The sequence below is a fragment of the Pseudochaenichthys georgianus genome, chromosome 11, assembly GCF_902827115.2.
Source record: "Pseudochaenichthys georgianus chromosome 11, fPseGeo1.2, whole genome shotgun sequence".
NCBI lineage: Eukaryota > Metazoa > Chordata > Actinopteri > Perciformes > Channichthyidae > Pseudochaenichthys > Pseudochaenichthys georgianus.
In genome coordinates, this window is record NC_047513.1 from 20,936,068 (window position 1) to 21,008,156 (window position 72,089).

At 41.8% G+C, this 72,089-nt stretch overlaps 7 protein-coding genes across 8 annotated transcripts in view; 4 read left to right on the forward strand and 3 right to left on the reverse strand.

Annotated features, from left to right (window-relative positions):
- Positions 1-4,132, forward strand: part of LOC117455652 (cAMP-regulated phosphoprotein 21-like) — a 16,226-nt gene extending 12,094 nt beyond the window's left edge. The window contains exons 14-20 of the mRNA XM_034095240.2: positions 936-1,076; positions 1,161-1,270; positions 1,422-1,496; positions 1,667-1,813; positions 2,288-2,390; positions 3,332-3,438; positions 3,555-4,132. Coding sequence (XP_033951131.1) covers positions 936-1,076; positions 1,161-1,270; positions 1,422-1,496; positions 1,667-1,813; positions 2,288-2,390; positions 3,332-3,438; positions 3,555-3,701 — 830 coding nt within the window. The 3' untranslated portion in view covers positions 3,702-4,132. The remainder of the gene's footprint in view (positions 1-935; positions 1,077-1,160; positions 1,271-1,421; positions 1,497-1,666; positions 1,814-2,287; positions 2,391-3,331; positions 3,439-3,554) is intronic.
- A 2,684-nt stretch (positions 4,133-6,816) lies between these two features.
- zftraf1 (zinc finger TRAF-type containing 1) lies at positions 6,817-18,000 on the reverse strand. Its single transcript, XM_071204857.1, is given in 9 exon segments — positions 6,817-8,775; positions 9,795-9,973; positions 11,324-11,535; positions 13,248-13,294; positions 13,296-13,392; positions 15,778-15,857; positions 15,859-15,873; positions 16,945-17,166; positions 17,168-18,000. Coding segments are annotated over 9 exon segments (1,125 nt in total). The 5' UTR covers positions 17,228-18,000; the 3' UTR covers positions 6,817-8,562.
- A 420-nt stretch (positions 18,001-18,420) lies between these two features.
- dclk3 (doublecortin-like kinase 3) lies at positions 18,421-30,837 on the reverse strand. Its single transcript, XM_034094931.2, is given in 14 exon segments — positions 18,421-20,237; positions 20,338-20,507; positions 20,671-20,804; positions 21,133-21,504; positions 21,506-21,700; positions 21,703-21,879; positions 21,881-21,925; positions 21,927-21,986; positions 21,988-22,209; positions 22,211-22,335; positions 22,338-22,359; positions 28,167-28,298; positions 29,241-29,446; positions 30,764-30,837. Coding segments are annotated over 14 exon segments (2,772 nt in total). The 5' UTR covers positions 30,831-30,837; the 3' UTR covers positions 18,421-19,392.
- Positions 30,838-47,985: 17,148 nt separating this feature from the next.
- fabp3 (fatty acid binding protein 3, muscle and heart) lies at positions 47,986-51,891 on the forward strand. The gene is given in 5 exon segments (XM_034094156.2): positions 47,986-48,085; positions 49,853-49,999; positions 50,002-50,024; positions 51,255-51,356; positions 51,446-51,891. Coding segments are annotated over 5 exon segments (339 nt in total). The 5' UTR covers positions 47,986-48,072; the 3' UTR covers positions 51,500-51,891.
- Positions 51,892-53,818: 1,927 nt separating this feature from the next.
- On the reverse strand, positions 53,819-60,117 carry zcchc17 (zinc finger, CCHC domain containing 17). Its single transcript, XM_034094454.2, is given in 9 exon segments — positions 53,819-54,055; positions 54,058-54,082; positions 58,249-58,397; positions 58,528-58,628; positions 58,716-58,776; positions 58,779-58,946; positions 58,949-58,981; positions 59,919-60,003; positions 60,005-60,117. Coding segments are annotated over 9 exon segments (816 nt in total). The 5' UTR covers positions 60,059-60,117; the 3' UTR covers positions 53,819-53,915.
- Positions 60,118-61,163: 1,046 nt separating this feature from the next.
- On the forward strand, positions 61,164-69,666 carry snrnp40 (small nuclear ribonucleoprotein 40 (U5)). The gene is made up of 10 exons (XM_034094555.2): positions 61,164-61,400; positions 62,344-62,473; positions 62,578-62,671; positions 64,468-64,633; positions 64,804-64,926; positions 65,127-65,247; positions 65,352-65,434; positions 65,670-65,731; positions 68,431-68,534; positions 69,371-69,666. Exons 1-10 carry the CDS (start codon positions 61,290-61,292, stop codon positions 69,418-69,420), a joined length of 1,044 nt encoding a protein of 347 aa, XP_033950446.1. The 5' UTR covers positions 61,164-61,289; the 3' UTR covers positions 69,421-69,666.
- Positions 69,667-70,695: 1,029 nt separating this feature from the next.
- Positions 70,696-72,089, forward strand: part of nkain1 (sodium/potassium transporting ATPase interacting 1) — a 6,411-nt gene continuing 5,017 nt past the window's right edge. Inside the window, exons 1-2 of one of the 2 annotated variants that reach the window (XM_034094590.2) lie at positions 70,696-70,987; positions 71,187-71,554. In XM_034094590.2, coding sequence (XP_033950481.1) covers positions 71,477-71,554 — 78 coding nt within the window. In that variant the 5' untranslated portion in view covers positions 70,696-70,987; positions 71,187-71,476. The remainder of the gene's footprint in view (positions 70,988-71,186; positions 71,555-72,089) is intronic. The other variant, XM_034094589.2, reaches the window with a different exon arrangement.

A 72,089-nucleotide genomic window follows, 5' to 3' on the forward strand; every position in this document is an offset into this window, starting at 1 on the left:
GTAGTTTTAGTGTTTTTAGTTTGATGAACAATGTATTTGTTGGTTCTCTGTGTTATATCACAGCTAAGGGGCGTGTGGTTACTTGTATAGGTTGAGGTTGTACTCGGCTGTTGCTTGGCGTGGTGAGAATATTGCTCCACTTTATAGTGGAGAGAGCTTTCGCACCTGTGGCCTCTAACGGTCATCATTTCTCTGCTTTGTTTCAAGACCCGCATCAGAAAGCTTTTGAATGGTGGTACTTTTCCAGTTGGTCTACCTGCTCTTCACGTAGCTCTGCATGTCGTCGTTTAGGTGCATTTTGTTTCTGGAGATAGGCACTGCTCAATCCACTCCTCCATAGTAAGACCCCCCGGAGGTCGAGGTTAACCTTAAATGTTTCCATCTTAAGCTTTGTTAGTTAGTTAGTTTCGTAACGGACGTAATGTAACAGCTGTACGTTTGTAGCTTTTTCTCAGACGCGGAGGGATACTGACTTGTTGTGAAAAATAACTACAATTCTACCCGTGATATACGCTCATTATATCACGGCTAAGAACCAATCAGATTGCTTGATTGGACTTGTCCGTTTTATAAACAAATGTAATTAATCATCAGTGATGTTTGGAGTTGTTGCAGAACATATGCAAATGAGCATATGACGTCATCCGGCACCTTTTATTTAGACCAATTCATTTTTTAATTGTATTTCTTACCCTAATACCCTTATTCAGCGGGGGGGGATTCACTCAGGGAAGCAGTTGGGCTCGAGAGGCTTGTTCAATGGCAGCTTTGATGCTTCTCTACTTTTCCTGCCCTGCTGGTCATTGAGGCGACTAGCTTTAGGTTACGTCTCGCTCAGACAACCATTAGCTCTTTGCTGCCGGCCTCCAGTGGAGAGGAGCTGCTTTAAGATGTTGAAATGTGACTTTGATAATAAAGCTCTTCCTCTCTCTCAGGCTCCATCTCTCTTTTCAGACTGCCATCCACTCACCCTCACCCCTCCACCCCCCCCATCATAGACGAGCCGGCTCCTAACTCTGCCTACATCATAGAGAACGGGATCCCGCCGGGAAGCATACTTGTGAACCCACATACTGGTACATAACACACACACACAGACACACACACCAGTATATTACATGCACAACACATTCATCATACTCAAACCTTTGACCTTTCAGGGCAGCCTTTCCTGAACCCTGATGGAACACCTGCTGTCTACAACCCTCCGGACAGTCAGCAGCCAATCAGGAGCCAGACTCAGCTGCAAGGCACTCCGTCTCAGCAGCAGGTAACACACACACACACACACACACACACCACACACGCACACACACATTAACACACATACAGCAGTGTTTGACATGCAAGACATGTTCAGACCAACATACCTGTACATGTGGCTGTTTGTGTCTTATCTCTGTCCCACATGTGTCTCTCAGGTGCTTCAGTACTCATCTGTCTCGTACACGGCTCCGCAGATGTTGCCTGTCACTGCTTCACAGCCATACACCACCGTATGTATCAATACACAGTCTGAACTCACACACACACACACACACACACACACACACACACACACACACACACACACACACACACACACACACGTGTGTGTTTTCAGTATGCATGTGTGTTTACGGGCGTCTTTGTGCGTGTTTTTGACCGTCTTTCTCTTGACCGACAGATTGAAGACCTCTCCTCGCAGTTTGCTCATGTGAGCTGTCAGTCGACGGGTGAAGCCCCGCCCCTCTACCCTCCCACCCAGGGTTACATATATGCAGCGCCCCCCCCCCCTCCAAACCCACCCAGCTACTGCCAGCCCTCACCTCCGGTACGAAGCGCCTGCACTTTTCATTCTTTATGTCCTTTTTCATTGAAGCAACTACGCATATTGGGAACTTACTGAGAGGATAAAGAGTTGTTTTTATTTCCACTCCAAGAGGTTTAAATGTTAAGAATAGGGCAGACTTCCACTCTATTTTGCTAGTGGTTTGTTTTATTCTCAAAATGCAAAATAAAAATTCTGATAATGTTGTCTCATGACTGGCCCTAATACCCTTTCGTATGTTTTTGATTATGTACATGAAACGATCATTGTATGTAAGATTATCATGTATTCTTATACTTAGTATACTAATGTAAACTACTATGTATTAAATATTGCTGTTTTAGGAAAACAACATGTATGCATTCTGGATTAATAAACAAAAATGTTGCTTATACAGTCATTAAGTTAAATGTAAAGGATAAATGTATGGTTAATAATAGTACGAATATTAATATTTTTCATTTTTATTTCCCATAGTTACCTGTGTATTACTACGGCCAGTACCCTACCTCAGCTCAGCACCAATGCAGGCCCATCTCCCCGAGCCAGCACATCCTCAGCCAAGCAGCCCCACCGACAGGTACTGCCCAACCATGTGTGTGAGTGTGTGTTAGGGCTGCTCAATTAATCATATTTTAATCGCAATTACGATTTTGGCTTGCAACGATTATGAAAACAACATAATCTTAATAAAACGATTATTTTTTAATTATTTTTTTAATCAACTATTAAAAACATACTGTTCACATTTTTTTTGCAATAAATGGATGTTTTCAAAGTAAATGGATAATCGTTTTTAATTATCTTGATACCAATTATTGACCCAAATAATCGAGATGATTTTTGCCATAATCGAGCAGCCCTAGTGTGTGTGTGTGTGTGTGTGTGTGTGTGTGTGTGTGTGTGTGTGTGTGTGTGTGTGTGTGTGTGTGTGTGTGTGTGTGTGTGTGTGTGTGTGTGTGTGTGTGTGTGTGTGTGTGACAGACGCAGCCCGTGGCAGTAGAGGAGGGGGCCGTTACACTGTCAGAGATGTAGTCTGAGGGTCTCACAGTGAACCGGTCTCTTTTCCTGCTGCTTCTATTCAACGCATCGACAGAGAGCGAGGAGACATGTTTAAACCCGGCTCTTTATTAGAATATAGAGCGTCTTAATGAGCGACTGTACCTGAACAGCTGCGAAGTGTCCGTCAACACCTTCTAGGCATCAGCAATGTATGTTTATAATAAAGACTCAGCGCCCCAACACAGAAATGCAAATGAATCGGCAGGACTGCACTAATGATGGACAAATGTAAATGTGTAAACCTGAAAACAGAGAGTCCTTACACATCGAGAGAATAATGAATCATTTTGGCGTACAGTTTTATTTATTTTCTCCCCTTTTCTTTATTTGAATGCTGTATTGAATCTTTCTATTGTCCCCAAACACCTGGAGAGCTCTCCCGTGCTTTAACCCTTTTCTTGAACAAACGGCAGCGATGAAATATGTTGTTAATAATCTTTTACATAACTGTGTTTGCAGCTGCTTACGGCCCTGCTGTGGGGGTGCAGCATCCCTCACACCCCCCGCCCCAGGCTGTGCTGGGGTCCTACACAGCGATGGCCCCTCATCAGCGTAGCATAGCTCAGGTAATCAACGAGCCCCCCGAAGGCTCTTGGCCCCAAACGGCCCCCAGAAGAACACTTCACAAAGTGCTGGTGTTTGCAAGTTCTTCACTCCTACTTTACTTTCTCTTTCTCTGCAGGGAGGCGTTTCAGTGTCCTATCCCCAAAGTAAAGTTGCCAGGGAGGGGGGTTACTGCTGCGTGGTGCCCCCACCCCCCCACCTGGGCAGCTGCCACCCTCCCAGCTGCCCCCCCCTCGGTGCCCCGGCCTGGGGCGCTCAGTACTGATGAAGCCTCGGCGGACGGAGCCATGATTGCTGAGTTCCTCGTGAACTCACATGCGTAGTTTCTTAACACAAACACCTATTTCCACCCCCCCCCCCAAACACCTGCCTTACTTCTTACGATGCCCACAGGGTACACCGTTCTCACTCATAACAAGCATGTGCGCACACACACACACACACACACACACACACACACACACACACACACACACACACACACACACACACACATAAACCCCCTCTCAGACAGAAATGTACCACTGTACCAAAGCTTAATAGTATATATCAGAGCTGCTGTATTGAATGCATAATTTATATTCACAAATGGAGTTTTATATTGATATTAAATTATATATTGTGTTCCAAGGAAATGCACTGTGTGAATAGAATAAAGTGCTGTGGCTGGATTGACGATGTCACATTTCTATATCATCCTGACTCCTTGTTTCCTCTCATGTTGGTGAGCAGATGCTAATGCAGGCGTGGCGAGATACATACACCACAGAAGAAAGTACATTATACGAAGACATGCATGCGGTGCACAATGCATATTTGTTTGCACATAATTACAGACATCAAGTCTCTCCTCTTGGGGAATTAACATATTTTTACGTCTATTTCAATTGTCGTGGCCCACTGGCAGATGCAGACATAAAATACAATGCTTACCCATTCGCTGCCAGAAATAAGAACAATTTGTTCTTAGGTGACAAGTTTAATGTTAATTTCTAGCAAAGGCCAAATATTAAAGGTCACCTATCATGCAAAATCCATGTGTTCATGTCTTTTATACATAAACATGTGTCCCCCCCTCTGTGTAAAGAGATTCTGAAAGTTTCAGGACAAAATATTTGCTCACTTTTTACCCTGATCCATTTATATAAAAACCTGTCTAAAAATGAGCTGATCAGATTTTGGCCACTTTGTGATGTCATAATGTTTTTTTGGCTTGTGTAACCATTAGCCAATCACCAACCAAGGTAACACCCCCCCCCACCTTATCACCTGAATCTCCTCCTAGAGCACCACTGTGTTCTTTTTAACCAAATATCTTGCAGAGGGGCGTGGGGAGGGGCTCCTTATTTATTTTCATCTCCAGTAACAGACAGAGAATCAGCACTTTTGAAACAGAGGGGATTATGGGATAATACAATGCATGATCTGTTTGGTATTTCAAGCTAAACACTTCAGAGACATGTTTTGTATAAATCTGAGACCTATAATATATTGATGAAAAACAGTATAATAGGGGACCTTTAATGTAAAGCCTTTATCTACTGATAGTATCACATGATAATCAATGATGTGTGCACTGAGGGAAAGCAGAGATATGCGTTGTTGACCTGCTACTGAGTTCATGAATAGGAGATGAAGGTAATTGCCTTAATGTCTGAATAACTAATGAGCAAGAGGAAGATTTACATGTTTGAACATTAAGGGCATTTAGTCTTTAGGAATCTTGTTACTAATCACTATAATGCTCACACGATGGGATTCTTCGTACAGTCGAGCAATAATATTGACGTTTTTACTCTGATAAAAACAAGTTAATGTGGAAAATTGATGCAAATTACTTAAACAACATTGTCAGCATGTTCATCTGAAGGAGTCTCACTCCGAGGCATGAGCACCCCCTGCTGCTCAGAGACTCTCAGTGCACTCCTCACGTTACACAACACAAGTCTTTCTAACACTAGCTATCGAGCAATCATGTATAATATTTCAACATTTAAAACGGAAATTAGTTAAATTCGGCCTGAGCAATTCACTGATATGCTTGCCAATTAATTACATTTTTGATAGACTTCGAACTAATTATTTTGATTTTATTTCTACCTATAGGGAAATTAAGTAAGTTATTACTTTGTGACTCGTTAGCAAAGCCCAGGTGTTACTAATCACATTAACGATGGCTCTATTAAAAGTGGAATTCAGCCGTCATTCATTTAATTGCACACACCTGTGATTTTCCTGCTGACAGGTGAAAACTGTTCAAACATACAGATCAATACCCAACTAAATTACTCTCCACACACATACTGAATAATCACATTATACAATACTCTCTGTTTTAACTCTTCCAGCTTCTCCTGCAAAAATGATCCTACAAGCAATAACAGATCAGCCAATGTGTGTTATTGTTCAGATGCTGCTGGGTAATTCATTTTGCTGAGAAAATTATTCATATCCCCCCCCCCGAACAAATTCAATGAAACATATCCATCATCCGCACACGGCTTTAAAATTAAATTTAGATTTCATTACTGCGGTACTGAATGCAATATGTATACAACGGTTTTCAGAAAGCCAGCTCTATTTCTGTCCTTCCTACATTCAAACACACAAAAATAAATCAGCCGTGCAGGTTCCATGATCTTTAATAAAAGGCACATGTACAGCCATAGTGAGAGGAGTGAGTCCACTGGCATAGAGACGAAGCATTAAAACACAGAAATACAGGAAGTAGAGAGGAGAGAGATCTATCAGCTTTACAGTCTACTTAAGAAACATCTTCTCGTTCTCATTCAAGTAAGTCTAACACTAATATGTCACTGTGGTAAGGTAAACCCCCCCCCCCGTCGCCCCCGTCCCCACACACACACACACACACACACACACACACACACACACACACACACACACACACACACACACACACACACACACACACACACACACACACACACACACACACACACACACACACACACACACACATCATCCATCACCACTCTGAGTCTGATCTTCCAGAGAAATCTCCCCGTGAAGCTCGGAGCAGATGAAGAAGCTCCCAGTCTGGTTTCTGACTCCTCAGAGTTCATCCGTCACACAGTGCACACATCGATCTCACACTATCGAGGGCATCTTCCTTTTATATTTGCTCAAAGACACTAAAAGTCCAACCGGTCTCATTCTGGAAAACAACCTGTCTCTGGTTCTCTGTGTATCAGTTACTTTGTATTATTTTGATGGAGGAAAACTGCTAAAACATGATAATCACACATTTGACTGAAGATGGTGTTTTTCTACTGACACCTTGAAGATGATCAACGCTCATACACTAAAATAAAATCAGTCTTTCTCCACTACCGACAGGAAATGACAAAGTGATTGGAAAAATTGGTGGAGATTTTACTGATGTAGGAAACAGCATTTTTTTCTTGATTAAAACATAACATAACCATTTAATCTTCTTACGGCCATTTATAAAATAAATAAATGTACTTGCTGGTGTTAAAACTATAGATAGATGATTGTTTCTAAATTACCTCAAACTAGCTTTTTAATTTCATTTTTCAAATTGTCCAACATATATAATACCAATATAACTGCAATAAAAATGGCTAATATATCACCCTGGTTGATCTATAAATATATCTCTAACTACCATCTTTAAATCAAGATCATATTGGAACTAAATAAACTGTTAAATAAAAGTATGATATAAAATAAAATGATAAAGTAGTTACACAGGATCCAAATACATTTGCTGTTAATCATATTACCAAAAAGCAGCTGACACACATCGGACCTGAAGTCTGTTTGTAACTCAGTCCTGTCCTCAGGGATTGATTTCATATCGGGACAATTTCACAAGAACAACAGTTGTGATCCGTTTACACACACACGCGCACACACATGCGCACACACGCGCGCACACACACACACACACACACACACACACACACACACACACACAGGCAGTCAGTCACGTGCTAAAACCCAAAATAAAAAGTTCACAGGTATTTAAATATTTAAGGTTAAGAGAAATAAAAAGGGATATTAGTGTTGGAGGTTATATATATATAACCACAGATGGAGAAAGAAGTCGAAGAACTAAAACATGAACTCAGCCGTCTCTCCTGTGTTTGAAGGGGAAAGGGTCTCATCGGGGGGAACGCAGTCTTTCTCCTGTTCTGGCAAAGCTTGCGACGCAAAATGGACACCCTTTTTTCAAAACAAAAAGACATTGTTGAAAAGACTCAGGCATTAAGTGTAGGAGGGAAGGGACAACACACACTTACACACACACACACACACACACACACACACACACACACACACACACACACACACACACACACACACACACACACACACACACACACACACACACACACACACACACACACACACACACACACACACATATTCACTGCTCCGTAGAGTCAGTCGCTCTATTTTCACATTATCACGTCTTTGGGACATTTCAACATCAATCAGAGAGTTTGGGGCCACACTCAAGGGTCCGTCACTTTACTCTCTTTCTCCCCTTTCTCTCCCTCACACACACACACTTCCACACACACACATGCACACACACTTTGTTTGGTGTGTGTGCTACCTTTGGCTGCAGGTGTCAGGGGTGAAAGGTCAAACATCACCTGACCTCAGAGACCCCCACAGGTACAGGTACACACCTCCCTCACCCCATCACCCCCGCCTGGGCCTTTCGTGGGTTTCACCCCTCCATCCCATAACAATGCCCACCCGTCTCCACAGCAACTCACAGCTGCCCCTCGCGCAAGGGGTCTCACTATCTTGTAAAAGGAGGTAAGTGTAATTAGTGTGTGTGTGTGTGTGTGTGTGTGTGTGTGTGTGTGTGTGTGTGTGTGTGTGTGTACCCTGTGTGAATGTGTGTGAGGGTGTGTGTAAGTGTTAAGAGGTATCAGTGGTTCAGTGGTGTCTCTCTTTAATCAGCCCCTTGCCCTCCTTCACCCTTCTTCTTCTTCTTCCCCTTCTTCTTCTTCTTCTTCTTCTTCTTCTTCTTCTTCTTCTTCTTCTTCTTCTTCTTCTTCTTCTTCTTCTTCATCCCCCTCCTCTTCCCCCTCCTCCTCTTCCTCCCCCTGCTGCTTCACTCTTTATTTTTGGACTTGGAAGATGAACAGGCGCAGGTTGATGTTTTTGGCGGCCAGCAGTTTGTTGCACTCCACCGAGTCGGAGATGGGCAGCGGGACGTACTCGGTCTCGTTGGCGTCGTTGCAGAAGGAGTGGTGGTGAATGACCGGCTTGATCCGCACGTCGTCGTACGGACCCTTGAGCAGCAGGAAGGAGCACTCCAGGGCAGAGTTCACCTACACACACACACACACACACACACACACACACACACACACACACACACACACACCACACACACACACACACACACACACACACACACCACACACACACACACACACACCACACACACACACACACACACACACACACACACACACACACACACACACACACACACACACACACACACACACACACACACACACACACACACACACACACACACACACACACACACACACACACACACACACACACACACACACACACACACTTGTGTTATTGTATCAGCCACAACATTTGCTGCCTAGCTATGCACCCATTTTCTTTTTAAATATATAAATACTTTTGATAAGAATCCTGTAAATCTTAAATAAAAACTAATATTTCTGGCACATATACATCATTAACGTCCGTCCAAAATGTCATCACTTCATTATTTGATTCCATTTGACCCTATATATGGTATTGGTATATCGAATACACAATACATTCACTCAATTGTATTCATTTAGAGAAGTATTTCCACTCAAAGGGGACTTTTTTTCTAAAAGCTCAGTGCAGTGGTCTATATGTGTTATTACAACTAAATTGTCAGCTGTTAAACTCGACACAAACTCCTCTCAGAATTTATTTGAGTCATTACAGATGCTACTGTCTGTAACACTCAAATTAAAGGGTTGCTTAATTTAAATTGAGGGTGAAACATAAGGGTTGTAACCTAATTTTTGATTTGGGGATTTACAAATGAAATGCACATGAATGAGAGAACGATAACAAAACTCACACTCAGTTGTTAGAGCAGGAAGATATAACTATAGTCTTTTACCCAATTACACCAAAGCAGATGTGCTCAATTCAAATGCTATTCATATTCAATTATAATCAGAAAATAGCAACTTAGATGGCAGCAAAAAAAGTGCTTCTCACTTCTGTAACACTTCCAGGTCATGTTCTTAACACCTCGCTCTGAAAATAAGTACGCCAACGAACTTTAAAAATAAACACAGACAGACGTTAGTGTGCGTACCTTGCTTTTGAGGATCAGCTGGAAGGAGAGGGTGCGTTTGCACGACAGGTTGGGGTTGCGCTCGGAGTCGTTAACACGGGCTTTCAGCACCCACGTCTGGTTGAGCACGGTGAAGCGCGGCGTCTCGTAGTACAGGCGGGTGATAAAGTCGTCCGTGCGGTACGGCCTGAACTGCACCTCTGGATGGAGCAGAGCAACCAGTTTATCTAATGTGAGGAAAGGATGTTCTTAAAGGGTAACTTCTGTATTATCCAACCTGAACCACATTCAACCCCAACATAACTGTAGTGGATTTAAGGATAACATTGCAGTCCTTTGTGCGCATGCAGTGATCTAGCTCAATACTCGACCAATTTATATTGTTCTGCCCTCATTAGGCGCTTTCACACCAAGTACTTTTCCCAGGAATAGTTCCCGCAACTTTTATTTCCTGGAACTATCTAGTAAATCGCGTTCACACCGGAATAAATCTCTGAGGAAGGATTAGGCAAATGAAGCCGCTGACGTCACTTCTTCTTCTGCTTTGGGTTTACTGGCAGGCCGCAAACAACTTCACGGCGTATACTGCCACCCGAAGTCCCCGGAGTTGGGGACTGGCTTCAGTAGAAGCTGCTGGGACTCCCAGCAGCTTCTACTGAAGCATTCCGAGTAAATCGCCAGAACGCCGACACCTCCTCATCTCCACCGCTCCCATGTTTTATTTTGTGTTGCCATAAGTTAGTCTCTCTGCGTTTGTGCGCTGGGCTAAGGGCTAAGGCTAATGCGAGTAAATAAAATGGCGGCTTCACAAACATTTTTCTGAATTTTACGGGGCGTGGTTTGCAATCGCCCAGCCAATCAGAAATTGGACCCTTTTTCTCCCCAGGAAAGTCCCTGCTCTCTAGCAGGGACTAAAAAGGGGTGAAAAGGTTCGCCAAAAAAAGTTCTAGTTCCAGATCTTTTTGGTGTGAACGCAAAATCCCAGGAACCATCGGAACTATTCCTGGGAAAAGTACTCGGGTGTGAAAGCGCCAATATTGGTCAATACAAAAACATACAAAAATGTGCATTAAAAAGTTGCCCTTTAAAGGTTCATTGTAGCATCCCATAATCCCCTCTGTTTCAGCCCTGTTTCAAAAGTGCTGATTCTCTGTCTGTTACTTTAGATGAAAATAAGGAGCCCCTCCCCACGCCCCTCTGAGAGATATTTGTTTAAAAAGAAGTCAATGGTGCTCTAGGAGGAGATTCAGGTGATAATGTGGGGGTGGGGGGGGGGTACCTTGGTTGGTTATTGGCTAATGCTTACACAAGCCAAAACAATCGTTATGACATCATAAAGTGGCCAAACTCTGATCAGCTCATTTTCAGACAGGTTTTTATATAAATGGATCAGGATAAAAAGTGAGCGAATCTTTTTTCCTGAAACTTTCAGAATCTCTTTACACAGAGGGGACACATGTTGATGTATAAAAGACATGACAAAGTGGATAGGTGACCATTAAGATTTTTCCACACACTATCATAATTTCCCTTTTAATTCTTGAAAGTACCTGTAAAGCCGATCTTCTCGTAGCAGAGCAGGCCGAAGATGCTGTTGTAGAGCTGCATGTCTCTGCGGTGGCTCTGGTCCATATCTCCCAGAATACCCATCAGCTCCGTCCCAGTCTTGGTGGGGTGGGAGCACTCGCTCTCGTGGGCCGGCAGCTCTTGGAACGGACCCTTCCAGGGGCAGCCGATCCTCTTGTACTTACACTGCGTCACCCTGGGGAATAATAATGGTGAGGGTGAGTTAAAAGACAAACTTTGTACAATATTAAATATTAGAAAGATATTTACAGAGGAGCTTTTTGACAAATACATGTCCTTACCCATGTGAGTGGAAGGTATAATAATACCGAAAGGAGGCTATTAACTTAGGTGTTGAACCGAAGCTAATTGTACTGGACAAATAATACATGTGTGCAGAGAGCCAACCTCAAGAAAGAAACTCTTCGATTTATATCAATTACCTCCTTTCATTCTTAATGAATACCTGTTACGTACTCAGTCTAAAAGTGAGGTAATAATAATGTGTACGGTAATGGTTAGCCTCTGAAGTGAACCAAGAATAACTAAAACCACACTTACGTAACTCACTTCCTGTTACCTGCAACTTTTGTCTCATACATATAACCAAGTAGCTTTAAGAGGTTTAGTAGTTTGGACTCAAATAACTTAAAAATACCTTTTATCACTACATGACAATTACTGATTTAGAAATTAGTTTTCACTGTGACTTTATAACATCTGTGCAGGGACTACAGATACAACAATGGCTAACTCAGTAGGATGTATTATTGTGCACTGTCCCTGTCTAATAAACAAAAAAATAAAGTAAAAATGTAATTTATTTGACATCTTATTCATCCCAATTTATTTTACACATAATTTTCCTTGTTTGGAAATTGTAATGTATTTTATTATTTGAGAATGCTATTGGCTGCTTTGTAATACCTTTTTATTTTATTTTCATTACACTTTTCTCCTTTTTTTTGTTATTAAATAAATGATCGTCTGAGTGTAACTAAAGGTTGAATGAAAAGCATCCCTAAATGAAAAGTAACAGTGGCATTAATAAAGGAGAACAGCGTCATCTGTATTAAAGAAGCAGTCGGATCCTCGCCTCACATTTTTCCGTCTGACCCAACCAGAAACCTGGTGACTGCCTTGGATGTTGTCATGGCAACATTAGCACGGGCACAGCTGTCCTGAGCAGGGTCACCTGTTGCTATAGCAACAAGCCCATAGGATTTCATGCATTATAGCTCAACCAGCCTGAACATCACACAAACACACACTCATAAGCAAACACACACGCAGTGGATCCCATCAGCTGCTTTCCTCCCTCAGAGTTAGCAGCTGGTCACATGCTCCGCCATCTTCCCCATATTAACTCTGTGTGATCACACACACACACACACACACACACACACACCACACACACCACACACACACACACACACACACACACACACACACACACACACACACACCACACACACACACACACACACACACACACACACACACACACACACACACACACACACACACCTGGCAATTTTGTGTGGTGGTATGCACTCAGCTTTTATTTTAATGTTTCCATTGTCTTTAACTTTCAGCATCTTATTTTTTTTAAATACCTTCCCTCCAGCTTGGAATATTCATTCAAGCTGGATAACTCTTCCTTCAATGTCTCTCAGTATCACCCCCTCAGTGCCATCTTTGGAGCTATTTTTGAGATGTTGGCCAAACCTTTCCTTAAGGGTCTTGACATCTCTTCCCAAAATGTTTCTAATTTAGGGCATGTCCAAAATATGTGGGTATAGTTACCAATTTGCGAACCACAACTTCTCCCAGATGTATTAGAGCCTGTGTGGGGAAAAGGTGAGTGTGTGTGTGAGTTGTGTGTGCGAGTTTGTGTGTGCTGTATACCTGTCTTGGCAATCCTCTTTCTGGTGTCTCTCTAGGCTGGAGCGGGGGGAACTGTTTTGTGCAGTAGGCGCACTCTGTCGGCAGCTCGCTGACAGCCTTCTCCACGGCCAGGTTCCTGCAGCACAGGTTCTTGCTGATCTCACACCTACACACACAAAGGAAGCCACATGTCACCCCTCAGTGCAGTATAACATTTGTGCAGTGGCGACTGGTCATTAGGGGCAGGTGGGGCACAGCCCCACCTAGTGTCAGCAGAAAGTATTAAAATAATGATTACAACAAAATGCAAAAAATAAATTAAAAAATATATAAAATATATTTTAAGATCATGTTTAATCATCTGATTCGTCTGTACATTGCTGTTTTAGGATGTGTTCTTTTAATTAGTGTCTACAGTGTGTGCCTATTGAGCTGTTTAGAGCCATGTGGGACAAAACCCGATCATGCCCCTCCCTCTGACTGTCTAAGTGAACGGTGACTGCAAAAACTACACTGCGCATGCTCAGAGTATTGTCCTATTTAATGTGTGTGGCAAAAAATAATGACCAGAGGGGCATCGAGCTGCCATCCCCACCATACGTCATCTCACATAATTCAGAGCTGATTGGCTGTAAGTATGTGTGCCGCGAAAAGTGTAGTGTGTGAAGAGGAGACGAGAGACACGTCCTAAAACCAGGAAGTAAGCTGCGCATGGCTTCCCTCCACAAAAAAGCAATGAGATTTCTCCATAGGATTTTAGAAAATAGCTCCAAATAAGATCTGTGGGAAACGTAGCTGTTAGATAAATGTACGTTTTGTTCAGCCGGATAATATCCACATGTCTACCCTACTTTTATCATTTTTTAATCATAAATCCATCATTTAGATTTATGATAGACTTTTGAAACTACAAGAAGATAAGGAGGACTTTTACAAAAAAGTAATAGAGATTTTTGTCCAGAAGGATAGGCAAATGGACTTCATCTTCAAGTCAAGGTAAGACCACAATTTTATTGAAAATGGGATCTTACTAAGAGAGAACAATTCAATATTTAAATGATAAAATTACATTTTTTGGGTATCCTTCTGTTGAACTGTCTGTTTAAAATTAATTGAAGCATCAGACTAAAATAGCTTTTCAAAATAATATTATATTTTGATTTAGGTCAAAATATAATATTTGTAAACCTGAAGAGTCAGTGCCTCACCAGCCATGAACCTCAATGCAGAAGCTTATATATAGACATCTGAGTTTTTTGTGCACTTTTGTACATATAGAAACGCCACTGCATTTGTGGTATGTAAAGAATGTTTGTAGAAGTTCTTGAACAATGCACGTTATGCTTTGGCAACAGTTGGTGGTTATTTCATCATACTGCAGATGTGTGAAATTACTGTCAACGTGCAAAACCAAAACAAGTTATCTCTTCCTGTGACCATGCAGTAGTGATGAATGTGAGAGTATGCAATGCATTTTGATTCTGAGAACTTACTTAACTAGCTTTTGAAGGCATTTTACAGTCATTACTGTAATAATGTTGTTCTGCTGTTTGACATCATTCTTACCTTGCATTAGCTCAATTAAATATGGCGTTTTTTCAACTCCAGTTGGTATTAGCTAGCATCACATACTCTGACTGAGAACTTCGAGACAAACAAATCAGGTTTTTGGAACATGTATTTAATTCGATAAAATGATATATATTGTCCACATTATTTGGCCAGAAAATGAGTTATTCTCTACTTAGTGTCTGTGCACAGTATAACTGTTTTCAAACAGCAGTATGGGAACATATGAGAATGCTTATAACCAAAATGTAATATTTAAAACCATACAAAATGATCTAGTATCATTAATTTAATTATTTAACAGTCCCTTATTCTATAGTACTTCTCATTTCCCTTCTCCCCCACTCCCCCCCCCCCGTTTTAAGCTGAATGTCACGTCCCCCTGAGTTGATTGGAGGGTAATTCAGAACACCTGTTGCACAGGGTGTGGGGACAAGCTGCTGATTAAGAATTGACAGCAGCTTGATGTATTGCCCCTCCTGGCCAATCAGGGTGTGACAACGCCCTTTCTTTAGGGCTTAAAGGCACAGTCACACCTGTGCTCCCCTTTCCCAGTTCAATTCCATTCCATGAGAGCAAAGGGGCTTTGAGGAGAGTTCAACTTTGTCACCTAAATATCGCCTCAACTGTCCCTGGCCTGCTTTGGCCCCTACCTGATACAGGTAGGTCACTGTAAGAACAGGGCATTTTGATCCTTCCTCCACTTAATACAAACCTCATGCTAGCAGATATTGTCAGCCAGAAACTCTAGGCACTTTTGAGCTGTGTTTCTGTCTTGACTCTTTTTTTTTTTGTGATGTAAATCTAGATTGAGTAAATATTAAAAAGAACTTTACACCTGCATCAGGGCAGATATTAGCACCATTCATGCAATAGTTTAGACATTTTCTTAAATTGAAGGTACACTTTTTTTTCTCATTGTGACACACTTCTGGGATTTGTACATATTGTATGTGGTTTGAAAATGAGTTATCCTTAGTACCTGCAGTTGGGACACGTGGCCTGTTCCTCCTTGAGACGAGAATCGGCCAGAAGGTGGATGAAACAGCCTGCACACATCAGTGTGTCCATTGGAACACTGTGGGTGGGGGAAAAAGACGAGGGCACATCAAACTAAGTGTTTAAGGAAAGTTAAAAACAATTATTATATTCATTAAATCTGGATCCTAAGTGGGAAGAGACGGAGGGAAAATGTTTATGGTAGTGCAATCTAAACTTTCTCTTGTTACTTAATGTAAACCTATATATTTTTTACGACTAGGATTCATTAAACAGTATTAATTGGGACATCTTGAATATTATATTTTGGTTAAGTATTTTAGAAGAAACGGGATACTAATCTTGGAAATTTTATTTATATTTCAATCAAAACGCATAATTTGTTCGGTTCATGCTAGTCTTTCTTAATAAAAGTCATAAAACAGGATTGTTTAAAGCCGCTAAAATCATTTGAGTAGCAGAAAAGCAGAAGCAACAGAAGTATTTCTGTAGAGTGGATATAACTGGAGTTGTATACTTTTCTATGTGAAAAAAATAGGGATATATGTAAGATATGTGAACTACTTGTTGTGCTTCTCTTAATCAACGCATTTAAGAGCAGAATATTGTGTAAGGAGAGAATGTTATCTTTTGTTAACACAGTATTGTTAATAAATGGTAAATGACTGTTTTAAACGTGTGAAATGCCACGTAAATGTTTAGGACTAACTAACAATTATTTATTACCACTGTGTTCACTTGACAATGAAGAGAGCACTTTGAGGTCATGGAGAATGTTTGGGGGTCGGTCAAAGGGCAAAGGTTGAATAAAATTAAAGTTTTGGTTAAGTGCTGGATGTTTGAGTTTTATGTGGGGGTTGGGGATGTGGCTTTGCTGAGGGTTATTCGGGGATAATTCACAGTATAATGTCATACAGCTGGGCCTGGGTGTGTCTGCTCTCATGGCTCAGCTTGCAGAACTGGGGCCTGTGTTGTATCTAGTATCAGTCAAAACGGAGCTGGCCAACACATTCAACAGGTTGGGGATCAGCAGTTGGCACACTTTGGGGTGTCTCTAGTATGAGGACCAGCTTGTTTGCTGTTGTGTTGACAGTGTTTTTTTTAGGATTATTGTGAGGGACCGTAGGTTTGTGATTGACACCGTGTTTACCTGATATACAGACGCCTTGGGCAAGTCTATGCACACGGTGCAGCACAGCACTGAGTACAGCCTCTCCTCCAGCTTTCCTGACTCTCCATCGGGCACTCTCACCCTCTTCTTGGGTGGCTCGTCTGGGTCAGGCTCGGGCCCTTCTCTCCGGATCCCGACCTCCTCCTGCATGGCTGCGATCCCGGCGACAGCCTCAACCGCTGCCCCCACGGCCCCGACCCCCCATGCCTGCCGAGGAGGAGCCAGGGGCGGCCACACCGTCTCTGTCTTCCAGTGAAGACATGACGACGGCTGTCTAGATATTTCCGAGGTGTACCTGCCGCTGAGCCTAAAATATTAGCAGGTTAGCTCAGTGCTAGCGTACACCTGTCAGGCTAACGGTCAGCTGACAGCTAGCTAACGTCCGGCTAGGCTAACGCTCCGGCAGCAGGCTGTCAGAGAGGAATGCAGACTAACTTATTATTATTATCAATGCCACCCGCCACTTAAAATGTAACATACCAATGTGTTATAACGAGATCATGTGCATAATAACAACTTAATTCGACTAGTTGTGTTGACTTACAGTGAGACTAGCAGACTATGCGGCTAGCTACGTTGACAAAAACACAGCAGTCCTCTCCCTCTGCAGAACAAAAACAACTCTGCTCGGCTCTCAGCTGTTGTTGCTCTCGACGCCGTTATTCGCCCTGACAGCAGATTACAACGATGTACACCGGTGGCCCAGCTCGGTTCCTCATCTACCCTCCCTGCTCCGGTACCGACTGATTGTCCGCAGAGGACCCACTGGACCTGTCGATGATTAAAGCCGCGGGTAGAGACAGTTCTGCTGGGACTCGTCTCTCTGGTTACACAGCCATCTTTGTTTTTTTGTTCCTGTCCGTCTCCCCCGACTTCACCCTGCACAGCCTTAACGACTGCGGGTCAAATTCGTTATTACTCAGGCAGGTTCTCGATGGTGGCTAATAAATAATGTCATCACAAGTTAAATATGCTGTCTCCAACGGCCTGTATGTGGCAGTGACTACTTCAGCACAGCCGTGTGTTTGGCTGACAGCGGAATGTTTATTATGGCAGATGACTTGGGGTATTTAAAGAGTTTTTAAACGCGCATGCGTAGAAAGCACCTGCGAGTCAGTGTGTATGGCAATACGTGAAAGGTGATCAAAACCTTATATGCGACAAAATTAGGCCCCTCCATCAGAGGACGCATATTGTATGTACTATGGACGAGACGTACACATTATAACACTTAATGGGATTTCTAACAAAACTTCACAACAACAAAACAACTTGTCTCTGCTGCCATGTGTATAGCTCTTACGTGGCAGCAATCTATCAAAAGTGGTTCAATTGGTTGTAAGGGACCCTGTGTTTGTGTATTAAAGAAGCATTAATAATTCAGCCAGAAAAACAGGGTGATCAAAGAAAAACCTTGGCAACTGATACTAGGTCAGAAACATTTATAAGTGTATTCATCCCTTTAGTGCCACAGATATGTGGCTTCGCAGCCTCAGGGACTGGGAGGGGCACATTTGTGTACAGGGTTGTGTGTGTGTCCTTAGGTGGGGCAGGATGTCAAAGTGTCAGCTGTCTACATTTGGGAGGGACAAGACTAACCACTCCCATTGGACAGACAGATAAGCCTTATTTGGCTGTGGAGCTATACCACCCTCAGCTATGCATGCAGTTCAGCCTCTGTTATCATATACTGTCCTCCAATGACTACACTGGATCTTACCACACATTTGTCAACATATTGCCAAAGCTTGCTAATGTACTGGCTGTTAATCATCACATGGTTACAGTGCTAGGAATATCCATTTAGATCAGTTTGTTGTCAAACAAACCAGTACAAAACACGAAAAATAAACACTGTCAGAAAGATGGCATTTAAGAGTTTAGTAAATATGGCAAACTTTTACCAGGACTAAGATGAAACGTTTTCTATACAAATACTTTTAGTTTATGATGGTATAGTAAATAAATGTTGCTAGATAAACTATCCCATCACAGAGTTCTAGGAATTGACTTGAAGGGGATGGGTTACTGTCCAAACACAAGCAATTTAAAAATAGCTTCCACTAGGACTGGCAGACACGATAACATATCAGATCCTCAAAGTTAAACATGGCTTTCAGGAAGGTTAAATGTAACAACCAAAACACAAACACTACAGACATGTACTACAAAGTAGGTTCATGGTTACAACACAACTTTAGCAACAATGACAAACTGCAAAAGTTTGAAATCAAAGTTAAAACAGTCTCATCATCTATGATTGCAGGACACACATTTATAACGTTTATCTAGCCTCGTCAATCAGACCCTCATTAATCCCAGCAGAGTAAATCACATCATCTGCAGGTCATTCAAGGATTCAGCTGCCAGGAAATCAGCGGTATTGTCCGGCACAATGAAAGTGATGATCCTGATCTAATCACATGGTTAAGCAGGAGATTGACATTGAGGCCCAGACTGCGCGGCTGGCTGGGTGTTGGTGGTGCGAACAATCGGTTTGTCATAGTTTTCAGCTGGGTGGTGTGCGCTGGCTGTGGTGGGGTTGTGCATTGAAGAGGTGAAGTTCTGCTGATGTAGAGAGTGAGACACCGCCGCTGGATCGGAGGATGGGTGGGGATGGGTTGAAAGACCGGTGGGAGTTTGTGGAGCTGTTTTGGTGGAAGGTGGTGAACATGGAGGTGAATACTGTTGGTTTTGTTTAGAGGGTGTCTTTATATGGGATGAAAGCTTATCTTGGGCTGGGCGAGGGGCATCGAGCTGGTTTAAGTCAACACTGGTGCTAACTGGAGATGGAGATTCTGATGGATCCTGTGTTTCTGGTGTGCTAGATGAGCCAGAGTCTGGTTTCTGTTCACCAGGTGTGGCCTCTGGAAGTGTGTGCGCTTGTATCTGTGGAGATATGGTGTAAACGGTACTTGTCTTTTTTGATGGTTGCCGTGGTGTTTTGTCTTCAAGGCCTCCTCCCAATCTTATCTCTGTTTGTTTATCATCATGCCTGCTGAACTCTGTATGTGTGGCTTCTCCCCCGCTGCTGATGTGTCCTCTCGGTGTCATTGTTTCTGCTGCATTGGTCTGGGCTTGTCTCTGGACTTGTCTGGGCTTGTCTGGTTCTGCTCCAGCATCTGTTGTGTCTCTCTGAGTTTTGTCTATGAGCGCCCTCTGTCTGCAACCTGAAGCTATAGTCTTCACCCAGGGGTGCAGCAGGGTCTGCTCGGCTGTCAGCCTCACTGCGGGGTCTGGCTGAAGCAGAGCTCGGACAAGGCCTTTGGCTTCTGCACACAGATACACACACATGAGAATAAGAAACGGTTTGTTTATGTTTGTGTGTATATGCATTTGTAGCAGCACACTTTATGTGTCTGTACTTCTCACCTTCTGAGATGGGGTCCCAGTAGGGGGGCAGGAACTGGAGTTGTCCCTGTTTTATCAGCTGGAACAACTCTTCCTGGTCTCGATCCCGACTGCGAAATGGGGGAAATCCACACAGCAGGACGTAGAGGATAACACCCAGAGCCCAAACATCCACTGCAAACGCCATAAACCTGTGGGGTCAACCACATTTAGTTTGTAAAATACCCCTAAAATCAGATGAAAGTGTTCGGAAGAGCTTTAAAAAACAAGAAACCTTGTTTTTTCAGTGATGCATACAGATTTAAAGTAAAAATCAACTTAAGGAAGTGATTTAAAAAAGCTAACGGCACCAACCTGTCCTCACAGAGGATCTCTGGGGCTACATACGTGGGTGTGCCACATATGGTGAACACTGGTTCAGTCACAACCATGGCGAGACCAAAGTCTCCCAGCTTCAGCCTACAGATGCCAGAAGCCACACGCTCTATCTGAAACGGAACAAAAAAACAACAAACAGATTGAGACATGGAGGTGTTGACACTTTCTTTTTTAAATTCAATTCCTTCAGGATACGTGGTTGTTAGACACTTGGATTTTAGTTTTTTGCAAATTGTTGATAGTTTGTGTCCCCACTTTAACTCCAGATTAAGTTAGATACTATGAATTGTACTGGTATTACAACATCACAATGTGGAACAGTCTGATATGTGAACTGTTGCCTACAATAAAGATGGTTTTAGTGTTTTAAGTTTAAGTAATTTTCATGTTAATCCCATAGAAATGTATATGAAATTCTCAAATCCCACTAACACTCACCAGAAGGTTTTCTGGTTTGAGGTCTCGGTGGACGATGCTCTTGCAGTGGATGTAGTTCAGTGCTCCGCTCACGTCTGACACCATCAGTCCTGTTTCGGCCTCTGGAAATGTCCCCCTCTCACTGATGGCCTCAAACAGATCCCCCCCGCTCACCATCTCCATCAACAGGTACGAGTGAGTGTGCGTGTGGTGGTGCGCAAACAGCCGTACTATGCGAGGGTGACGGAGGCTACCCAGAAGGCTCAGCTCGTTCTGCATCATGTGCTCTCGACCAATCAGCTTAGAGCGTTCAACAATCTTCACAGCAAGGATTTGTCCATTGTCACGGCGGCGGCACTCTCGCACTACAGCGAAGTTACCATCTCCAACGGCAACGTCCAATTTCATAGCAACGCTCGATATCTGCCAGAGTGACATCACTTCCGTCTGATGAAAGGTCAAAGGTCGGCCTCCTCTGTATGTCCTTGTGTATTTCATCCTCATCTGGGAGTTGATTTGAGACTAATTGGGCAACGCTCTTCTCCTCTTCTCTGCTGATTGTGTGAGGAGGCGGAGGGCTGTTTGTGAACATTCAACTTTCCTAACTTCCTGATCTGCATAAGAACTTCCTTTTTGCTTCCTCAACACAGGAGGAAGTGGGACCCTCCCTGACAGGGGAGTGAGCCGCTCTGGACCCTGACGTTTAGCTCTTCTTGTTAAGCATTCTTTCACACAGAGTAGAAAAAAGGTTATCTCTTCTTCTCTAAGAGCTTGATCGGTGTTTAAAGGGACCAATGACAGACGTCAGCCGCTCCTCTGGCCTCGCACCTCACGTGCAGTCTCTGCAGGTGGTTTGGCAGGTGAGAAGGTTTTCTGCATGAATTCTTTTTTGTGACACTTCTGAACGTCTGGGTTGTAATTGTCGAGCTGGTGTGCATCTATATGCTGTGTACTTGTGTGTGTGTTATTGTGATTTTGACATGATGTTTATCTGTGTCCTGGTGTGCCTCTTGGTCAATGTGTGTTTCGCTGTCTGTCCCCTTCACTGTATCCACTGTCGGCTTTAGCAGCTTTATCTGGCGCTGGTCGAAGTCTTTTTCTCCCAGGCCCGTAGTGCGTCAGCCCGGTAATGAGATTGTTCTGGAAACAATTCCTCCAGAGCCTCCTGCACACCGCTTAGCTCTGGACGAACCTTCCCTAGGGCCAGAAAAGCCACTTCGCCTCGAAGAAATCACATATACCTTTCACCTATGAGAAAAAAATTAAGAAATTGTGTTTTTGTTAGAGTTTAATGTGACTAGAGGTAGAGATCGATGCTTTTCTTGAGGGGCACAATCACAAGCGGCATCATTTCTCTAAAAATGCCGGTCCAATATGACAGCAGAAGCCACTGAGCAATATGTCTGTGCCTTATGGCGCATTTCCACTGCAGCGGGTAGCCCCGTTTAAGCGTCCTTAATCGTCCTCAAGCGGCCAGGCCAGTTTTTGGTGGCCTTTCCATATAGCGTAGCACCGGCTAGCGGGTACTTTTTCACGGCCCCATAAAATCGTGGTTCCATCAGGCCACGGCTGAACTAGTGACGTCAACACTCTCGACTGCTGATTGGTCAGAGAATCGGCACAAAGATCGCGCGCGAGATCATCCCTAGCATCGCATATATATATATTAGGGATGCACGATAATTATCGGCCCCGATAATAGGAATTATGACGTCATCCCGATAAACCGATACCAGTATTAATAGCCCCCGATAATATACAATATATTTTTTGGGTGAAAAAAATACTGCGGTGTGGGGTGGATTAGGATGAGGGGGCGCTTGTTTTTCACTCGGCTCCTCCCGTTTTGCCAGTACTGTGGTATTAGTGGTTTAGGAAGAGGGGAGTTCTTCACAATCCAGCGCTCCCTAATACTTCGAACCTGAATCAGTCACCTGAAACATCGCCATCGCTACGATGGTGTGTTAAAAAGCATACGAACGACAATAATACAATACTGTGTGTGTGTGTGTGTGTGGTTGGAGCTATGTGCAACTCAAGGCATATGCTCGAACCGGAGCTGCCTGGACGCTGCAATCATGTTGCGCACTATCCGTGGCTGAGTGTGCTGGCTTTTCGTACAATGTCCCACTGTCTGCTACCTGCATAAAGTCAAGTGCTCGGCGCAGTTGTGGCGAAATGTCCGCTCCTCTGTTTTCATTTAAACAGCTTGCAGCATTTTTATACACAGCATTTTTGTAAACGGAGGAGCTACAAAAATGGCAACGTCAAAGAAAAGCACACCGTGGTCGACCGAGGGGAGGTGACGACGTTCCTACATCTCATTGGGGATAATAAAATCCAGCGGGAGCTCGACGGAACAACTCGAAATGTGAAGCCGATCGCCCCACCTATACTGCGTTGTGTAGTGCCGAGAGATATGGAGTCAGAGGCGGTGCATCGAAGGTGCAAAAGGGAACTTTAATTACAAGCTGCAAAAAAAAATATCCCCACGTCCGTGGAGGAAGCACCACAAGGGCCGAGGCCGAGGAGGTGTGGGGCCGCAGGTGAGGACCGGGCCATGGAACGGGCCACGAAAGGGGGCCGCAGGAGAGGGCAGGGGCCCTAACGAGGGCGAGGGGCACCCACACCGAGGGCGGGGCCGTCGTAAGGGGGCCGCACTAGGTGTTGCGGAGAACCCAGCAGGAAAGAGGGCAACCCGCCGCAGGCAGGACGCACAACGGCGGCGGGGCATGAAGTCCTCGGCAGGCGTCGAGGTATCCCCCGGAAGAGAGGAGCAGTCCCCCCGGGAGGAAGGAGCATAACCCGGCCGCAGGCAGACGTGCCGCGGCGGCGGGCATGAAAGTCCTCACAGGTGCTGAGGCATCACCGGGAAGCAGGAGAGGGCCAGACAGGGTCCCGGAGCGCGCCACCCATGGGCCCATGGCCGATGGAAGCATGGCGACGTCCGGAAACTGTCGAGGCGAGAGGGGGTCCAGGAGTGCGCCACCCAGGCGTCGATGAACGTGAGTGGCGTCTGGATATCCCCGGAAGGCAGGAGAGGCCAAACAGGCTCCGGAGCGCGCCACCCACGGGCCGATGGCAGCATGGGCGACGTCCAAAACCGTTGAGGCGAGACGGGGTCCAGGAGCGCACCACCCAAGCGTCGATGACACCGTGAGTGGCGTCTGGAACCGCCGTCGAGGTAGTGAAAAAAACGAGAGTGTCCACATGAGGTCAACCGGCTGGTCGAACCTCCTCTCCGGCACCGGAAAAAAAAATTGTCAACAGTCAGATGTTAACAAAAATATGTCGACAGCCGTTAACAGCTAGCCGTTAGCCGCTAGCTGGCAGCCATGGGCAGCTGCTAGCTGTCGTTAGCCCCTCGTGGTTAGCCGCTAGTCGTCGTCAGCTAGCGCAGCCTGGACGTGCAGCCGCACGCCCCGAAGAAACAAGCCCACGAGGGTAGCAATCGGGTTGCTGGTCGACCCAGCAGGTCGTGCATCGTCCTCCTGCTGGTTGGGAAAGCCGATGCGGGAACGGCGAGCAACGTCCCCAGCTCTTCTGCGGGGCGCGCACCGAGCCTCAGTCCGCGTGCCGGTGGCAGCCACGGACGATTCCAAAATCCCCGGCATTTCGAGAAAGAAACATGAGTTCCTTTTGCCGTGTTTTTTGCCCGGAAACTTCTCGAGACTTGTCAGGGTCACCAGTGTAGTGCCGAGAGATATGGAGTCAGAGGCGGTGCATCGAAGGTGCAAAAGGGAACTTTAATTACAAGCTGCAAAAGGACATGTTGTCGGGTCGGCAGCCCGGGTCGACAAGAGAGAGAGCCAAGAGGGCACACCTATTTATAGGTAACCCATAACATGTCCGTGTGGGAACAATAACCGCAACTGTAGTTCCAGGTTTGAATTATGTCCCAGTGGTTAAATAGGTAGTCACCACAGTTGCTACACTGTAATGGAAATGCGCCACGGCCTCGGATGGCCAGCGAGGCAGCCCGAGGCCTGAGCGAGGACGCTTAAACTAGGGATGGGAACGATTATTCGAAATTATTCAGGTATTCGAATAATTATTCATGGTTTTCGAATATGAGTTATGAATATTTTTATAAATTCTTTTTTTTTTGGGGAGTGATGCCTAAGTTGATTACATATTATCAAATTGGAATAATTCAATTCAATATGACAGTGCCATAGCTAAATATGTTAGTTGACGTCTAAAGGTGTGTTTTGCGCCGCTCACCGGTCCCTCACAGCGGGCAGAGCTGCAGGTGCTGATCTCTCTCTCTCTCTCGCGTCCGGTTATACTTCACTCACGTTTGTCCAAATCCATCAGATCTAGCTAGTTCTAGCCAGAGCCATTTAATAGAAGAGTTACGACATCTCCGTTCACTCCAATGGACCACTTTTTTACAGCAATGGCGGATCGTGGAGCCTCTCAATCGTTCCCCGGAAGTTAGCGCCAAGGCTGGCAGAGCTGTGGAGTTGCTGCATAATAGACCGTTCGTGACGGACTTTTAAAGGTAAGAAGAAGTTTAAAGATGTATATTGCGGATATTATCAGTACATCTGATTCAAATGAACATGTGTATTAAAGGATGTCAGTGGATTATCCCTAAATTAGTAGATTTAGGGAACGTTTACAGATAACAGATCAAGCTAGCATACCGAAGCAAGTTATCAACACACGCAGCCTTTTAATTGTAAATTCCGTTCTCTTAATGTCATTTCGTCCAACATGTTGAATTAGAGAAGAGGGGCTTCTAAACGGGATTGTATGCGGGGGTGGAGGGAGTTAAATATTAGATAAATATAACTTTGCTGCGTGTAAGAGTGAGTGTTTTTAGCAGAGCCATATTGTGTCCTTGTGATTCTGTTGATTATTACCTGTCTGTATAATGTTGCAGCTCAGCTGATTTTGGATTGATGGCAAAGGGAGAGGGACTTAAGTGAGAGTGAAAACACAAGGTACGTTTAATACTACTGTTTTATATAAGTAAACACGTTATCTCCCCAATGCAATAGGTGTGCTATATAGGTGTGTATAACCCTTTCTCCTGTCTGTTACTCCCTCTCTCAGCACAAGAACCAGAGGGGGGTTCAATGGAGCCTGAATACCTGCACTGAGACCCTCACCCTGCACCCTGAGTCTCAACTCTCAGTGTTTTTCAAGCCTTTCCCTGTTTTTTTGTATTAAACAAAACATTAAGCTTTCCCAATGGTGTGGTTTTCGTTTTGTGAAAAAGTGCAAATGCAGTGTTTGTATATAAATCACATATTTTGTTGCTGTTGGTCGTGAAATTGCTCCTGCTGACTTGAGCCAGCCATTTTTTCCTCCGCTCTGTGTCAGTGGGGAAGCCGTACATTCGTACTCCTTTCTCTGAGCGATTTGAGCATCCCCAGGCAGCACAGCAAACCATGGTGGCGACTAGGAGGCAGCACAGCAAACCAGGACAACACGGAGGAAAAGGCACCGGCAAACTGCATGATATGCTCTTCTATGTTTATTGAATTCCATGTATTTGCAATGGATGTTCCTAAAGCAACACATTTAACATCATCATATCCTGTCGGTCTCCTGTCCTTTCTGAAAGCCATAAAGACGACATTAGTCATTTAGATAACTTGTGTCCTCAATTACCAGGGGATTACTGAAACTACCATGAATTTAAGAAAATGGTAGAAATGAATCCAATCTGAATTTTAAAGCATTACTTTAGATCCCCTCCCTCTAAATGTATCAATAAACATTAGAAAGTGATCCTCCTGACTACCATACAAGTTTAAGAAGATAATATTGGTTTGAAAGAATTCAAAGCTATAAATAAACAGCAACAGGCTCTTTAACCAAGGCACTGTTAGTAACATGTAAACTAGTTGTTCACACTAATCCTAATATTATCACTTAATATTAGCAAATTCGATTTTATTTTTGAAAACATATTGATGTAAATACATACACATATCGATTTGTTGTATAAATATTGCAAATCAAAACCTTTATTCACTAATAATTACCAAAAATCGTAGTTCTATCTCCTGTTATCAATGCATTCACATTGCCCGCCATGAACTTCCGGGGAACGATCCCTCGTCTACATGAACCACGTGACGATAACCGTTTTTTGGACTTCCGGTGTCGTAACTCTTCTATTAAATAGCTCTGGTTCTAGCCAATGATATGGCTGCTGCCCCTCCCTTCACGCAGACTCAAACCGCATTTTATGCCCAAATGTGGCGCAAATGCCCTCCGCAGCCGTTGCGAGGTTCCGGCGCTAACAGTTCATGAGCGTGCTCCCCCGCCCCCCTGTCAGCACTCGCGACACAGCCTAAACAACAATAAGCGCTGCTTGGCAACCTCCGTTCCAGCTGAGAGGGTCTTCTCTACAGCTGGCCTGATTGTGAATCGCCTCAAAGCTGTAGGCCTATAGCTGTCAAACTGTGATCACCAGTTCAATACATTTGACAAATTCGACTTGGTTTCTACACTTATTTGAACATGTATGTATTTATTTCCAAAAATTATTGGAAAAAAATTGGGAAACCCAATTTACCCAATTTTTTTTTTTATAGGATATGTATACATACCGGTTAACCGTTTTTTGGGGGGTCGAATATTCGAATATACAATTGCTTTCAAATTCCCATCCCTAGCTTAAACGGGGCTACCCCGCTGCAGTGGAAATGTGCCATTAGTGTATATAGATCAAATGTATTGGAGTTTCTCTCCTTGCAAGTGGTGCTCCTATACAGAATAGAACAACCCAGCCTAGCCCAACGTGGAACCCCTGGGTAATTAGATGTTGAGAACTGTCTTTAAAGAGCTCTGTATAAAGTTAAATCTGTCTCGCACAATCGGAAGCTGCCAAGTGAATATCATGCTTGTTAAGTCAAGTCTGGATTACCAACTGCGAAAAGAGGGTCTTATTATTTAGCATTAATGTGCACATGTGTCACATAACTAGTACTGCACAGCCAAACTGAGGAGAAGGTTCAAACTGCAGAGCATGCAGGAAGAATGTTGAAATTATTATAAGCAGCCCTTCTGTGTATTACGGTCTGGTTGAGCTTCACCTCTCGTGCGTGGGTCGTGTAAAGGCGTGTGACTCTGGCTCTGTGCCAACGGGGAAACCCCAATGCCTCAGAGATATCCAATAGCAGTTGCTCGAAGGACACCACACCTCTGCGGTTCAACAGGACTGTTACCTTGAAAACAGAGACAAAAATCATGTTTAAATTATGAAATCCTTACCCATGTAAATGACTCTGTGTTTGAAATTAAATGAGAACATATGAGTTGCCAGGTTGTGAAAATTCCCTCTGCATGCATTTGGGTATTTTTTGTTGATCAGGAAACCCCCACAGATTGACCACAATGCTGCAAAGCAACACCACTATTATACTGTTTTTCATCTCTATATTATAGGTCTCAGATATATACAAAACATGTCTCTGAAGTGTTTGGCTCAAAATACCAAACAGATCATTGCAGCATCCCTTAAACCCCTCTGTTTCAGCCCGGTTTCAAAAGTGCTGATTCTCTGTCGGTTACTTTAGATGAAAATAAGGAGCCCCTCCCCACGCCCCTCTGAGAGATATTTGGTTAAATATAACACAAAGGTGCTCTAGGAGGAGATTCAGGCGATAAGGTGGGGGGGGGGGGGGGGGTTACCTTGGTTGGTGATTGGCTAATGGTTACACAAGCCAAAAAAATCGTTATGACATCACAAAGTGGCCAAAATCTGATCAGCTCATTTTTAGACAGGCGTTTATATAAATGGATCAGGACAAAAAGAAAGCAAATATTTTGTCCTGAAACTTTCAGAATCTCTTTACACAGAGGGGACACATGTTTATGTATAAAAGACATGAAAAAGTGGATTTTGCATGATAGGTGACCTTTAATGTTAATAACGTCAGGCTTGGTGGCTTATTAATAAGTGTAAAACCCATTCAGAATGATCATGTTCCAAACATTTATTACTATTACCAAATTGAAATGATAACCACCCAACCTTTCAAGCCAAACACCTTAAATGTTCTATGTTACATTAGTCTATCAAATAACCATTAATTAGACTATTAGTTATAATCTATAAACCTTGAATATAATATTTTAATTCCCTTTTTCAAATAGCTAAATCTCACCTTGCGCAGAGTACTTTGACCACAGGGCCGTATGACGGTGACCAGATGGGGCCTCTCTGCGCTCTCTTCTGCATGGCGGGTGTGGAAGAGAGGGAGGGGAGGAGGAGGGGGGAAGTGGGACCTGTGAACATGTGCCGCAGGGTGGGGCTGAATGGGCCAAGGTTGGGGTGCCCCACCAGCACGCTTCAACAAGGGGACAGGAGGAACTGAACACGGGTAGAAATGGAGGATAAGGGTGACAGCACAAAGACAGAAAGCAAGAGTGGGATTATTGAAAGTGCGCTCAATGGCACTGATGTCATCATATTGTTTCTTCAAGACTTTTATACAAAGGAAAACTCATAAGTAACACAACACCAGTCCGTCATCGTGTTAGTGTGTGTGTGGGAAAACAAATCCGGCTGATCAGATTTTAGTGTTTTCCATCACACGGAGTGCATGGCCATTTGAGATTCTTCAAACACCTGGCTGAATTATTTAGGTTTCCTTAAGTCATGCACACCCACACACACAACTACACAAAAGCTTGCCTGACCTGGTTAGGGCTCAGCTGAATATGCATCATTGATGAAGCATTAGAGACACACACAGCATCTTTGACGTTTCACTTTCTGGCACCGAGGGAGGCGGAGAGATGCTATCTGTCCAGCCAGTGGGGGTTTGTTTTTTGTTTTTGTTTTGAGATGCAGAACAACAGACAGAAACACAAGACCCGTATACTTCTATAATTGACCAGTGACCCCACATTTAACTAGACACCATTGCCCCCCTGAGTGTGAGGGCACAAACAATCACACAAAGTCTTGACAATTAAAGTTTGGACACAAAGAAAAAACGTCCATATCCTAAACTATATTATTACAGCAGGACACTTCAATAGTAAGTAAAAGTAAAATCACATGTCTCAAATCATAATAGTTTACATTTTACCTCACAGCTAAATTAAATGGCGTGCAATGTGGGTCACAGCCTTTTACTCTTTTAAAATATAGTGTGGTCATAGTAGCCAATTTCACAGATGGTTATAGATAATTTCCTTCTTTCAAGTTTAAATACTTTGAAGATTCATATTTGTAACTCAAGTTGACAAATTAATAAGTCACTTTATATTTCTTATGTAAAATGTCAATATTACACAGACCAACATTACAAACGGTAAGGAAACCCAGAATAACAATTCAACAAAAAATGCATATGATCATATTGATATTATATAATTAATTACAGGCTTAAAATGGTAAATGTAATATGCTCTAATTTCCTGAACATACTTGAACATATCTCTTCAAACATTCTAAAGTATTGATGTATTGAAAATACATTACATTGGTATTATTAATGTTATTATTTAATAAGTAGCCTATGACCATCCCTCACATAAATAATAACTTATTCGACAAATATCTTAATTTAGTTATTATTTGTATGATTCAAATACTTGTGTAATACAATGCTATCCCTCAGACTCCTTAGAAGATTTTAAATATTTTAACCAAGTAATTTCAATCCGGCTATCGACTCACCTGCCATTCTCCATTTAGTGTTTCGCGCTGCTTCGCATCCATAGCGAGCTCTCTGTGAGGGCATCATGACTCTCAAAAACAAAATATCTAACTGAATCTAGTTTATTTTTCATTCGTTTTTATTCCTCCATAAATCCCCGGCTGTTTAAAGTAACGGTTCACTCTGTGAGATTAACAGACATGGTGTATAGCTACTGTGGTTACCATGGATATTCGTCAAGTTGAACGGCTGGCCGCTGGAGAAGAGAAAATAGCGGAAGTGGGGCGATTTCGCCGTCAAAATAATATATTTTGAAGTTAATATTGTGATGTCGTGGGCCTATCTACAGAGCAGCATACTTTTAAATAAACATGTGGTTGTCATTTATATACAAATCTAAGTAAAGCGACAATTTTTCTTATCAATGTAGGCTACGTTATGCTTGTAGATGGTTGGATCATCAACGACGTTTTATTTTGAAAGTTCTGACCGGAACTGTACCGTTTTGTGCTTTTGTTCATATTATATTATTTATTATGGCAACTAACCACCTGCAAATGAATACATCACTGTCAAAGGTTTTGTAAAATAAAAAAAGGAATTGAACTGCATGTTTTAACTCCAGGCCTGTAAGTGATGTGAGGCTATGTAACTATCTGGGTTGTTTTAGTCATCCGGCCATGGCATTGACGGTCATGGTTGTAAAACCTATTGTCTCAGCACCTTTATCTCCCTGATTTGTTGAGTTATAGCTGTTTAATTTGTATAATGGTTCCAACATAATCATTTTTACAGCAAAAAATAATTAATCGATGTCAAATACTAGGAGTTCCACTATTACAACATGCCCAATTATACCAGGGAAAGGTGCAACAGTAGCCTAAAATAAAATGATTAAAAGGCAGTTTTGCCAGGTGGTTCACAAAGATCAATCAATTGACATCATTACCTAATTTCTTTGATTATATCTTTAAACCTAAACGGTAACATTTAAGAAAAAGCTTTTAAATATAATAACGAATCTGGAAGAGCCACCTGTTGCACTGGTTCATCACCTGAAATTCGGGACCCTCACAAGGGGTTGTGAATGAATTTGAGGCCTTGATGTGATAGATATCAGAAAAAGAGAAAAAACAAGTTTCTATTGCATAACATTTCTTGGAATCTTTTTTCTTGCTAAATACGGAATCATCCTTTTTCTTATTTCAATCAGGAAAAATCATTTGTTTGTTTATTAACTGAATGGGTCAGACATATGCATGAGGGGTGCACGTTAGCATGGTCCCTAGCACAAAAGCTTAGTAATACTGGCCTTAGGGATTAAAGGCATATGCTAACCATGGCCATCCGTCTTTCTCTGCCTTCATTTAATGTCTGCTCTACGTTCCCTATAGAAGTAAGAATGCGTCTAATTACTTAGAAAAAAAGGCTTACAGAAACCCACAATTTAGCCTATAGTATAGTGTGCACTTTTAGAAAGTAAACTCTTGCTCAGATGTACAACCTGCAAATTCATGGACTTCCGTTATATTTTCCTAATAGTAGCATCTGCCATGTGAAAACCTGTCTGTGTTAACTGGAGAGTTAGTGAGGGATACAAAAAAACACATGTCATACAAAACCTTTTTGGGAATGACTGGAAAGACGTTATGGTGTAAAATCACAATGACAGAGAGGGGGGGGGGGAGTTACCATAGTTTCACTGAAGGAATCCAATACTCAGCCTCGCACACCTACACAAACACAGTCACACTCAGTGTCCGGTTGATCTTTTAATACGCTGCCCCCCATGGCTCTGTCTCCAAGGATACTGTTACTGTTGAATCTGTCAGCAACAAATCCTCTTCCGGCTTTGCATCCTGGACTCACCGAGAACCAGAGATGGGGTCGTTACTAAAAAAATGTAATATATTACACTACTTCGTTACTCTCTACATAAAGTAACTCGTTACTTTACTCGTTACTTTACTCGCCGAGCATGTACCTTACCAGCAGGCGGCGTTAATGTGTATTTGTCATTCAAAACAGGCAACAACCGGAAGACAGAGAAGAAGAACAGTGATATAAACAAACAACAAATAGCGTGTGCGGTAGCTTCACCTTAGCATGTGTTCTTTGCAGGTGTTTGTTGAGGTTTGACGTGGTGTTTACAGCAGTGGATAACAGCTTCTGGCCTGGACACAGTTTGCACCTCACCGTCACATTCCTGTCTATTCTTCGGACGAACTCAAAATAATGGGCATAGCTCCACCCCTCGAAAGTTATCGCTGACTCAGCCATGTTTATGCAGCACTGCACGTGGAGATGTGGATTTGCAAATCGCGCAGATTACGTACATATAAACCTGCGGCGGAAACCCCTCTTGTCTGTCAGTGTGATTATGACTGATTTTAGTAAGTAACGAAGTAACGCGTGTCGGAGCAATGTTAGTAACTGTAGTGTGATTACTGAATTATAAAAGTAGCGCGTTACTCCGTTACCGACAAAAGTAATATAACGCGTTACACTCAACTCTACCGAGAACCAACAGTGGGTCTGAACAATAAAAGTGCCAAATAGTGATCCAAAACCATCCATTTATTTTCCCCATATTATTATAGGTACGATACGATACGATAATACTTTGTCAGATCAAGTCTGAAATTTGACTTGCGTCACAGCAGCTCCATGTCCAACATCAACAGACAAGTATCCAGACACAATACATGAAACACAAACAAACATTTAACATAACAACACAATCGGTGAGAGAAAACATGCTCAAAGAGCCTTCAGCGTGCATTTGATCTGGGATTTAGCTCTGTGTTTACTGTGAGGATTGACCAGGCCGGACTGGCCATCGGGAGGACCGGGAGGTTTCCCGATGGCCTGGCCTGTTAAGTGGCCTGCTGGCCTGAGGATTCTTTCTTTTATGCATGTGTAGTGAACGCAACGCTGCGCAAATGTGGGTGGAAATGTGGGTCTAGGACTCTGCCTCACAGAGGGTGACTGGCTGTCTACATGATGTAGCCCGCCGACATGGCCACTTTCATACAGATCATACACTAAACGCCCTCGATTGTTCTCTGTTGCGGCTTTCACACCAGCGCTTTTCAGTTTCTAGCTCCGAGCGGGAGCTTTTCTGGTTCAGCTCCCGCTCTGTGCACACCGCCCACTGGCGCCCCAGAGCTGCCCTTGCTGCGTCATGACGTCACCGTTTACATCGCTGATTTGCCCCCCAACGGCAGCTCACAACAACTGCGTCGGGTCGATGATCGTGTTGCTTTTAATCACACGAAGCCAGAATAAATTGAATAACGACTTCTCCAACCTTATACTTTTCTCCAGAGTGCCGTGGTTCATTGTTTATTAATGTGTTTCTGCAGCATTTACCGACCGCTGCAGTGCTGCTCTTCCACGGGAGTTTATTCTCCCGTAGCTCCCGGTTAGCTCACACTGCAGCGGCCGCTCTAAAGTATTCACTGTCCGACTCACACAAGCAGCTGATGCATATCCCCAGTTCCCCTTAGCCTAAGTGAATGTGTGTCAGTCTGAATTGACACTGTTTGGTATCACAACGCTGTTATGAAAGTTTCTCTGGTATAAAACGGGTGATGTTAGCATAGCAACCGAAGCTAAACTGACTACTTGCATCCGATAGCTGCAATAATACAAAACAACACGTCTGCCTCTCTCCACAATGATCGATAACAGCGAACGGATGGTCAAAGTAAGGCACAAATAAACAGAATCACACGAAGCCTGGTTAGTGTTGCCTGACTTTATAAAGTGTGTTTATAGGCACTACTGCTTGTAGGCAGGCATAACAGTCGACCCATGGGAGGTGGGTTTAGTTTCCTGCACGCCTCGAAGAGAGACGTAAGCGACGTCACCTCTTAGCTCCAAAGCTCTTGCCTCTGGACCGACAATTTTTTGGAGCTGGAAATGAAGCGGATTCCGGAGCTAAGAGCCGGCGCAGCTCCGGTGTGAACTGGAAAACCCGGCGCTTTTCAGGCTCTAGCTCCGAGCCGGAGCTGAAAAGGCGCTGGTGTGAAAGGGGCATGTGTCATTCAAGCTCGGGAGGGTGTGTGTATGTGTGGCGCGAGAGAGCGCGCGCACCCGTTACTATATTGTTGCTGTTAGCATCTGGTGCTAGCTAGCTGCGCTAACCGATATAAGGAGCTGTTTCAACAACAAGGTGGAGGAGAGTCCTCTCCAGTCAGACTGAGAGACTGATAACTCCAGCTCAGTGGTGGTGAGGTAAAGGACTCTTGAGTGTTTAGATATTTAACTGTGTCTAAGTTATCTCTGTGGGTCTCAAACGGTTTGGTCTCCATTTATGTAAACACATATTTCCATTTGAGGAGGGAGTGAGATTAGTTAAATATGCATGAATAATAAAAAAAAAAAACGTTAACTAGGTGAAAAAAGGTAAGATAAACGTTTAAAACTTGTTGAGAGCTAAGACTAGTCTTTGCTTCTGCCTCAAAGAGGAGCAGGGGGGAGAGGAGGGAGACAGGAGAGGCTGATTCAGGAGCACAGACACACTCACAACTATAAATGAACCAAAAACAAATAAATAAACAAGTTCAAATGTTTTTAAATATTGGATATGGTATGTTATTGGTTATGGCCATATTATTATGATTTTATGATTATTGAAATGTATACAGTTCTGTTTCATATGGGTGTTTCCATAGATCTAGTCTCTTTATTTCCCCCTCAAAGTGCACCAGATTGATGCATTTAACTCACACATTTAACACAAATCTTACCGGGGGAGCATGCCCCCGGACCCCCCTAGAGGATTTGAGGTCCACCCCCACTTAAAATATGTGCACATGGATAGGTTCCTAAATAGATTTTCAATTTTTTTTTAAATAGTGACCCATGCCATGTCCATATGTTTATTTTTGGGTAGTAGATTTAAACTATAGGGCTATCACTATGGGCAGCAACGCTGTAAATATTGACAAATAAATCCAGCAAAATGGCACAACAAAAAACTGGTAGGCCTGGCTGGGTGTATAACTCCCGGACTGATTTATTGTCCCAGTCTGGTCCTGAATTGACTGATGCACAAAGGAGTGTAATCTAATCTCCGATTAGATGGTAGCAGTTCATATTCACTGTTCAGAACATGGTTTGGGTCAGAGATGATGTTGTTGGACAGCCTGCCTCACTAGGTTGTTATGATAGGCTGAGTCATAGAGTCTCTGACAGGGTTGACCAACAATCTTTGAGCAGATTTTTAACAGGTGGAGCAGTTTTGATTTTAAAGCTGCTGACAAACATTTGTACCAGGTAGTATTGCAGTTCTGTCTTCTGTTTCAAAAACATATCTGATTAATTATATGAAAGCAATTAGTTGTTGTATTATATTAAACGTCATAGGTTTTTGAAATGTCAGGTTTTTAACATGTAGAAATAAGATTAATTGTATGCTTACCTTTTTAGTACGGATGTTCATAGACAAAGTGTAGTTTAAACATATATTAACAGGTTTTTTCAATGTTCTCTTAGTCTGAAAGAATATATGCTAAGGAAACAAAATAGCTTAAACTATGACCAGTAGGCCTATGTGTCCATGAGATGACATGCAACTTGTCTGCAGCTGGATTTAAACAGGAAATTGTGATTATATAGCCAGGATCTTAACCCCAGAGGCCACCGACCAGAGGAACACGTGTTTTCATAATTTCAAGATTCTGGTGAAAACAAGGAGTTCTCCGGGTGGATTACTATAAAATTGATTATTACTTATTTATTTTATGAAGAGATTGATGGTCATCTCGTTATTCCACAGGACTAATAGTCTCATAATAGCACACATTTCGTTTTTGGCTCATAATCTTGACCCAATTATATTTGAGTTCACATTTTATGAGTGGTGGTTGGTCAAACCACCACTCATAAAAACAAGGGAAACACACTAATGATGCACCACTAGTATGTGTCCAGCAGAGGGAGGAGTGTGTCTGCGGTGTGTCCCAGCAGCCACAGCAGCTGCCCACAGGCATGTGTAGTGTTTCCCTGAAGAACTACTCAGCTAGATAAACAAGAGACAATTCATCTTGTAATTACATCAAGATGATGTTTTAGGATACAAATGTAGAATCCTATCGTGGCATGCAGTGGTATTATTCAGGTTTGATTCTCACAACTTTCTTTCCACCAAATGAATTCCAAGAAACAGGGTAATCTGAAATAATGAATACATGTTGCATCCTTGAAAAACTAACTGACTGTTTCTTCCTCTTTTTTAGGTTGCGGCTGGCTCACCAGAGGATTCACAGAACAACTCAAGGAATGGGTACACACGCATGCGCGCGCACACACACACACGCACACACAATTGCATTTCAATGTATGCCAAAAGCCCCTAATGAGGCACCCGGGTTGCCAGGTTGTAAAACTAATTCCCCCTTTTTTTTCCATTTAGTGATATTTACTAAGGGGTTGACTTATCATATTGGTCAGATAGCTTATCCATAATAATAAATCATCATTCATTTTGTATTTATTTTTTATAGTAGTTTAGTTAGTCAGTAGTAGTTTAGTTACTCAGTGAGATGCGCAGGGCTCGACATTTTAAATGGCCCGCTGGCCCGGAAGCACTATTTAGACACCCCGGGCCGCGTCTACACCTGCGAAATCTGAATCTGCGGCACACCCGCGAAATCTGAATCTGTACATCTGTGTGTATACCATGGTGTATACATGAATAAATACATGTGTGAGTACATATAAGTGTGTGTTTATGTTTATAAATGAATAAGTGTGTATATATATATAAACAGTATCATTAAATAATGCTGTGTGTGTATAAATGAGTGAATACATATGTGTATATTTATGAATAAATACATGTGTGAGTACATATAAGTGTGTGTGGATATGAATATATGTATACATAAAATAGTATCATTAAATAAATATATATATAAAATAGTATCATTAAATAATGCTGTCAGATAAATGAAGTACACAGTAATAGTCAAGGTTATATTCAATATTCTGCACTTACACCAGCTGATAAGATATTTAAAACGTCTTTTGTTTGTCCTGAAAACGACATTTGAGAATACACACAGGCTATTTATAGATGATAAAACACCAGTCATGCCCCTTTCACACCAGCGCCTTTTCAGCTCCGGCTCGGAGCTAGAGCCTGAAAAGCGCCGGGTTTTCCAGTTCACACCGGAGCTGCGCCGGCTCTTAGCTCCGGAATCCGCTTCATTTCCAGCTCCAAAAAATTGTCGGTCCAGAGGCAAGAGCTTTGGAGCTAAGAGGTGACGTCGCTTACGTCGAGGCGTGCAGGAAACTAAACCCACCTCCCATGGGTCGACTGTTATGCCTGCCTACAAGCAGTAGTGCTTATAAACACACTTTATAAAGTCAGGCAACACTAACCAGGCTTCGTGTGGTTCTGTTTATTTGTGCCTTACTTTGACCATCTGTTCACTGTTATCGATCATTGTGGAGAGAGGCAGACGTGTTGTTTTGTATTATTGCAGCTATCGGATGCAAGTAGTCAGTTTAGCTTCGGTTGCTATGCTAACATCACCCGTTTTATACCAGAGACACTTTCATAACAGCGTTGTGATACCAAACAGTGTCAATTCAGACTGACACACATTCACTTAGGCTAAGGGAACTGGGGATATGCATCAGCTGCTTGTGTGAGTCGGACAGTGAATACTTTAGAGCGGCCGCTGCAGTGTGAGCTAACGGGAGAATACACTCCCGTGGAAGAGCAGCCAGCACTGCAGCGGGCGGTACATGCTGCAGAAACACATTAATAAACAATGAACCACGGCACTCTGGAGAAAAGTATAAGGTTGGATAAGTCGTTATTCAATTTATTCTGGCTTCGTGTGATTAAAAGCAACACGATCATCGACCCGACGCTGTTGTTGTTGATGTTGTGAGCTTCCGTTGGGGAGCAAATCAGCGATGTAAACGGTGACGTCATGACGCAGCAAGGGCAGCTCTGGGGCGCCAGTGGGCGGTGTGCACAGAGCGGGAGCTGAAAAGGGAAACCGGAGCTGAATCAGAAAAGCTCCCGCTCGGAGCTAGAAAGGGAAAAGCGCTGGTGTGAAAGCCGCATAATACAATCTCAGGACTCTTCGATATGGCTTTGATTCCATGATTGTTTACTTTCAGTCAACAAATCCTTTGGAAAGACAAAAAACAACTATTCAATATCCTGCTCATCCTGCTTTACCGCGACCACTATAACTGCCGAAGAAGAAGTCTATGACGCTATCGCGTAGAGCTACGTTCTTGCGTAATACGGAAGTGGGCGTGGTTAAATCTAAACTGGGTTGGAATAACGATAGACGCCCTCGGGCCAGCATTGGTTGAGGTGCGGGCCTGTGGTTGGGTGAGCAGACGGGGGAGGGCGGGAAGTTGTGACGTAGACACTGTTTTATATATATGGGTATGTGTAGGAGTGAGTGTGAGGTTGAACCTTTTATATATACAGTCTATGGGTTGAACCCACAAGCTGTTCCTGAACCTGTGATCATCTGTAAAGAAGAAGAGTTATTAAAGCCTAATAACTGGAAGCCTGTTTCCGACTCCCTTTGTGATCGTTACAGTACTTTCCACATGCCCGCTCGGCCACAAAAAATATTGCTTTAAAAAAAAAAATTGTCCCGTGGTATTGGTATTTTGACTAGCAATTTTGTTAAATTGTTTTGTTTATTATTCGTGAGTTGGTTGTCGTTGTTGGGTGAAAAGCAAACAGCTGTTTGCTGCTGAGTGCAGCGTGAGCGGGAGCGCGCTCCTTCACTATCGCGCCACCTAACCATTCGCCAAAATGTTTTTAATACCAGCGGTAACCGGCCAAGCGCCAGGCAAAAAACAATCTTCAAATAAAAGAAAGTCACCGGAGGAGTTAAAGGAGAGTGACAGGGAGCATGAGAAGAAGAGGGAGAGAAAGTTTCAGCCAGCTTGATCGATGGAGTTGGCTTCTAGTGGTGCAGTGACGCGTCCTAAAACCCTTTTATAATCTATCGATTAGATTTATGATTAGAAAATTATAAAAGTAGGGTAGACATGTGGATATTATCCGGCTGAACAAAACGTGCATTTATCAAACAGGTTTGTTTTCCACAGACCTTATTTCCAGCTATTTTCCAAAACCCTGTGGAGAAATCCCATTGCTTTTTTGTCGAGGGAACCCTTCCTGGTTTTATGACGCGTCACTGGCTGCACCTCTCAATATGATGCCAATATAAACAAGGTCTTCTGTCGGCTCTGTACATCAATGCCAACCTATGCTGACAAGTAAGTGAAGAGTAGAAAATATAAAGGTATTGGCTATAGGAAAATTTTCCAGCAGTTTAGGATAATGAAGGTTCTAATCTAATCTATTACATAGCCATTACATTTTTAACTCCTAATGACAGGACGCCAGAAAGCGCATTATACAAATAATAATACCAGTCTATGAATAATACTCATAATAATAGCAGACATGTTTTAACAATGACCACAATATCATTATTTTAATAAACCAAATATGAACAATTGAGGAAAATGAGGAAGAACTGATTCAAATGTTGTACAAGTAGTTAGTGCATAAATTACTATTGCAACAAATGTGTTCATTTACTTCATTATTAGTTGATTTTTTTTTTTGACGAATGCTCTTGGGCCAGTGGTTACAATGGTGGGGCCAGTGAGTGATAATACAATTCCACCGGCCCGGAAAAAATGTGCACTTCTAGAAAGTAAACTCTTGCTCAGATGTACAACCTGCAAATTCATGGACTTCCCTTATATTTCCCTAATAGTAGCATCTGCCATGTGAAAACCTGTCTCTGTGTTAACTGGAGAGTTAGTGAGGGATACAAAAAAACACATGTCATACAAAACCTTTTTGGGACTGGAAAGACGTTATGGTGTAAAATCACAATGACAGAGAGGGGGGGGGGGGAGTTACCATAGTTTCACTGAAGGAATCCAATACTCAGCCTCGCACACCTACACAAACACATTCACACTCAGTGTCCGGTTGATATTTTAATACGCTGCCCCCCATGGCTCTGTCTCCAAGGATACTGTTACTGTTGAATCTGTCGGCAACAAATCCTCTTCCGGCTTTGCATCCTGGACTCACCGAGAACCAACAGTGGGTCTGAACAATAAAAGTGCCAAATAGTGATTATCCAAAACCATCCATTTATTTTCCCCATATTATTATAGGTGTTCTGTCTTCTGTTTCGAAAAACATATCTGATTACATTACATTTCTAACTCCTAATGACAGGAAGCCAGAAAGCGCATTATACAAATAATAATAGCAGACATTTTTTAACAATGACCACAATATCATTATTTTAATAAACCAAATATGAACAATTGAGGAAAATGAGGAAGAACTGATGATTCAAATGTTGTAGTACAAGTAGTAATGTAGTTAGTGCATACATTACTATTGCAACAAATGTGTTCATTTTCTTCATTATTAGTTGATTTTTTTGGACGAATGCTCTTGGGTCAGTGGTTACAATGGTGGGGCCAGTGAAATGTTACCCTTAATGTCTACCCCTGCCTAAGGTTATCAAAAAAATGTAGCTAAGTATAATTATAAAGTAGCCTTTCATGTAAATACAACTATAGTTACAATTACCTGAGGTTTAAAGTACAACAGTTGTGTAAATTACCACCACTGCTTGTGGAAAAGAGCTGCTGAAAATCAGAATAATTCGCCATTTCTAAAAATGTCTCATTAAGAATTGCAGGTTTAATGAGTTGTATCCATTAAACATTAATGTAACCATTAGCTACAGGGTATATACTTATAGTTTATAAAAAATGTGCCTCTGCATGGTACCCAACAGTAATGTATGTTTAAAGGTCTACAATTCCTTCTGAAACCAGTCAAACCTGACGCTGAAGCTTTCACCCCTCCATTCATGTAATTAACTTTCTTGACACTCGGGCTCCATTTGAACAAGGCCATGAGAAAGTATTCAGATGAGCATAGAGAGGAGCGGCCACAGAATGAATGACTCAACAAACAGTTGCAGAAGGGGAGCGGCATGGCCAGATGTTTATTTTGCTGTATTATTCACACAGTCACACACAGATGCACAGGACAGCTGCATGAAAGCTGGAAGAAGAATCAATATTTCTCGGTATGACACTCCCACTCCTCCTTAAATTGTTCAAGCATTTTATCCCAGGCTTCCAGCTTTCTGCACACATCAGCTCAATGTTTTAGACACACATGCTTGGATACGCTCACAAATGCCTGCCTGGATAAAGCAGTGTGTGTTAATGCCAAACACAATCAGTACAGGGTGCCTGGACAGTATAGGGGTTATTATCTTGTCTTAGGTCATCAACCTCAGCAGCAGTCTAGCCTGAAAGATTGATTGTGTTATGTACACAAGATCAGACAAGTTCATCTCAATAGAAGCTAATATTCTGCAAAAAGCAAATAGAGGCACTGCTAATATATTTGGCCATTTATGTTCATTCATTTGCACTTATTTAGTGTGTGAGTGCACATTTTCCTACAGCTTAAAGGTGGGGTAGAAACCGGCTCGAGATACACTTTGTGTTATATTCCATGGAATGCTCTTAACATCCCGATAGCAATAAATATTTTAAAAAATCCATAAAAAAATGTCATCTGTGGAAGCTGTGGCGCTGTAAAAAGCACGACCAATCATTTGAGCCGGCCCGGCTAAAATAACTGGATGGCCTACCTGCCTGTCAGCCTTCCATCTGTGTGCACACACTTATCTCGTGACCTCATTGGTCATGTTCGTGTGTGTTGGAGGAGGGGCTCTGTGAGGAAGTAGCAGATTTTTTCCGGTTGTGTATTTGCGCACTCGAGCTGGTTTCTCAAATGACCTACCCCACCTTTAAGCTTTGCACATGTTAGAACTAGAAGCCGTTATGAAGTAGGGAATGTCTTGCATGTAACTGCTGTAAAAAATCCAATTAAATGTGAGTTGTGGCATCCCAGAACACTATATATCAGGATTGCACAACATCAAACACACACATGGTAAACTCAACCCATAGACAGCATGTGGACGTATTTTAGGCCAGAGCCGAACGATTTCAACCTTTCACCTCCTCTCTCTCTCGCTCTCTCTCTCTCTCTCTCTCTCTCTCTCTCTCTCTCTCTCTCTCTCTCTCTCAAGCATACAGACACACCTGTTAGAGGCAAATGTCATACCCTTGCGCTTTACTGATTTGTCACAGACACATGTGCCCGTTTAGATACAGTACATCATTGGAAAAGAGAGAAGGGAGGTAACTGGAGAAAAGGGCAGTGGGACAGGGTGTGGAACATCGTGTGATGTGATGACAGCAATAGATATTGACTTTTCCCCCTCAATCCCGTGTGTGTGTGTGTGTGTGTGTGTGTGGTGTGTGTGTGTGTGTGTGTGTGTGTGTGTGTGTGTGTGTGTGTGTGTGTGTGTGTGTGTGTGTGTGTGTGTGTGTGTGTGTGTGTGTGTGTGTGTGTGTGTGTGTGTGTGTGTGTGTTCGGAGGGGTAAACATATTAATGTGTGTTATTGCACAACTTCCAGAGATCATCAGACCATCTGCAGATGGTGGTGGATGGTGGAATTTCATCAGATGATAAGTAGATGTTTGTACTGTTGATCAATGCTGCTGTGTGCATAGTGACTCAATGTGAGGACTGATTCATATTTAACCCTTTGTATGTTTTGCAAATGTCACTTCTTTATTTGCATCTTTGAGGGGCACTTGGCATTATGACTTTGGTATTGGTTTTAAAGAATAGTTTGACATTTTGGGAACTAAACTTATTTGCTTTGTTTGATCATTAATGCAAGGACTGGAACGTCACTGGGCCTGGCTATGAAAACATACCTAATACCGTAAACAACAAGACATTTTAGAACTTGAGTTTTAAATGAATCTAATTAAATTGTAACAACCCCCTCCACTCCACTAGGGGACTCCATCTGTGTTCTTTCCTTGCTGGCTATTGGTTTGTCTTTCAGGTGATCTAGGTCCAGTGGGGAGTGGACCTAACATCCTAGAGGGGGGTCCGGGGGCATGCTCCCCCGGGAAGATTTGTTTTTAAATATTGAAGTTAAATGCATCAATCTGGTGCACTTTGAGAGCAACATGAAGAGATCTATGGATACACCCATTTGAAACAGAACTGTAAACAGATTTTCGTTTTCTTTATGGATATTTTACAAATCACTTCCCTTTTTAAACTGTATTCTTGTTTTACTGTCATATAGTATTTCTTACCTGTTTTTCATGTATTCTCTTATTTTTTTTATAACTATAATGATCATATGAAGGTGTGCCTTGGAAATAATCTTTTACATAAGAATTGCATTCAATGAAACACGGGAAATTACAATCCTGCCTCCTCTCTCGTGTCATGATGAGGTTCAGGTAAGCACGGTTAATGTATTATATTCAGGGGTGCATAACTTTTTTAGTGAGTTACTCAGAGTACCAGGAGACAGCGTTTGGTACTCACCCCACACGAAGCGTGGTCCTCCTCAGTGTCTCCTTCACTTGTCAAACGGTGAAGTCCTTGCATTTCCTGAGGCCAAGTTGAAGGATCAAATACTAATAAATTATCACATGACTTGAAGTCATATCTGATTTCAGAATGTGGGAAGTTACTAAGTACACCTATTCAAGTACTGTACTTCAGTAAAATGTTGAGATATTTGTACTTTACTTTACTTTGATGCTACTTTGTACTTCTACGCCACTAACAGTTCAGAGGTAAATGGTGTACTTTTACTCCACTACATGTATTGTTACTTTACAGATCTGGATGAATGATGTGAAATATAATCAAGTCTTAAATCAGATTTTAGTTCCACCTGGAGTAAATCCACAAGCTACCCTGCAGTATTCAAAGTCATTCCAAACTAGCTGCCACCTTTACCAGCTTTGAGAACACTTTCATGATCAATAATTATAAAACTTATCACATATATGATTCTGAAATGGACCAATCTGCACAATGAATATTTTTACTTTTGGTACTTTAACTATATTTTGATAATACTCGGATGCCCCGGCCAGCAGACACCACTGTTGTAACCTATAATAGAGATGTCATATGTTAGTTATCGAGCTTAAGTTTTGTTTGACTGATCCAACAAGCTGTTTATCCCTCTTTTAAGCCTTTCAACTGCAAGATGTAGCTTCATGGTTTATGGCCTTTCCTTCCTAACAACACAAATCAGAATCAGAAAAGTGTTATTTGTATATACAAAAGTTCCATTAAGTTCAATACCATTATTAGTTATTTTCAGGAATTATAAAAATGCTGTTATGCTACATAAACATTACACCCTTATTTTGTTGACACTCATGACTCAGCTCTATCTTCCGTCACGTGTAACACACACACACACACCACACACACACACACACACACACACACACACACACACACACACACACACACACACACACACACACACACACACACACACACACACACACACACACACCACACACAACACACACACACACACAACACACACACACACCCAACACCCACACACACACACACACACACACACACACAGCCCTCTGTGCTCAGGCAGGCTAGACGGAGGTCATTAGAAGTCAAACGAGAACAAAAGCAAGTGGAAACCCAGAGGAAGAAGGGTCACAGGGGAGAAACGTAGTGAAGCATGTAGAGGGGGCAGAGAGGACTAACTTAACATACGTTACAAACCTCAACCCCCCCCACCCCTTTTAAAAAAATCAATCACTACCCCCCCCTCCCTCCCCCAGACTCAATCTGTTTTCTTCTCGTCTCTCTCACAGTGAGGGATTGTTCTTTCCTCCCCCTCTATTGACTCTGCCTTTATTCTCTTCAGCTTTGTGTATTTACTGTTGCTACCCTTCTCTCTATTAATCAAGTATTAAAACATTTTAAATTCCCTTTGTTAGCATGGTCATGAATGAGTACAGCATTGCCAGTGGCATTCCTTTAACAAGTCTTACATTGTATGCGTTAACATTGAGAATGTAGGGGAATACATTCCTTTGCACATATAGACTAATAAATTAATGCAAACGAAACATAAAACATTCCAACTCTCATTCAAATAAATTTGTTTTGCACGCTAGACATTGTTGTGAGATGGTGCTGTAGAAGCTATTCCGTCTATTGCACTAAGTATGACTTAGTTATTTTTATGTTGAATACATTTTATGTTGCATTGTTGGAGGAGCCTGAGAATGAGTTAAGCCCGAGAAACCCCAGTAACGGGGGCCTCCTGCAATATCTTGCAGAAAACAGTGTCTGAGGGCATTTTCATTTAATAAACTATGAATGATTTATATCCATGTAATGGAAAGAAACTCATCTAACTGATCATTTAAAAAAAAAAAAAAATTAAGAACCAGAATGCTAGCGCTGAGCCTCTGAATTAGCAATGAGCGAAAAATGCTAACAGATGACTGCACCGAAATTCACTCACAAAACCTTATTTATCTTTGCTGCACATTTCAACCTATCGTTTCTCATCGGGAGGGGACACAGAATCGATGGGTACCCTCATTATCACTCAATTATACGAATTATCGGAGATAATGACAAGAACACATCAAAACATATGGAGCTAGTTAGCCAAAAACGGCAAAATGGCTCACCTGTGTGGTAGTCTGGTCAAAAGTGGTCTTCAATGGCATTAAAACGATGCTGAAGTTAATCCATAGGTTAATCCAATGTGTCTGTGTCACTTTGAATGATTTCTGATAATCCATGAGCAATAAATCTTCTTTTAAGATTGGTTTTAAGGTTTTAAGATGTCAGACCTAGAAACAGCTTCACTCTGGAGCAAAACTGGGTGCACTCATTTAACATGAGTGTGTGCGGGACGATTTCCCTTCGATTCTATTGGCTCTAACGGTCAGAAAGAGATGTCACATGTCAAAATCGAAGAAGGGGGGCCAGAGATAAGGAAAATCCACCCAAATAACCCCAGAAGAGGTTTTTTTGCTAAATCTGTCTAAAAGGGTCAAATATCACTTGTTTTGCATCAATCTTGATACAGGGTACTTATTATATGTTGTACTTTGGATTCCTAAAGCTTTGAGTCTACCTTACCATCATCCAAGGGTAGTTTTCCACTATAAGTAGCCGACAAAATATTTTTTGGACGGACACTATAATTTACAGTTTTTTACCATGTTCAATCTGAATTTTCTTTAAAATAAAAAACATCTATATTGATTCTGACTTTTCTACATCCAACTCACAGGTTTATCATTACTTTGAGAAAAAAGATTATTAATGTAACCCTTTTAGAAGGGAAGATATGGTAATTTGTTCTGGGAATGTCATTTCGAGCCTGAGACCTGAAAAACAGGCTCAGGGCTTTGCCAAAATGACGCTATGGCTTCCTGTACACAAACCACTTAAAACACTAATAACTGAATACAGCCAAAACATAAGATATTCTAATTCTCAGTTAAATGTACTTGTTTTGCGTGTCAGCTATTTTTGCAAAAACAAATATGACACACTCACGAACGAACTAACATGTTGCCAGTGGTGGAGTGCAGTGAAGTACACTTATTATACTTATGTACAATTTTAGTACTTCTAAGTACTTTTAAAGTAATTTTATACGTTTTACTTCTGCTCGACTACATTTAGGAAAAGCTTTAGTTACCGGTAACATTTCAGAATATATAAATAAGCATTGAGATGTCGAGCAGCAAAGTAATATATATGTGCTCCACTTTTACAAGAGCTCTGTGATTTAAGGCATCAATAATCAAAATATGGTGTATATATATTATTATGAAATAGGCCATTACTAATAACACATTATTTTCTCTTTTGGTACTATATATATATATATATATATATATATATATGTAACGGAGAAACAAATCCCAAATTGGGATCAATGAAGAAAGTGATGGTCAAGTTAGTGATGACAATACTTGTGTACTGTTACTTAAGCAATATTTTAAATGCAGGACTTTTAGTTGAAGCAGATGTACAATTGGTATTGGTAATTTTTTCCAAGGTAAATTACTTGTAGATCTTCAATTTTGCTGATTCTCTCTCCTCCCTCTCTCTCTCCTCCCTTTTCTGCACAGCCTGATGACGTCACGAACAGCCGTGGTTAGCCAGCCAGTAGGATTGCAGCGCAGCGCGTGGTCCTGCTGACTATACTCCCCGTGCCTCTTACCCTCTCCACAGTCTGTATCTTCCCTCCTCGCTTTACCTCTCACACCCTCACACAGTCTCTCTATCTTTCCACCCATCCACTCCGCTGCAAACATGGTCGATGTTTCGTTGGCACCTGGAACCTGAAGGATAGTGAGAAGTTTGATGAGTACATGAAGAAGCTGGGTAAGCATGTGTTTAGGGTGTGTTCGCGCATGTGTGATGGGCAGCCGAGGGATGATGCACGGCTGCCAGTACTACATGCGAGCACATGTACAAATTAACTACGATAATAAGGAGTGTTTTGTGCTAACAGCCATGGATGGGACATGTATGGAAGATAAAGGAGAAGGGCTAAACAAGGGTGGAACCAAGATTGAGAATGGAGACAAAAAACTAGGTGTCCATATTTATCTAATTCTATTCATATGTATATAGACTCCTGCATTCACTTGGTCACCTACATCATTTTCTGGCATATTGAATCATAGTTGACTTGTATATGGTTTACTACTCCTTAGTTCTATCTTATCTTATTACTTCCACATTGGTGTTACAACATAATCTTGATTTCAACTCTGTTTTTTCTTGCACTATTTTTACTGTTTTAATTACATTTTTTACTGTTTATGTCTTACATTTATGTGGCATTGTTAGAGGAGCGAGGGACTTAAGATTTTCATTGCCGTAACAACACTGTAGCTACTGTGCATTTGACAATAAATCCTTAGAACAGAGAAGAGAGAAAGAAAACAGGAGAGGATGGGAACCAGGGGGGGAGGTATAAGAGGAAGAGTGGTTAACCACATGGTGCAGCTTGAATAAGGGAGGGGCCTTCCTTTAGTGGAGAATCCCCCCCCCACCAACCCCCACTGTGAGAAACGCTGAATGGGAACAACAAGCTGGCATTCACTCACTTGAGCATAATGTGGGTGACCTTCGCTGAAAGCCGTTCATTGTGTCAGGCCATGGGAGGAGTTGAATATTAAGGTGGTCCCAATGCTCAGGAGCTAATGGGACGACATGTATGCACGGATAAGTTGGGGACCCAAATATCTCACGCATAGTTTGGCATGTGTGTGTGATGGGGGCTCTGAATTTTACTACCGTGAAGAATGACACCGCACTGTTTGACTTTGCGAGTGAGAGATTCATGCCCGCTGACCTCAGAGCCATATGAGCGACGACCTGTCTGCTCTACTCAACACAGAAACCCTTCAACCCTAATCCTCCTGAGTGATGACACACACACACACCACACACACACACACCACACACACACACACACACACACACACACCACACACACACACGGGGGAAAGAAGCTGTTTCAGCTCTTATAGATAAACTGGATCGTCAGCTAAAAAAGAGGACCTGATTTTCTCTTCTATTAAATATGTGAGTCACTATTATTCAATCAAATGCTCTCTTGATCTATCGCACACACACCCACCCTAAAAGAAACAGGGGTAATGATTTGCACAAATGCGTGCTCAGACAGGTCAATGGGACCATGCACTGTTTGAAGAACGTGCTGCTGCAAGGTTGGACAGAAGACAAACAGAGATTAGAGCGTGAAGGAGAGCCAAAGGACACGTACATGACTACTGTTTTTTTATTATTATTATTATTATCAGCTATTATAATTTGTATTCATACTTTCGAAAAATATAAACAGAAACAAATAAACCAAAAAACGTACTTCAAATACAATTGTAGTATGATGACTTCACTCTGATCTAGCGTCATGTACTTTACTTGATTACAAAAGACGTTCCTGCTAGTTGTCCTGTATAGTGCTTTTGTTGGTGTTTAGCCTAATGCTCATTGGCAGTTGAGGCAAGGCGTTGCCCGTTTATTTGATCGGGGCTTGGCTTGCGCATCAAAGCTACACTGTTCTTAATATCCTTCACCAGAATATTGCATTTACCCACGTGTCTTTGTTTTCTACAGGTGTTGGCTTCGCTACACGCCAGGTCGGGAACGTGACCAAGCCCACCACCATCATCTCAGTGGAGGGAGACAAGGTGACGTTGAAGACACAGAGCGCCATCAAGAACACAGAGCTCTCCTTCAAGCTGGATGAGGAGTTCGATGAGACCCCGCTGATGACAGGAAAGTCAAGGTGAGAGGTCAAAGGCACATCAGCAAATACTACCAACAAGCAAGAGCGAAACCTACTTTATCAATGTGTAACCTTCTAAAAAGAGTAATGAAGTGACTCTATGAAACCCATATATGTTAATAAAATACTGTATCCATAAATATATGACAAGGATAATTAGTCATTAGAGTGCTTCATATAAGAAAGGACTAGAGAAACCCTTATTTGTGGCTCATTGTAAATCATCTTTTTTATAATCTCTGCCAGAACTTTAATTCCCAAAATGGGCAGGGCAGAGGCAACAATAACCAGTATTTACAGCTGGAGCAGGTACGTTTGAGAAACCGGCTCGAGATACACTTTTGTTATATTCCATGGAATGCTCTTGACATCCCCGATAGCAATGAATATCTTAAGTGCTTTGACAAAAAATCCGTAAAAAATGTCATCTGGAAGCCGTAATACTGTAAAAAGCACGACCAATCATCTGAGCCGGCCCGGCTAAAGTAACTGGGTGGCCTACCTGGTCAGCCTTCCATCTGTGCACAAACTTATCTCGTGCCCTCATTGGTCATGTGCGCATTCGTATGTGTTGGAGGAGGGGCTCTGTAGGAAGTGGCAGATTTTTTCCGGCTGTGTATTTTCAAATTCTAGCGCACTCGAGCCGGTTTCTCAAATTACCTACCCCACCTTTAAGTATCAAAAGTGAAAGTGTATACACCATTTGAGTGTTGGATTATTAATAAATTATTGGCACATTATTACTGACTCTAGAGTGACACTATTTACATTTAGAGAGAAATAAATCATACATTCTTGCTTTTACAAGCAATAAGCTACATTTACAAGACGTAAAAGACCCCAATGAACTTATGTTGGTTATGTTAGCCAACATTATATTACAAATATATATGGATTATAAACTACTTTTGATAGATAGCACTGTTCAGCTAAAGCAACATTTTGAAGTTTAAGTAAGTCACATTTATCCTCTGTTATAGCTAGTCATATAGTTGTACCTATACAAATGTGAAATCTGCAAGGTAGGCTGTCCAATAAATGTAGTTGACTAAAAAGTAAAGTGCTTGTTTCTGATAATTACTGAAATATAGATATTAAATAGCCTCATGAAATATAACCCTCAGCTAAGCAAAGACTTCAAAATTCTATTTAAATGTATTTTTTACATTAAACGGCCCATTATCTTGTATATGTAATAATCTCCCTTTTCCTTGTTCCTGTTTGCTGTAGTCCTTTGTAACAGTTGATGGTGGGAAGTTGGTGCACACCCAGAAGTGGGACGGAAAAGAGACCAGCCTGGTCAGGGAAGTCAACGGCAACAGCCTCACACTGGTCAGTGGTCACACCAAATGCATACAATACAAAATAAATCAAATGTGTGTGTTTGTTGTATTCAAACCGTCTTTTTCTCTCCATCACAGACACTAAAAATGGATGATGTCGAATCCATACGTCGCTACGTTAAGGCAGAGTAAATCCCAGCACTGAAACATCCCTCCAGCATCTTCTTGCCACAGCTAAAGCCCCTGCGACCCCAAAACTACAACCCAGAACAATAAAACCTCGTATGGCTGCCGCAGATTCCCCTCACACTGTGCTCAGTATTAACATCACTGCTGACTGTAACATCATTTTCTTTATACTGTGGTCCCTATACTGCAAGAAACGCTGAATAATTTCTGATGATTTGTTGTTGTTTTGCTCTCTAAAGATCCAGTTTTGGATGATAATTATTTTTTAGAAAATGTTTTCTGCATGGTGCCTATGATAAACTTGGTTAAGTGTTTGAATTTCAACGGTTGTCTATTGCAACGTGAACAGCAAATAAAGTGTCTACACTGTTGGACAAACTGTTAAACCAATCAAACGGCTCCTGGTTGTGTTTGAGGTGTTTAGTGTTTGCACATGGCATTACAGAAAAGTTAAGTAAATGTACTGACTACAGTTGAGATCAATAGATGATAACAGAAAAGGATTCAGTAATTCAGTGCTGAACTTGAGTGTTCAGTCTGAAGTCTAATGTGACTGTGTAAAAAAATCTGTAGGGCAACACAACTGTACAAGTATCTACAGAATGTGACCAGAGTTTCCATCAAAGCTTTTTTTACAGGGACTCAGTTAATTATAGCTCCTCAGCAGCTCCTGTGTGTGGGAGAGTATCTTGTCCTCTCCCTGACTACGAAGGGGAAAGTTGTTAAATCTGGCATCAAGCTGTGTCAGAAATGAAGAGGGGGCCAAGACTTATCAGAAACCATGGATCAAAAAAGATTAACATTTTGGTAAATATATTAACTAGTTCAAGTTTTTCATTCACTCGTGTTGGCACAAGGCTGTGATTACTCGATGCATTTGAATCTGGGCATACATTCCACATCAAATCCAGCTATTTTAAAAAAGTGCCCCAAAATTAAATATACACCAAATGTCCTTCACTGGACAGTGTTGTGTCGTGCTTGTACTTAGGTGTGTGAGTGTGTGTGCTGTCTAAATTCGGCTCATTCCCTCCCTCAGTACCATTGATGTCATGAGTAGCGACTCTGACTGCCAGCTAGCAGAAGGTTGAAAGGTTGCAGGGTGATCCATGTCCCTTTCTGTCTCAACCTCTTTACCCTGCTAAAAGGGAAAAGTTCACTCCAAAAATATTTCAATGTTCCTCTTACCCAAGTGTCCCCCAGGTCAAATCAAACATTGTAATACAAGTTAAACAAATATGCAAAGTAGTTTCTTATTTCTAAAGTCTTTGTGTTGGTTTCCATTTATCATGTAATTATGTGCAATACAATTCTGGCCACATTACATCTATTTGTACATCTGTTTGGTAATAAGGGCAGAAAGGAGAAGTACAAAAAGAAGAGGAGTTTTAGACTGAAGAATGAACTGGAGTTGTCCAAATCACTGCAGCTGGGAAACAATCTTTCTCCACAATCCTCCAAGAGGGATTTTTGAGACAAGGTTCACAAGAAGCACAATGCAGATCCCTTAACATCTCCTTCTCTTGTCTTTCACTGACAGGGGTTATCTTTGAAAGAAAAACAAACCCTGCCATGTCAACTTTGCGCCTTTGACCTTGTTGGACATAACCGGACGTGTCAAACCATCAGCTCAGTCATGACCTGACATTATTTGACCCCAGGGTGGAACAGCCCCAACTTCAATTATCATGTTGCGTGCGTGTGTGTGTTTTGGTCCCACATGGGCTTACTTAAAAACAGCAACATTATGAGTTCAAGGGCCGAGAACAAAGACTTCAATAGGCATTTTTTCTGTTTACAAATAAAAACAACTTTAATGGAGTTAACAGTTGACATGCAGGAAAACAGCTGTGTGGTTGAAAGCTATACAAAGACACAGTATGCTAATGGACAATGAACTGAATATAGCTCTAGGATATCATCACAACCTGAGGATCCTTGTCACACTACATGTGCGGTATTACACGTCCTGTTGTTCTGTACTACTTCCTGTTTGTGTGTGGATTTCTCTGAGGGGGTTACTTTAAGGATTTTAAATCTAAGTCTGATGTAAAACAATATCTAGATTCCATGCGGGAAGCCTGCAGCCATATTGGTTTCACTTATCCTGTTACATACAGTATGAGTACACTCCTCCCTCTGAATGGGAGCCAGAGGTTACTTTAGGACAAGTGGGGCTTGTGATTTTGCAACCCTTTACCCTCTGGACATAATTTGATAGGAAGTCTGCAAGCTTTAAAGAAGATGGGTTAACCCATATGGTCGAAGATATCTATATTGAGCTGTAAGTGGAGGGATAAAAAAGAAAAAGATACATATCTGGCAGTCTGATGCCAACCACTTCCTCTTCTGCGTCTGTGTGATAGCTGCAGTATGTGTGACTGAAGATATGTATGTTGCGTACGTATGTGCGGCTGTCTCAGCTGTGTTTGTGTGATCTGTGTTTCTTGTGTTTCTTCTTCTTCTTGTCCTCTTTGTCGTGCTCGTGGCGTCTCTTCTTGGATTTGCATTCGTCACTGGTGCTGTTGCTGCTGTCGCTCCCTGACTCCTTCCTCTCCTCTTCCTCTTCTTCTTCATTTTCTTCTCCTGGAGGATATAAATACAAGGAGAATGTAAGATTTGTGTTATATCGGAAGCATAATGTACAAAAGAATGTATCTCTATTGTTGTATATTCTCTCTGGTTGTACATATTGCCAATTGTGTATATTCAATGGGATTTTGGTCTTCCTTTACCTTTCTTTATAGAGGACCCTTTATTTTTTGCCCAACAGGTTCAACTGATTGACAGTGACACATGTTCTGCATTAGGGCCAATCAAATTATGTTTGTACTGCTGCATTCACTTGATATCTGTTCTTGCCTTGAAGGTCTCTGATCAAAGGATTTTTGCACAGATCTAATTTCGAATATGTTTTCTTCAATAAATGTGATAATCTGTATCTAAGGTGCTTCATCTTAGTTGGATAAGGGGTGGGTGCCGTTTTATTTACCTCTTATTATGTGGCAACAAAAGGATCTTGAGCATCGACCATGCAGAGATTATAACAGGGTTCATACACTTTTTCACCAATGATTTTCCATGACTTTTCCATGACCTCTCAATGACCTTTACCTCATTTTCCATGACCAAAAAAAAATTCCCACTGAAAATGGTTTATTTGAACATGGAACAGGAAAACAACATCTGCATATGAAACATGTTGTGCCGATCTAAAACAAATCAAATAGTAGGCTTACTAGCTTCTACACGCTAAAGCAACTGTAGTCAGGGAGGCAAAGTCATCAGGTATGAAAAAGGTGGCAAGGACCCGACCCTGACCCCCTGAAAGCAGCAGTGTCAATAATAACAGAAACGCCAAAAGTCACATCTAATAGAAATATATAAAAGCATTTATTTTAATTGTGTAGCAGTCAGTTTATAATTCTGGCAGCACTGTTGAGCATTTTGAAAATGTATTGTCATGCCTCTGTTCAAGGCTTAGTCTTTCTATCTGTATAGCCACTGGTGTAAGTTCATAAACTCAACAAGTACTATACGTGGGTACAATTTTGAGATACTTGTACTTTATTTAAGTATTTCAATGTTTTGCTACTTTGTACTTCTACTCCTCTACAGTTCAGAGGTACATGGTGTACTTCTCCTCCACTACAGTTCAGAGGTACATGGTGTACTTTTCCTCCTCTACATGTATCTAATCCCTTTAGTTACTTTACAGATGATGTGAAATATAACCAAGTGTTGAATCAGACTTTAGTTCCACCTGGAGTAAATCCACCAGCTACCCTGCAGTCTACAAAGTCATTCAGACTAGCTGCACCTTTACCAGCTTTGAGAACACTTTCATGATCAATCATTATAAAACATATCATATATATTATTCTGAAATGGACCAATCTGCACAACGACTACTTTTACTGTCGCTACTTTACTACTATATTTTGATGATAATACTTTTGTACTTTTACTTGAGTAACATTTTGAATGCAGGACTTTTACTGTAACAGAGTATTCCTACACTCTGGTACTTCTACTTTTACTCAAGTACAATATCTGAGTACTTCTACTTTAACTAAAGATCAGAGTACTTCTACTTTTACTCAAGTACAAGATCTGAGTACTTCTACTTTTACTCAAGTACAAGACTGAGTACTTCTACTTTTACTCAAGTACAAGATCTGAGTACTTCTACTTTTACTCAAGTACAAGACCTGAGTACTTCTACTTTTACTCAAGTACAAGACCTGAGTACTTATACTCAAGTACAAGATCTGAGTACTATACTTTTATTAAGTACAAGATCTGAGTACTTCCACTTCTACTAAAGTACAAGATCTGAGTACTTCTACTAAAGTACAAGATCTGAGTACTTCTACTCGTACAAGATCTGAGTACTTCTACTTTTACTCAAGTACAAGACTGAGTACTTCTACTTTTACTCAAGTACAAGATCTGAGTACTTCTACTTTTACTCAAGTACAAGATCTGAGTACTTCTACTTTTACTCAAGTACAAGACTGAGTACTTATACTCAAGTACAAGATCTGAGTACTTCTTTTATTAAGTACAAGATCTGAGTACTTCACTTCTACTAAGTACAAGATCTGAGTACTTCTACTAAGTACAAGATCTGAGTACTTACTTACTAAGTACAAGATCTGAGTACTTCTACTAAAGTACAAGACTGAGTACTTATACTCAAGTACAAGATCTGAGTACTTACTTTTATTAAGTACAAGATCTGAGTACTTCCACTTCTACTAAAGTACAAGATCTGAGTACTTCTACTAAAGTACAAGATCTGAGTACTTCTACTTTTACTCAAGTACAAGACCTGAGTACTTCTACTTTTACTCAAGTACAAGATCTGAGTACTTCTACTTTTAAGAACAACATCTGAGTACTTTTACTCTAGCACAATATCTATACTTATACCACCTCCGTTTATAGCTATGAAAAAAACTATTAGAAAACGAAGGCTAAAGCTAAGTCAGATAGTGACAATGTATGCTAGCTAGCTAGCTCAACGATTCCTTAATGATATTGTGACAGAAAAACATTTCAGTTCACATCACGCTCTGCCGCTCTGCTCTGAACACCTGAACGGCCCGTTCTAACAGCTGTTCACCAGCGGTGCAGTCTGTGCCACAGTGACTCCGCACAGTTAACGAACGCACCGTAGCTAATCTAGCTGACCCTCATACCGGAGCAGCGAGCACACAGCTCGCGCTTCATATATTAAAAAATAACACCATGCGCGTCATGATGGCACACAGGGCCGGCCCTCGGCATAGGCAGTATAGGCGAATGCTAAGGGCGCATCAACACATAGGGGGCGCCGAAAAAAGAAAAAAAAAGTTAGAATTTTTCTTTTCTTATTCATTTAAACAATTTTTTTAAAATGTAAACACAATTTCCCGATTTTGGATCAACAAAGTACATCTTATTATCTTATACTAACAGAACTACGCATATATTGCGTCAGCGCCCATAAAACTCTGGCACACCCGCCCCCCCCAAAAATCCAATTTGAACTTGCCCCAGTCCCAGTAAAACCAGAGGTTTATGTGAAGAATTGTTCTTTTTTGAAATAATGGTTTTAGTGTGCAATATAGGTTTTAATTTTGTATTTGTATTCATTTTAAATAAATCAAAACTCCCAAAAAACGTACACAGCTTCTGTGTGCTTTCGGTGCTTTTATTGACATTGGAATTTACATTGGAATTGACATTGTAAGCGGCCGTGGGGGGAGAGCTTTAGAGAGCTCTCTCCTGAACGACTGAGAGGCTCTGATAACCTCAGCTCAGTGAGGTAAAGGCACACCTTTATATGATCATTATAGTTATAAAAAAATAAGAGAATAGGTGAAAAACAGTATAAAATACTGACAGTACAAAAAAGTTGTTATTAATAAACAAGAATACAGTTTGAAAGGGGAGTGATTTGTAAAATATCCATAAAGAAAAAGAAAATCTGCTTACAGTTCTGTTTCATCTGGGTGTTGAGAGATTGTTCCATAGATCTCCTAATGTTGCTCTCAAAGTGCACCAGATTGATGCTTGTAACTTCAATATTAAAAAAAAAAGGTCTACCCATGGGTGCATGCCCCCGGACCCCCCTAGAGGAGGTGAGGTCCCTCCCCCACTTAAATCATGTTCAAATGGATAGGAAACTAAATACAGTTGCACACATCTGTGTCAATATCTTTCTGTGTTGGTGGTCATGCCACAACCGTGCACGCGCAAATCATAGTGAGTGTCTGCATTTGGGGGGGCCGCCAGCTAAAATCTTGCCTAGGGCGGCAAATTGGTCAGGGCCGGCCCTGATGCACATAACAGCTCATTTTATTTGACGCAATTTTAGTTACATTTCCATGACTTTCCAAAACTTTGGGAAAAACATCGTTTTCCATAACTTTTCCAGGGCCTGGAATTTGCATTTTGAATTTCCATGACTTTTCCAGGTTTCAATGACCGTACGAACCCTGTTATAAGCAACGAGACAGCCGGTGCAATTCCTCAAAACTCAGTCATAAAACATTTACTTTTCATTACATCAGCAGAAAAAGCCACCACAGAGACAACATTTTTGTCGATTCTCAAGAAGCCGTCTTACATCTCTTACAGTCATGCATTGCCAATCAGAGACATGTGGGTTGTTGTGTCAGATGACTCACAACCGAGAATACAAAATGAAAGGACAGTTCGGGGAAAAAGGAAGTGATGCAGGACAGTAACTGTCATGATTTTACCTTCTTTTTCTTTTTCTTTTTGTCTGAGTCTAGCTGTGGTGCAACAGCTGGGGTCAGCAGTGGTTGTTGCCGTGACGCTGCATCCTCCTCTTCAGGCACCAGAGCGTACTGCAAGCCCGGAGTGGAGAAACAGTCCTTTGTGAAGTGACCTGAAAAGGGTAACGATTTCCTTTATACTACGCACATTTAAAAGTGATTTCAAGCAAATATCACTGTAGAAAAGTGAAAAAAAACATGAAGTATCTTTGTTTGCTGTCTTTCGAGATATGACTGTAGTACCTTTGCAGCCGCACTTTGAGCATGTTGTGTTGAGAACAGCTTCCAGTGTGATCCTGTTGCCTGTGTGATCTCTGAATTTCCTACGTCGCCTCTGATCTTGGCTGCAACCACAAACAGACAATGTTACAAGTCTGTGCACCCATGTTGAGACACAAACTTGCAGATATTATAAAACCACGAGCACTTACTCTCCGTTAACATTGTTTGGGTCAAAGTCCTGTCCTGTTCCCTGATTGACAGCTTTCATGAGAAGGACAACTTCACCTTGTCGCCTTGAATCTGGGAGATGGGGCACAAGATATCAGTCTTTCTGCTCACTTCACTGACACAGAATGTGTCTGTGTGTGTCTTCTTACCTCTCTCCAATGACTTTAATCCAGATCTTTTCCCCATATCGACAATCTCTGAGGCATTCTCACCCTCGATGCTGACATCTCACTCACATGTACCAGGCCTGTATGTGCAATGCAAAAAAAATTGTTTGGATGATGGATTTTTCACAGTAAAACATTGCTTATATCACCCTCCAGTGGTGGAAACGAACAGCAGTATTTAGTAGGACATGCAGGTTCAAGGACGATTGTGCTGAGGCAAATCATAATAAAAAATTAAGTAAAGGGTGAAAATAGAACATATGAATGACATCTTGATTCATCAATGTGTTCAACTTCTTAGCAACCCTTACCAACGGCAAACACTCTAACCCTTTACTAAAGAAGTCCATGTTCCCACTGTGTCACTATGCTAACATAAGACATTATACAATAATGCTTGCTCTATGTAACATATCCACATATTGCAGGTCACTTACAGCCTCTTTGTTTTATACAAAACAAAGCAGAACTGAATATCCATAGTGCAATCGGAGGAGGAGTTTTGAAATAATGTTGAATCCCAATCTAGTAGCAACATGTAGCTTTAGGTGCCTTGCAGCCTCTTTTGCTAACTATTGCTGAGACAGCTCCATCAATCACTGACAGACACTTTGCAAAGAGGGCTGCTTATTGCTTCCTGTGTTCTTTTCTACTAACTGCATTGGTTTTGGCCCTGGCCAAAGTCCCATGATGCAGTGGTTTTACCTGGCTGCCGATGCAGGTGTTGATTTATATCGTGTATCTGCCACATCATGTTTCTTAGTTTTGTTTCTCATTATAGTTCATGTCAGTGTAGATTTAACTGCTTTCCCACCATTGCAAGCTTTAAAATATTCCCCTAAAGGTTTAATATTCTTATTTTTGTTGTCTGCTACTCACTCCTCTGTATTTGGTGGTTGTTTAAGCTTTTTACAGCACGTTCTCTTCCAATTGTGAATGTAACTGTGTACATGTGACTTTTCCCCTCTGAGATTTTTAAATGTTTATATTAAAAGTCTACTATAACTTTCGCCCCACCTTCCTTCTTGTAGCCTGGCAGTCTCACAAAGGCTCCGTATGTCTGCACAGAGACCACCTCTCCTTTGGAAATGCTGTGTAATGGTTGGCAGACCCTCCAGTCCAGCAGGCTCGTGTGCCTGGCCATCACTGTCGGACATGTTCTCAGCAGGACGGGACAACAGGGATCAATCAGTTCTAGAAGATTGAGAGTTGAATAATTGAATTACTTGCGGTGTCAAAAATATAGGCGTGAATGTTCCTTTTGAAGATGAGGTTGTTTTTAGTCCATATAAATTCCTATACAACACTCCCAATCAAGTATTTTGGAGGCAAGAGTTACAGAAAACACTCATTTTATTGATATAGATAAGACACTATTCCAGTGCATCTTTTTAAACTACTCCATTATTGCAAACTAATAAACAATAATGGCATCTATATGGTGTGTAAATCAAGCTGTGTAATAGGGGACACTGTACTTTATTATAAAGTATTGTATACCTGTGGGCTAATATTTATAAATGGCTAAACAAAAAGTATATTAAATTGCATAAAATAACATGGTTTTAAAATTGTTTTAAGAGTTATTTTTAACACAAATGTAATTAAACGTCTTTTTAACACATCAATATAAAGACATATAATTTGAGTTTTTAAAATATACAATGTTGTGTAGTTACCAAAATCCTCTTTCTTATTTAGCATTAGAAAAAAAATGCTGCTAAATTCTCTTAAATTGGGATACATAATAAGCAGACGCACTTCGGATATATTTAAAATATTAAAAGACTACAGTACTTTTCTGTTTTGGTTTTTTGTTTTGTTTGTCTACCCTCCCTCCCAAATGTAAAGCGTCTTTGGGTTCAAGAAAAGCGCTATAGAAATAAAATGTATTATTATTATTACAGTACACATGCTTAACTTTACATCTGCTGTAACATAATAGCTTAGCTTGAAAAGTAGCAATGAGGCTAACGTTAGTTCGCTAGATTAAAGCATTGTTTTAGCTAACACGATTATCCCGAGAACCAACAATAGGATAATCTGTCCGTACGCGATGTATAAATTCCAATCGATAATTGCATAGATAGTGTACAACGTATTTCTAATTTTGCAGAAAACATACAAATAAAATAGTGTTACCTTACGTCTTAGCAAAACTGGTTCAGATTAACATCCGGGGCAGGTCAGTTTACCAACAAGCCATGTGAACCAATCAGTGCAGTCGGTACAGGCCTCCACCAATCAGATGCATCATATGCACCGGAAGTAGTTTCCTGTTCTTCTTCGTTGTCGCTCGACGTCCCTCCGAAAAAGACGTCCATTCATTTTTTATAAACTCTAGCAATAACTCCGACGCTTTTGCCTTTTCTTGTTGACTATCTCAGGATGATTGAACCCAAGAAGAGACCGGCGGACATGGCGGTGGTTCCAGCCGCCGTGAAGCGGCCCCGGATGGAGCTGGTGGCGGCGGCGCAGTCCCAGCAACTCGTGGCCATGGTGCGTAGAGTAACTACAACCAAAGTCCTCATTTATATCTATCAGAGGCAAACAACACTGAAACACATAATTAATTACTACATTTATGAACTACATGTCGTCTTAAGTGCACTAAGAATTGTTTTTAGGTGCATACATGGAACTATGTGGCTAGCTAAACCCCTACGCAGGAAAATAAAAATAACATCACTGTGATGTGTTTTTAATGTTCAGAAACAAGGCCTGGAAAAAACCGAAATAGACTTAAAATGTGTTTATTGTTAATATCTTTTGTTTTTTAGATGACAGATTAGTTACCAGGTCACATTTCGAATCAATTAATCTGCAAGTCTCTAAAATGCAGTTTGCACTCTACTGTGATAAACATATATGTAACATTTTGACAAAAAATTATTAGTAATCATGTAGAAAGAAATTCTTATAGTAAATGTAATGCCCTCTAAGTATTAGCTATATCTTGCTTAAACGAATGCAGTCTCATACAATACCCTTGCATTACATCCTACATTTGTGAAGGTTATAATGTTTATCTAAGTTGAAACTTAGACAAAAGCCACTAAAACTCGTGTTTACCTTAAATCCACTGTAATAAACATCAACTGTACAACTTAACCAATTACATATTATGGAAAACTATTGATTCTCAACATAGCACAGCCATTATAGATCTTGGGGTCAAAATGCATAGTATTAGCTAAAAGCAAAGCCTATGACACATGTCCTATTTGTTTTTGTTACATAACTGGCCTGGAAAGTCTATGTAAGACAGATTGTTTTGAATAGCTTCAAATATATCTTTGTTTTTTTTCTGACTGAAATGTGTGGTTACTCATTAGTTGACACATTTTATGCTGAAAACATTTACAACTGTTAATTTATTATTGGGCTGTAATGCTGATGTTAAATTAATCATATATATTGACCTTTAATTCATCTCCCATAGGGTCCTCCACGGTCCTCCAGCCTGCAGGCTCCCATTATGCTGATGTCTGGTCACGAGGGCGAGGTCTACTGCTGCAAGTTTCACCCCAACGGATCCACGCTGGCCTCCTCGGGATTTGATAGGCTAATTTGTAAGATATTTAAAATCCTGAGGCTCACACGTCCTTGGTTAAACTTACAAACATATTTCAGTTACTGTGAATAACGTGTTGTAAACTGTGTTTCTCTGCTGCAGTGATGTGGAATGTGTACGGAGATTGTGACAATTATGCTACGATGAAGGGCCACAGTGGAGCAGTGATGGAGCTGCACTACAACACAGATGGCAGGTAGGAACGATCACAGATTAAGTACAATTCTAAGATATATTCTAAAGCATAAAACAAAGTAACACCAATGTGAGCATTTTTTTTTCGAGAGTACTTGTCCATGGATAAGTGAGTTTGGCAATGTACTTGTCCCAATACTTTTTTCACTTGTCCAGAATGGACAACAATTGGGGCCACTGGAATCTTCTTCTTCGCCATCGTATTTTACATTTTCCCACGGTTTTAGGACACCGCTAACGTAAGTGAGCGGTGAGCTTTTACTGCATCACACATAGGGTTGGGTATCGTTTGGATTTGAACGATTCCGGTTATTTTCGGTTCTCGATTCCGGTTCTTTGAGAGGGTAAAAATAAGTCCCATGACAAACTGGGAAAAAATATATTTATGAAAACATTAAGTCAAATCTGTATTCCTATTTACAAATCACTTCATACTGGTGAATTTCTTACGGTTATTGAATACAATTATATAAAAATGATCTCTGCATTGTTTAGTTAGTTCTAAGTGGTGCAGTTTGAGAATGTACAATTGGCCCTGTGTCCTCTGATGTTACACTGCAACCTGCCTGTGAGACAGAGTCCAACCACACATGTCCAACACATAGGACATAACCTAATAATAATAATAATACATTATATGTATAGCCTATAGGCCTAGCGCTTTTCTACAACTCAAAGATGCTTGCACGCTTACACATGTCCTGCAATACACCTGCTGCAGCTGCTCACTGTTTGTAAAAGTAAATAAATAGTATTTTAATTTCAATAATGTAGCTACTTTCTATACCCTGCTTCATAAACAATACTGACATCCCTGTGCTCCTCCGAGTCTGGGGGTCCGGGGATGTGAGGACAGCGCTAGGACACAGACAGGGAGGCTGCTTCACTTCATAAAAGAAATGGCGGTCAATATTAACAACATAGGAGTTAAAACGCTTAATAACCTTCACTACGTGTTAGAGAAAGAATATAGAAAGTTTGACAAAGATGAGGCAGTTAAACGGGCAGCGGATCCGCTGTGTGTAGAGAGAGAGAGAGAGACGCTGAGCTGCACCGTGCAGCGATCAGCTGATACGGAGCATATGAGAGAGCTGCAGTCCGCGGGGCTCGGCCTCGCCTCCTTTCCTCACAACTCTTATTAATCCCGGGACCGGACAATTGTTATTTGTTCCTACTTGGAACCAAGTTTTGCTTCCCAACCCTGCCACTGTGCTACACTTCCCGCCCCGTTCCGCCCCCGTCTAACTGTACAGAAAGCGGCGAGATACATTTACTTAGGAATCGACAAGCAGAACCGAAACTAACATTTCTAAACGAACAATGGCGGACACGGACAATTTGCGAAGGAGTTCTGCCTTTTGTAAACTGAATTTATCAATAATTTGTCAATAAATCGGGGCGAAAAACGTCACTTGTCCGCCGGACAAGTCAATTGAAAGATCTACTTGTCCGATATTGTAAATAACACGTCCCGGACGGTGGGACGTGTACTTTTTCGCACACTGAACACACAAACCTTTGAATGACGGTTGTCAGAATAAACACTATAGTTCAAGGGGGGATTTAATTCAATACAAGTCAACTTACTCCTTACCTTGCAAAACCACCTTCAAAGCTAAATGAACTATTTAATCTAGTTCTTGTAAACAATTGGACATGATTACACACGTTCCATTTGTTAAATGTATCACTTGGCTTAGGTTACTGGCAAGAGATGTGTCAAACCCATGCTTCCTAATTCATGGTCAATAAGGTGGATGAATGTGTCAAACTGTGTTTTCTTGCTCTGTATTTCAGCATGCTGTTTTCAGCGAGCACAGACAAGACTGTAGGAGTGTGGGACAGTGAAACTGGAGAGAGAATCAAGCGCCTGAAGGGCCACACCTCCTTCGTTAACACCTGTTACCCAGCCCGTCGAGGGCCCCAACTCGTCTGTACCGGCAGTGATGACGGGACCGTCAAGGTATAATAATAAATTGTTGAATTGGATGATATTTCATTTCATTTTGATATCCTCTCTCACAAGTCTCATTAACAGACCCTTATTATGTGGTCTTTAATTTATCTCAAGTACCCCAGTCCATTTGATCAGGCTCCTGTTAATCTTCCTACATGTGTTTGTCACTGTTGTAGCTGTGGGACATCCGTAAGAAAGGGGCGATCCACACTTTCCAGAACACCTACCAGGTGCTCGCTGCGACATTCAATGACACCAGTGATCAGATCCTTTCAGGAGGTATCGACAATGACATCAAGGTACTGGCCTACAGCATACACAGAAAACCTGGGAATTGCAATTTCATGTGCTATAAGAAAATGTTTTAGTTTTTCCACTTGCCCCTGGATTTCAACCTCAATAAGGAAAATGTTTATAATCTGTGTTCTTTACATATAGGCCTGTACTCTGTATGTCCTGTGGCTTGAACTCCGTCATCAGCTGTTTCTATGTTGTGCAGGTGTGGGACCTGAGGCAGAACAAGCTGATCTACAATATGCACGGCCATGGTGACTCAGTGACTGGACTCAGCCTGAGCTCTGAGGGATCATACCTTCTCTCAAACTCCATGGATAACACAGGTAAGATGTTTATTTGTATAACAAAAATAATTTTCTTAAGCTTATAAGAGTGTCATTGCAATGGCCAGATGGTTCATTTTGCTTTCTTTAATTCCTCTGTGTAGTGCGTATTTGGGATGTTCGACCATTTGCACCCAAGGAGAGATGTGTGAAGATTTTCCAGGGCAACGTTCACAACTTTGAGAAGGTAACATCAATAACTCTGACCTGTATGTACTGACATGTTCTTCCACTGTTAATACCATCCGGGGGGTATATATATTGAGGAAAATACTTGAATAATAAAAATTCCACCTAGCAACAATTATTTTTCCCTAAAAGGCATCGAAATATGTCACTTTTTTTACTTGCAATAAACAGCACATGATGCTCTTGTCCTTCTTATAACAATGCTGTTTCTAACATCTCTTCCTGTCTTTCAGAATTTGCTGAGGTGCTCCTGGTCTACTGACGGCAGTAAGATAGCTGCCGGCTCAGCTGACAGGTGAGGCAACACAAACAAACAAACTCCCATACACATAGACATTTGTATTAGGGGTCTGGGGCCGATATTCCGTATTTGATCGATTATCGGTATCGGCCTTTTTTTTATCAAATTGCCGATAAAACTTTGGCTCTGATGCGGCCGTTTCTCTGGCTGCAGTCACCACTCTGTCTACACGAGCAATGTCCCGCCCACAGCGCTATCTGATAGGCTATTACTGAAGATTTTCCGGGCGGGAGCCAGCCAGAGGGGGCTGCGAGTGGAGCCTCGCAGTTTTTCAGGTTGATATGTGAAGCTCATTAGCTAGCCAACATGTATCTAGCAAATGTTTAGCAAAATATTAGAAGTGAGGCTACTAGACTAACGTTAGGTCTACTGTAATAGCCTCACTTTTAATAGTTTGCAAAACATTAGCACAGGGTTGCCAACTTTGGGTACCTGGCTGGAGTGAGATTTTGGTATCATGGGTTTAATTACACATATGTGCACGAAATGACTGCTATCGTGTCAGTAGCGGGACCTTAGCATATATAGAATATATATAGAATATATACAAATACACAACATTGGACACAGACTATAAAGGGCACACAGTTTCAGTCACTAATGAAAGTCAAACACATGTTTGTTTCCACTGTTTTATTGTGTGCCTGTCGCGATAAACAATTAATTGACTTATCGTACGATAAATAAAAATGAACTCGATAAATTGCCATTTACATGAGGATGTGACTAGCAGTTTGAAAGAATGTACTTGAATTATTATTATATATTATCATTATGTCAGTGGTCTAAAATGGTCATAGAACGGTGCCGACAATATTACGTTTATTGCAATAATTTCCGGGAAAATCTATCCAACAAAATTAATTATCGTGAGAGGCCTACACACGAAACACACACACACAAACAAATCTACAGACTTACTGCCTAATATATTAATTAACACACTCACCCTCATATACTCTTTGACTCTATTTTGGCCTAGTAGAACAATAAGCAGCAGACTTTTACTTTTTATCATTTCTACTAGATCTTAGATCTGCGCAAGCGCAATACGGGTCGGCAGTGGCGGCTCCGTAGTATTTTTGTTGGGTAATCTATGATAGGGCCGCCTAACCCATACAGTGGTGGGGCTCAAGTCAGTATTTGCAATGTAATTACATACACGCTCCCCTTGACAGTGAAACGTCACGCGTGAGGTTTAGATTATTGATTATTTCCCTGTCTCAATCCAAATTGAACTGTATGAAATAAAAAGGAACATTTGTCTTGTAGTAAATAAAAAGGGCGACCTGGAGCCAATCCTGCAATTTCCCCACAGGTGAAAGATTTGACTTGCTGAAAGCCCAACCCCTGTAGGGGGGTCTGGGGAGATTCTCCTCCAGGAGATTTTTTGAAATACTAACATAAAATACACATTCTGGTACTCTATTACTACACGACATGTTTAAAAAAAATGAATGCCATTTTAGTTTTGTGTTACTTTGTTCTGAAAGCTGAACCTGCTGCTCCTCACAGAGAGAAGAGGCTGTGTGAATTACTTTACATTGTGGATAAGGGTGGATGGCCCCCATTGTTCTGTGTGTCAAAATGAAAGACAGCCCACACACCTATCAATCATCAAACCGTGGGGTCTTATTTCATTACCTGTTGATTTCTATCAACACGTAATGCTGTATCGATGTATATAGAGATGTACTACAGCAAAAGTATTCTCCGTCGGGACTTCCTGCAACAACAGACGCCGTTATCTTGATTCTGATTGGCCAGAAGACATTATCAAAGATGTTCTATTGAGAAGACAATCACTACGTGACAAAAGTTTTCAAAACCGTTTCTAGTCTTCGGTATTCTGGTATTCGGTGTTTTGGCGTGAGAATAGTTTGGGCAGCGTGAGATTGAGAGTGAAAGCGTGTGTCACACGCCAGATGCATGAGAGTTGGCAACCCTGCATTAGCACTAGTGTTTTGCAGTTGCTAGCAGCTTATTGGGATTTTATACTAGATAGACAGATATAATAAATTAAGCATTATTGTTAGTTAAGCATGTCAGCCTGCAGCCCCACTTCTTGTCTCTCTCTCTAACTCATTGCAGATGACTGCACTAAATAAAAGGGCACAGAGAGGAAACCAGTTGTAAGATGTTTAAAAGTTAATTAAACATAATGCTTAAATGCATTTCAAAGAAGTTGTGTTGGAGTTTGTCTTATTCGACATTTTGACACCAAGATTTTTTTTTTTACTGCAAATGTATATCGGTTCCAAATATCGGTTATCGGTCTCCTTGATTACTAATAATCGGTATCGGTATCGGCCTTGAAAAAGCCATATCGGTCGATCCCTAATTTGTATAATCGTCATTATTACAGTACATTTACATGTATTTCTAGAGGTTGTGCTTCTATTAAACTAAATTCAAGATAAGACATTAGCATGCACTAAACTCACTTGTGTAAATGTGCAGACTTATAATAATTACTTACTTAATTTCCATCTTAGATTGCTGTCAAGCTGTAATGTTCTCGATGCAATTTGACTCTTTCAACTTCTTTTAATCCACCTTCAACAGCACAACTTGATACAACAACATAGCACATGATGTATTGCAACAAAAATAGGAAAATCCTTCAGTGTCCAATGTCTCAGCTTTCTTACGTCAGGAGTCATTCCAGCTGTTTTTCTTGTCTGTGTTTATAGATTTGTGTACATCTGGGACACCACATCACGCAGAATCCTGTACAAGCTGCCGGGACATGCCGGCTCCGTCAACGAAGTCGCCTTTCACCCAGAGGAGCCTATAGGTGAGTCAGTCACTACTTTTAGGATGCATTGACAACAACACATTTTCCTTTTCAAATACAAACTATATTTATCAAGGTGAGTTTTTTAGCACCGCTTCATTTATAATCTCTTTCCGGACTAACATGCCTAAAAACTTAGAATCACATGACCATTTTGTTACACTGGGCATGTGCGTTAGAATAATATTTTTTCCTCTTGCACATGTAGGCTGTAGTAGCACTACATAATCCAGACTTTCACAACGACTGCTAGAATAGTCAACAAGGTGGACAACCCCGGTAATTAATAATACATGTTGAATTGACAACATGTAGTCGATGGTAATGTTGTTAGTTTCCTTCAGGAAAAAGGTAATGTTATGTCAGCTATATAGAATCTGGAAAGCAGACGGTGTGACCAATAAGTTCAGTCCGGCAGCGAGCGATTTTCTGCATCATCATTTTCAAAAGTCTCAGTTTCAGCCCATCCAACGCAGTACTGAAGTTTTCAAACTAAAACGTGTTTATCAGCGTTTTCCGTAGTCTCTGTTTCAGTGTTACGAAAATGCAAGAGATTTGTGGACACTAGGTCTAAACAAAGCAAAGATTATGCATTTAAAAAAAGAAAACACAGTTCCTAGTGTGGAATAGAGATGTTGAAAGACTTTGTGCAGTTTTCTTAAGAAGATAGTCAGGGGATCTAAAGGGAATAATATTTTAATATTCTTGTGGTTTAGCTAAAATGTGGTTTTCACCCAACACTTATTTTGTATGTGTATTTGTTCACCTCAGGCTTAGTTTCAGAACACAACTGACAATAAAAGTGTAATCATCTTTTTCTCTGTCTCTATTCACAGTGCTGTCTGGCGCCAGTGATAAAAGGCTCTACATGGGAGAAATTCAGTAGGGAGTGTGCGAGTGTGGGAGTTTGTTCACCTGGATGAGTGTGTGTCTGTGTGTGTGAGTGTCCTGCTTAAGAAGTGGATGGGTGGTGTCCGACAGTGGGTTTGGAGTCTCTGTAATTTCATGTGCTTCAGCTTGTCAAAGAACAACCTCAACAACCGTTGATCATTGGTCAAAACAACCTCCACAGTGACTTGTTTTTTTTATTCTGAATTGTTTCTTTTTAATAAACTTGAGTATTCTGTAAAAACTGTTTGTGGGATTCATTTGTCATTGTGGGGCATTCCTGTGGTAAAAGGGTTTTTTCTCCACCAAGGAGTTTATGAATTGTGTGTGTGGTTTATTTGTTTGTCGGCAGAATACAAACAAATGCTTGCCTGATTGCTGTTGTCAAAGCATGGGCCATCCAATTCTACTTCTAAAGAAAGCATTGTGCCTTTGCTCTGACTATATTACAATTACTTGACAGTGGCAATAATTAAATACTTCGAGATTGAGGGCTTATAAATAAGTTGTTTGGTAAAAAGACAACGTTTGAGTTGAAATGCAGCAGCAGGATATGGTGCACTTGCACAATGGTGCACAATATCTATCTGGTTGTAATACATTAAGTCAGTTTAATTAGCACTGTGTATAATTTCTGGCATGTGACAGCTGTTTAATTGCACAATGAACATGGTTACTCAACTAAGCAGGGCTTTAAATGTGTGGGTCACTTCACACAGCCTATTAGAAAGGGGCAGGGACAAGTTTGTTTAGCACCTTTTAAACACAGGCAGTTCACAGTGCTTTGAGCTACATAGGGTGGAGAAATTAACCGTTGCAATATTTAACTCAAACAAAATTAGAAGTAGTTGCAGTGCAGAGAAATGACAAAATGTTTTAACTGCTTACTCGTTTTTATTTGAGAAAGCCTTATGCGTAAGTAAACGAAAATGTGATAACTCGTTTTCCATTGATTGTCATATGGCCTTGTGATAACCGACTAAGCGGTAATTATCTGACTGTTCATCATATCTTAACTTTGTAAGACTATCGCACTGCTCGCCTCTCAAGTTAAGTAGCTGGGATTAAACACGGCTGTTAATTATGTTTCTTCCGCTCTGAATAACCGCTGCCCGAGGAGACGAGCGGCGGGCTGCTCTCTTTGCTCGGACGGGAGTGGGAGGCGATCACAGTTATTTTCGGCTGTCTGAACCACCGCCACGAGCCCCCGTTTCTTTTGTGTTCGGTTTTTTTCCGAACGCCTCGCGGGGCTGCTGCTCGGCCACGCGCAGTCACGCACGCGGGTCTGCAGAATCCATGCAGCTCCTCCTCGAGGGGGTCGCGGTGACTGAGAGCCCCCACCCCCTCGCCTCTCTCTCTCACCCCCTCGTCTCTCTCTCTCTCCCCCCCGGCTCCTCCTGCGCCTGCCCCGGCACCGATTGTTGACAAAAGACGCTGCGAGACGGAGCTCGGTGCCCGGCGCCGGTAAACAGATCCGCCCGGTAACTAGTTACAGTTACAGGAGACGGAGGTCGGGACGACGAGATTTAAAGGGGGCACAAGGACTCTTCCTCTCCTAGAAAACCGTGAGTCACAACGGGCTGCTTTGTGTCCGTGTAGCCCAACGCTAGCCGTGTAGTAACACCGCGGGGTCGGTCCCCTCCTCCCCACCGCCCCCCCCGTGTGATCCGATATCATATGATGCTAATTTCTGTCTATACCCCGGAGCAGATTATGACAGCTTTCCGTCTCTCTTTGTGTCTTTGTGTGTCCCCTCTCCGGAAGGTGTGGCCGAGGTGATTCGGTTGTCGGTGGTGGTCGGACCGCAGCAGGCCGGTGTGAAGTGACGCCCCCCCCTCTTCTTCCTCTCTGCTCGTAATTGGTATATTTACTGACAACAAAAAAACTGCCAAGATGGGTCACTCGCTGTGAGAAAAGGGCCACACCGACGCTACAGGAGGAGGCGGCGGCGGCCTTAGGCAGGTCTATTCAGCCGGGAATGTTGTGAGCTGAGACCGCCAGGCAGTCTGGATCTGACCGGCGACCCGTCCTTCCCCCGGAGCCTCCGGGGCTCCATGCCGCGTCCCGAGCCCTCCAAGATGGGGAAGTGCGACGGACGATGCACGCTGCTGGTGATATGTTCACTGCAGTTGGTGAGTGTGTGTATACATATAGTGTGTGTGTGTGTGTTTGTTTGTCAAAGCTGCCTCTCTAATCACTCACTCACCGTGATGATATAATTGGAGCAGCGTGCTACAGACACACGCACAACACACGCACATTGTAATCAATTTCTGTCCAGCCTGTGTGTACAGTCACATTACAAAAGCTTAGAGTTGCAGCTGCTGGTGCCATGCCACGCCACATTACATGCGAGGGTGTGTGTGTCTCTTTGAAGTACGGTGGTGGGGTGCTTTGGTGTCAGCCCCATTCTGGCAAAAAAACATGTGAATGTTGAGATGGGACAAGGAGGCCCTGTTCACCATCTGGCCTCCATTCTGGAGTTAAAGTTAGCTATGTCTTGTGGTTACAAATAGCCTGACTATCCCTCTAAAACATAATAAGTGTGTAATAATGAGAGATGGTATCAGCTATTTCTCTAGAATGATGGAGCACAGCAGTGTGAGGGCTAGCTATCCCGGCTATTGTTTGCTGTGCTGATGAGTTGTGGGGAGGCAGGGGGATTCA

What these genes read in the sequence shown, in the direction of transcription:
- snrnp40 (XM_034094555.2), top strand. Translation starts at nt 61,290, where the DNA reads ATGATTGAACCCAAGAAGAGACCGGCGGACATGGCGGTGGTTCCAGCC. An exon ending in GGGATTTGATAGGCTAATTT is followed by an intron (nt 62,474 to 62,577) that starts GTAAGATATTTA and finishes TCTCTGCTGCAG; the next exon opens with TGATGTGGAATGTGTACGGA. An exon ending in AAACTCCATGGATAACACAG is followed by an intron (nt 65,248 to 65,351) that starts GTAAGATGTTTA and finishes TCCTCTGTGTAG; the next exon opens with TGCGTATTTGGGATGTTCGA.